A 72,089-nucleotide genomic window follows, 5' to 3' on the forward strand; every position below is an offset into this window, starting at 1 on the left:
CCGTATCCACATTTCTTATCTACATCTCTTATCATGATTTTTTTTTATGGAATAGTTCACAAAAAAAGCCTTTTGGATTACTCATTAGTAAACATCACAGTAATCCAACAATACCAAATAGTTGCCAGAACTTTCATACAGAGATGCTTTCTGTGCAGGGCTACAAGCCACAACATGTGGAAAGAAAGAGGTGCCTTGCAGAGGTCCTGCAATTTGTAATGCTATCTAGTTTCCTCCTTCTATAGTCTTGAAAGCTGTGTTGTCCATTGTATTCATGAAAAATCAAACAAGCACACAAACAAATAAACAACAAGCCAGGCTTGTTTTGCTTGCTTATGAGTCTCAATTTTAATCCCAGTACAGTTAATCATGAGTGTAAAGAATTTCTCATTAGAATATGTGAATCTCAAGCTTCACAGAAGAGGAGTTGGACATTTCCAATAATAAACTATCTAAAATTTAATCTTCTAAAATGGTGTGCAAAAATAAAAATTTAAGTATCTTAAGTAAAAATTACTGTGAATTAATGAAGTTATGAATATTTGTGTTTCAAGCAAAGATCAAAGAACCAACAGATAGCACTAAGCCTTAAAGCCTTTATATTTAAAAGAGAATTTTGGAAACTGAGAGCCCATGCCACAATAAATAAGGTGGAGGGGTATATGAAAATGCCTGAAGACAGTTTCTGACTCCCACATGTGTACATACACACATATACACATGCACTCACACATACACACACACACACACACACACAAATGCAAACATATAGATACACATGTATGCAAACTGTACAGATACAAATTAAAATTAAATTAACAAAAGGGAGCCTATTCATAGGATACTGAAGGGTGAATGAGGAAGGGCAGATGCTCAATACTACCAAATAGGAAAGAAAATAAAAGATAATAATAGGAATTAATTTGTAATTAAACTGACAAAGTTAAAAAGATATATAATATTTAGAAATCATGAAAACCCTAAAAATTGATTCTCTAGTAAGTGTATGGACAAAGTGCTAAGCATAATTGAAAGGAAACTTGGCAATTTATTTTCAAATTATTTTTTTAATTACTTATTTTTATCATTTATAAGGTGTGTGTGTGTGTGTGTGTGTGTGTGTGTGTGTGTTTGTCACAGTGCATGTGTTGAGGTCAGAAAACTTTTGAAAGTCATTTCTATCTTCCCACTCTGGAGCCTGGGGAATGACCTGAGATTTCTAGACTTGTCCTCAAGCACCTTTCCCCCCTTAATCATCTTGCCAGCCCTAAAGTTTACTTTAATTTGAAGTATGTATACAGTGCTCTAGTATTTCATAACAAATGAGCAAAGCATCTCATTCTGTACATAGTTTAAAATTCTTGGCTGTAGAGATGGTTACATGGTTAGATGTGCACAATGCTTTTGGAGGGGACCTGAGTTTGGTTCCCAACACCTATATTATGTAGTCATTCACAACTACCTATAACTCTAGTTCCCAGTGGTCCTGACATCCCTGGCTTCCATATCCATCTGCACTCACTGCACATATCCATAACAGACACACATGCATAGACTTAACTAGAAATGACAAATCTTTTTCTTACGGTTCACACATGTGCATTTATTTCCATAATTACAATCATTCAACATGAACTATAAATAGATATTTTATATTTGATCAAATATATTTCTACCTGATTATGTAGACTTTGTAATTTTTAATATTCATGGTTATATGGTTATAATTTATTCTTCAGCACATAGTTAAATTGCATTCTCTCAGTAAATACTTTGGTGATTTCTGGCTTTGTAGTTTAATGTGATAAACACGTCCAGAAGTTTTTGTTTTACAAAATTTTAAATTTAGAAGTTTTTAACTTACAGAAAATAGCATATATTTGCTTCAGCACTAGTAATTTATGCATACTATGTGTTTGGGAAGATTTGGGAAATTTAAGAAAAATAGAATTTTTGTAGCCATTATTCATTTAATACCACAGTTATGTTGAGATGTTTTACCTTTCAAGCTTCTTACATTCTCTGTTCATTTAGTTATAGACATACTAACAATATTTTTTCCAATAATATTCTATTTACTTCATTTTTAATAACCTATTTTGTCATTTTGTGAACTTCTTTGACTTTTACAAAAACATTTTTGGGCCATGTGGTATAGAATCCATGATGCTCCCTCTTGAACCACTAAAGTCCTGGATTACAAACATGGTGTGATGGCTGTAGGAGTTTTCAGATTGTGTTTGATATGAACTCTGGGTTATTTGGGTTTGTGCTGTGTGTTGGAGATATATATATATTAGTTTACTTTCCATTGCTGTGATAAAATAACATGACTGAGAATCACTTGGATAGGAAAGAACGTGTTTGTCTTACTTGTTCCAATCACTGTACAACATGAAGAGAACTCAAAGTAGAAACTCAAGAAATGTGGAGGCAGAGATCACAAAAGCATGCTGCTAGTTGCTTGCTCTTAGTGATTTGTTCTGCTCTGCTCTCAATGGTCTGCACTGTTGATAATGGGCTGGGCCCTCCCTCACCAGTTATTAACCAAGAAACACTTTACATAGATTCATGGAGACTGTACAGATCCAAACCACATTGGTTTCTAGCGTTGAGAGGGTGAAGTTGACATGAGATTCTAAGCCCAACCTAGAATCCGTTTCCAATTGACAAATGCTAACAAAGGAAACTGTTTTCTCAAGTTTCCTTTTGACAAATGTATAAAAATACACACACCAAACAAAACAAAACAAAACTCACACCTAAAGACAGACACCCATACCCAGTACAGATGGTCAACAGAAAACAAATTCAAAAGTATTTATAGAGATTTTCTGTTGTATGTATTATGATTTCTGGTTTGCATTTTTATGACTTTGTGTGTGTTCCTTGTGCTCTTTGTTTTATTTTTTGTTTCTTTTAATCTACTCTTGTCTTTGTATTTGTCTTTTTGTTTTCTTTAGAGAGAGAGAGAAAGAAGGTATAGAGTTGGAAGTTTGGAAAGATAGGGAGGATATGGGAGGAAATAAGAGAGGGAAATCAGGATCAAAATATATTGCCTGAAATGAACTTGTTTTTTAATAACAATAATAAAAAAGTAAACATACAAAAGCAGAAAAGACATAACATCATAGTCTTACCTACTGGTCAGTTGAAAAAAGGCAATGCCTCAGTTGAGTTCCCCTCTTCCCAGGTAACTCAGTTTGTTTGCCAAGTTGACAAACACTTACTAGCACAGTGTACAATACACTTTATTCAAATTCCTAGCATATTCTCTAGGCCCTTTATCAAATGACTATTTTCTCTATTGTTTTAAGATGTTTGTATTTTTGTGTGTTTTTATTGATATGTTCCTTCAGATCTCCTGTTTTACCAGACATGTGTTTTGAAGATCATTTATCCAATAAGTTTTCTAACTTTTTCTGGACAAATTAATTTTTTTGTTTAAGAAAGCTTAATTTAGAATATAATTACATCACTTCCTCTCTCCCTATTCACTCTCAAACCCTTCCTCTGTAACCTTCCTCACTACCTCTCAAAGAATGGCATATTTTAATTATTAGTATTATATATACATGCATAAATGTATAAATATAACTTGCTGAGTTTATGTAGTGTTGTTTGTGTGTATGTGACTTTGGAATTGACCATTTTGTATTAGATAACAAATTAGATTTTTGTTAAATCATCTGGTGGATTTTTATTTTATTAATATTTTTTATTTATTTTACTTACTGACCACAGTTCCCCCTCCCTCCTCTCCTCCTGTTCCCTCCCAGCTCCCCATCCACTCCTCCTCCATCTCTGTTCAGAAAGGGGCAGGCCTCCAATGGGTTGATCAAAATCTGCCACATCAAATTGAAGCATAGTCAGTTTCTGCACCCGCATCAAGGCTGGGTGAGTGAATCCAACATGGGGAACAGGTTCTTAGAAGCCAGCTAAGTGCCACAGACCGGTACTGATATCACTGCTAGGAGTCTTAGAAACAGCTCAAGCTACACAACTGTCAAACACATGCAGAGGGTCTAGGTCAGTCCCATGCAGAATCCCTAACTGGTGGTCCAGGGTCCATGAGCTTCCATGAGCTCAGGTCAGCTGTCTCTGTGAATTCCCTGTCTTGACCTTGACCCCTCTGGCTTATAAACCCTCCTTCTTTTCTTCAGCAGAACTCCTGGTGCTGGGCCCAGTGTTTGGCTGTGGATCTCTGCATCGGCGCTTACTGGATAAAGGCTCTGTGATGACAAATAGGGTAGAAACAAATCTGATTGCAGAAAATGACTGCTTCAGGCACACTCTTCACTCTTGCTGGGGGCCTTAGCTGCGTCATCCTTGCCATTTGGTGAAGGCTGAAAGAACAGAATGATCCCTGTGATAAACACTAAATATGACTATAAATAATGGCCTTATTTCTTTGCCTATAATTTTCTTACACATTCATTTTATAAAACTAATAGGAAAAAGAACTCTATTTACATGTTATTGATTTCATTTCAATCTATGGAAATATAAAAATAAGCCATCATCATTTATCTCTTACCACATCTGTAAGAGATCTGAAGAATCTAACACATAAATGTGTCGCCATTTTTTTACCATAAATTAAAATAAAATTTGATGCAGCAAATTGACAATATTTTAGAAAGTAGTAATTTCTCAATAATTTTCTCTGTACATCTGTTGGTTTCTAGAAAACAAACTCAAGGAAACAGGATCTAAATTTAGTGCATTCCTTGGAAGATTTATTACTTAAAAAAATTATAAGCCTAGTTAAACTAACTGTTTTATAGTAATCTCGGGACAGAGTAAAAACTGCTGTATTTAGGTTTTTTAAATTCACTACTGGCACTGTCTTCTAGAATTTTACAACTTCCACAGCAAGTTAAGATGTGAAAACCACGAAATATTGAGTTCAAGAATAGTTTATATAAACAGCTCAAAGACAGCAAGAGGTTTTCCAGAAACCTGCTTCATGTCTGCACAGAGCTTGTTGGCCATAACTTTGTCCCATGGTCATGGCTGACTACAAGTATAACTTACCTCTGTGGTATCTGCAGAGTATGTCAAGTAAGAACTTAGTCAAATTATTGCTCACTTGAGTTAGCTATACTATATGTTATTAGGGTGTATGCAATATGATGACCAAGCAGACATGATTCCTTAGATGTCAAATCCCCCTTTACTTCTCTATTGCAAGTGACAATGGCATTGTTCATTACATCCTTGTGTGTGCTAAGGGTTGTACTGAGCACATTTTTAGTTGTTCAACAATTCTGTATCAGGTTTCATTACACTCATTTTACAGACAAGAAAACTGACATACAAAGAAGTAAAGTTCCTTTCCCTCAAGTTCACAATCTAGTATAAGTAGACATAGAGACTTTCAAATCAGTCTTTGGTTTTATACCACCCTTAGTTGCAAGTTATTCTGCTACTTAATCCCTTAAATATTTTCTTTTTTTATGTTTCATAATTTGAACTTTAAGTGAATTTCATTTATTTCCTTTATATTATTCTTTCAACCATAATACTGTCCTGTAAGTGTGGATCAGATAATTTTCTGAAGAGTATTCTACAAAGACAATTGAGCTTGTGTCCATCACATGGTAATAGCTGCTCTTAAATGTCTCATCCTTCTTGATTTTCAAAAGGATATTATTTCATGTCCTTAAGCAACCTTCTTTGACTTAACACTGCATAGTTTCAGAACTTTTTAAAAGGGTTTTGATAGTTTAAGTAGAAAATACATCATCATCCCTATCTTTTTGCACTTCAAACAACTTTCAGGGAGTATTTAAAAATAATATATGCTAATAATTTTTTATATAATGTTCAATAAAAATCACAGTGAAAGTGATTTAGAGAAAAACCAAGGGGGGGAACAACCTGAAATGCACCATGGTTGAAGGAAAGGAGAATCTTCCAACTCCTCAGACCCTCCTCTGCACCAGGGGGAGAGTGCAGAGCTCAGGGCCAGAAGTCTAGTTGATTAATAGGTGAATTTGGTTGCTTTAAAATTAATTGTCATAAATTACTCTGAGAACAATCTAAAATGAAGAATACATAGATTGTTCTAGTAGTGCAGGCTCCTCATGGGTAAATCATGAAACGTCACAGCCTCTGACAAAGTTTCTCCCATATTGAATAAATAGATTCTGCACATACAAGGACTTGAAGAAATGCCAACTTTAGTAAAAAAAAAATGTTTGGAATTTAATTCATGGTCAGATACAGATAGATGCGATGCCAGTGCTGGCTCTGGTTTGGCTCAACTAGACTTTGGGCTAATAACACTACACCAAATAATTCACAATGATAGGTGAGAATATTGGAATGTTGGGTTAGTGTCTAACGGGAATGATTTACTGAACATCAAACAATAAGTGGGATTCCACAGAGATATTGTTAGGCTGATGTATCAGTCAATAAAATCTGCACTGCAGAAAAACAAACTCTGCTTTGTTGGACATTTTTTGCTTCATGACCCCTTTTGAACTCCCGGAGAGCAGCATAATGTTTGAAAATATTTAGAATCTCTTATTCATCTACTATCCTTTTTATAAAGCACCACTTAGATCAACCAAGACCATCGTCCATCTTCTCAAGGTCTTCAACTTCATAGCATCTTCAGAGTTCCTTTGGCATGCAAGGTCACCAATTCAGAGGCTTCAAAGGTTAAGACACAAACGTTTTTAGCGGTAGCAGTAAGGATATTTTTCTTTATTACAGAGAAATGTACTAGACCGGTGGTCTCATTGATGGGAGTATTACATGTTAAGTACCTTTGCATTACTCCAATATAGCGTAGGTACTGAGTGGTGCCTCCATAACACAACAAGCAAAATTGTAAATGTGCTTCAATTAAAATATTTACTGGGTATCTACTATGTAAAAGATACTCATGTAAGTGGTGAGAAATATGACAGTGGATTAAAAAAATTATTTGTGGTCTCATAATCCCTAGCTTTGGTTTAGAAAAACAAAGAATGCACACACAAATTGTGTGCTGGTAATGACTATGGGTAAGAAAGGGAAAGTGTTCTTTTATGAAAAGGGCTATTTGACCAGAGACCACAGAGAACTCTAGAAGTGGAAGATGATGCCCACAAAATTCTCTTCAGAAAGAATTAAGAAGTACAAAACGATTATGAGGTTGGAATGTATTCTGAAACTCTTTTCAGAATAAAAGTGATACCTTTGAGGCTTTGTCATGAAAGAAAAGCTCTATGGTAGAAGATGAGGTCAGGAAGCAGAGAAGTGGCAGGGCTGATTGCAGAGTATTTTAGAGTCCAGAGTGAGGATTCAGATTAGACACCAGGAGTCTAGATGGAACTCATACAATTTGGATCCCGTGTAAAGAAAGAGAGTTACTAAGATTGACTAGAAGGATTTGGGCTGAGAATTTTGTTTGGGAATTTGACAATAAGGAAGTACCACTTACTTAACCTGAGGAGGTTGTAAAAGGTTGTGGATATGTTCCAAATGGGTTACCTATCAGAAATTAAGAATAAAACTTATGTGGGCAGATGGGCATGGGAGAGTGGGGTTCTAGAAAGAGACTGTGGAATATGGTATATGTTCAGAAACCTCAGAATGTAGAGGTCCTGCAAAACTGTGGCATTGAATGGAACTCGCAGAGTGGTCTTTTTTTAAGAGAATGAATCCCAGCACACTGAGGTTTGGAGATCAGGAAAGAAGAAGGGATAGCAGCAATGGAGTCTGAAGAATCAGCAACGTGGAAAAAGGGGAAAGTGGCATTCTGGATCCATGCAAAGATATACTTTCAAAAGTGGAATCAAATGTGTCGACTATCGCTGATATGCTAGTAGGTTCAGTATCTCCAAACTGTCATTTGTTCTCATGGATATGACTATATTGATAGAATTATGGAAGTAAATGCTTTAAGTGAAGTTATTTGTGGTGACACAAATGCCTTATCATTCAGTCACCTGCAAGGAGTCTATGCTGCATCTCTGAGCACTGAAGACTATTTAGAACTCTAAACTCTAACCCCATATAGTGGAAAATAGTGCCGAAAACATATTAGCATGAACCTGCCTGAATTGCTTTTATTCAATTATTTTTCTTCTATTAAAGGACTAACACATTCATAAAATAGATTCAGGTAACTCAGGCTTATTCCAATTTCTATGACAAAATAAGTGTAGGTAGAATAGTTTGGAAAATGTTGTTGATTTAATTTCTTAGCCCACTTCCCTATGGTCTAACGGAGACCAAATATCAGGCTTGAGATCAGAGATTGGTAATAGGAAATTCTTTATTGAAAATGAGGCACTTCTATGCATTCATTCTTATGAGAACAATGACCATTACTAGTCTTGTTAAAGCACACCTTCCCCCTAGTGAAGACACTGTTGTTATTTAAATGATTCTAATATCTAAAGCATACAATATGTGTTAGCTTTTGAAAAAAAAAAGGAAGTCGGGTATGGTAGTGCACAGCTTTAATACCATCTCTTGGAATGCAGAGGCAGGTGGGTCTTCAAGTTCAAGGCCAGCCTAGACTACAGCAAATTCCAAGATAAGCCAGGGCTACACAGAGAAAAATCTATCTCAAAAGAAAAAAAAATGGAATACGTACTAAGATTATAAAATATTGAAACTCATTGTTAATGAGGCACAAAATGATCTAAACTATTCTACCACTGTTTCTACTAGGTTCCTTATAATACAACGTCCAAATAAAAACCATTTCCATATGTTTCTCTCACTTTGTACTCTTAAGATTTTTCTTATTTCCTTGCTGAAGAAGGGATATTCACAGGGAATATGGACAAATAGTTGGGAAAGTTGGTTAGACAAGAAAGGTATAAAAGAAATTTGCCAGCCTGAGGTCACAGTGTGAAGTTGTACCAAGAACTTGCTGGTGCATGGCTTGTTCTAGGCAAATGGTAGGACTTACAGATGTTTGAATTTCCGCTTGTGACTGTTCTCTTGCTACAAGCCAACTTTATTCTTGTTAAGGATCATTTCTTCTCTATGCTGTAGGCATATGCTTACATAGTTCATTGCCTTCTGCTTGAAATTCATCAGTCTTGTTTGGAAGAATGTGTCCTCTATTGAGCCACAATGCATACTCTTGACTTTTAATCTGATAATCTATGCTAAAAAATATTTTGCTATGATTCCAGACTAAAGCTAAAGAAAAAAGCCCATCAAATACCTTTTATTAAAGTGAAAATAAAAGTAAACAGAAAAAGGGAACTAGATGAGGAAGAATTGGCAAGTGGCCAACTATTTCTGACTGCCTTCTCTGGTTATGTGATTTCAAGAAAAAGCTTGGTAGTTCACACTGGAAAACCTGGAGACACTGATTGAATGAAAATAGTTGGTTACATTTTTATAATTGTAGACAGATCTATATTTGCTCTCTCAACTACATTTTATTATTTGATATCAACAAAGACTAAAAAGAAAAAAAATGGGCCATTGTTAATGAGTCTTTAGGAACAACAGAGACCTTGGCCCAATTCAAACCCAAAGCTTGACACTGGAGGAATCTGACATTCCCCCTACCACACATAGCTTATGTTCTATGTACTTCAGTTTCCTTAAACACAAATTGGCGGCAGTTCTCACATCCTGAGACGGCTGTGATGCTATAAGAATTTTAGGTGAAAATTTTACAGTGCAAAATATTAAGACATGACAGACTTTAATTTGAAATCGAGTGATATGTCTTAGAGACAAACAATAAATTTATATACAGAGAAAATATTTCTTGAATAAGGACATTCCTTGCTTGCAGTGCAAGGTCTTTTTGATTTATGTTGTCAAATGTTTAATCCTCAAACATGTATTATTCCTTAGAATACTTTGAAATCTTAATAAAGTTGTCTCACTAGAAATCATCAAGAAAAAAATATATGGGAATGATAATGTGTATATGAATAATACATATAGGAATAATAATATCACACCAAAATTAAGTGGTGGTACAGAGATGTCTTAGCTCTTATGAGCTTGGGCTGCTCTTTCAGTGGACCAGAATTTGATTCCCAGCACTCATGTTGGGTGGTCCACAGATGCCTATAATTCCAGAAGACCTAACATAGCTGACCGTCACATGCACAGGTATCCACGTGCACAAACCCATATCAAACTTATACATATAAAGTAAAATAAAGTAAATGTCAAAAGGACGAAAAAAGTGTTTTGACTTATTGCACAAATGAAAATATACCCAGGTCATGTTGGTCTTAATAGTATAGCATAATGTTTTTGCTGTGCTGTGGGAATTTATTTAGTCAACAGCTTTTGGGGGTACTGGACTTAAAGGCATGGTCTTCTGTCTGTGGGTGTTATCACTTTTTAAAGAGAGAAGGGGCTCACTCTCTCTCTCTTGGGTGATGGTCAGTGATCTGATCACAGCTCCCAGCACCCACAGAGCTGGGGACCGCGGCGACTGTCTACCTTGTTGTTCATGAGTGTTTCCAAATAAATATTTGCCATCCCCTTTATCTCAGGCTCTCGTGGATCCACTTCCCCACGTTACCCTGCTCTTGGCTGTCTGTCTGACTGTATATGTTTATACTTTCTGCTAGCATGGCAAAATATACACAAGAAAATATAGATAAAGCCCTAACTATCTTTAAATTTAGGGCATTTAAAACAGTTTCCTGTTGAAAAACTACACGTACCAGCTTCCTTGTAGCCAGGCAAGGCAATTTTTGAAGGGAGGGGATTTTGAGATAGACCTTAATATACACATGGTAGTCATTTCCGTCCCATGAGAGTGCATCTTCGTCCTGGGGAGGGTTTTTCATCTTGCTGCCTGGTCCCACTATGTATGCTGCTGAGACAGGGCTTTTCACTGCGTGTCCACCAACAAGCATGGTCCTGCCTACGATCAGACTCACTTCTCCTTCAGTCTTCCCATCTCTCTCTTTTTTAAGCCACTCAGTAAAATCTAGGGTCCGTGGAAACTACTGTCCATGCTTCTTTGAAATTTAGTAGAGTAATACATATTGTAAGTGAAGTAAACTCAAGATTTGAGTTAAACTCATTGATTATAAAATGCCAGTCTATATTGTTAACACCAGAGTGGACTGACCCAAGTCTACGCAGTTAGGATCTTCCAAATGTCAATCATGTCAATGCATGACTGACAGCATTGCTCATTATGCACTAACATGTCCTGACTTTGAATTAATGTTTTCTTTAGCTAAATATTTTGCTCATCTCATTATATAAACAGTAAAATATCTTCATATTTTCGGACACATAAAAATATCAAATCACTTAAGGACACAAGCAGCAAATTGAAGTTATCAGACTTTGGTTTATTGTAAAATTTAGCAAAGTTTTTTTCTATAATCCCTGACCCCTTGCTCTGAAAACAAAAGCGAAAACAATTATTGCTTATCCTTTCCCCTCTTCTTGTCTGTGCTACTATAAGAGGGGAGAAAGCTTATTATAATAAATAAAAATAAAGATGTAACAGAGAAAAATAAATCAGTCTAGATGAGAAATATTAGGAGCAACAGAAATATCATTAAGCAGTTTAAAAATAAGCTTCTTTAAAAAGGTTGCCTTATTAAAATAAATCACACCAAAAATATAGCAGCAGAGAAGAAGGATACATACAAGTTAATTGCACACCAGTCCCATGCAAAAAACTGGGTCATTAGCCAAAGCAGTAGTACTCAGAATCCAACTTGGGATGCTTGTGCAGAGCCTGTGAGTCCTCTATGATGGAGCTGTCACTGAACTGATCCAAGTCTGAAGGGGTCTGATGCCCTGGTACATCATCTGCCAGAGTGTCCAGGTAGCTCCCTACAGAGATGCCATCCAGCCCATCACTGCCATCCTGGAGGCTGTTGTAGCTGCCATGTAAGGAGGTACCCTGACTCTCCAGCAGGCTGCACAGGCTGCCGCTGAGACTGCTGCCTCTGCTGGTGATGGTGGCCTTTTCCTCAATCATCCACTTGATGGACTCGATGCTCTCATTGATGAGCAGCAACTGGCGCATGAGCCTCACATCAGTGGCTCTGAGGTTAACCTAGGGCAGAGAGGAAGAGAAGAAACACATGCTAGTTATTCTATGTTCTGGGAAAATCTCAAATTGGTTTATTCTATGTGCTGAAATTCACAATTTTAAATTCATGGAATTTTTTTAAAAAATGTTCTTCTTTCACTTTCCTTGTAAACTGTTGTCTTATGGTAGAAGTCAGAATCAAGAACTCACTTCCCACAATATGCATCAGCCTACCCATCAGCAAATAAAAGCTCCACCGAATTTCCAACCCCAACCAAACTTCTTGAATACACCCCTCAAATGGCAAGTTTGTCTGTTTTAAAAAAAAATGAATTCTTCTTTTGGCTAAACTAATAACTTATCTATACTTATATGGTACTGGGATGACTAAAAAAGTGGAGAAATGAAAGAATCCTCACTAGTTTTATAGAAACCTCTGCTTAATAAATGATAACATGCCAAGCAATATTATGAAAAACCAGCATTCATTAGAAAAACCTAGTTACCATATACTGCAGGAAATATCATTTTCATCTTCTTTTCAAAAAGAAATGAAAACTGCAGGAAAAGAAGTTAAGAATACAGTAGAGACTGGCAATCCTTCCAAATGCCTCTCCACAAAGAATGCTGGATCCTTAATGCATTTGCTTCTGAGGAGAATCAAACTGGGAGACAGGGACCTCTCCAGCCACAAGAGGGCCTACTCACAGCCATTACGGTTTGAAAATGGATTCTCATTCTTCCACTTGGAATAGCAAGCCAAAAAACTGATCATGCCAATTCTCTTTAAAAGATAGGAGTAATTCAGAAATGGAGGTCTCTAGACTTATCAAAACCATTCATTCTTTAGTGACTCAAACCACAAAGAAAAAGAAGCTTATTGTCATCAGAAATTTGCTTTCATTCAAAGGGACTTCCTGCTGGGGAGTTAATTCATAACTGAAGGTGAACTTTGGATTGAGTGAACGTGTGAACAAACAGGAAGGGATAAAATCTCCACCAGATAACAGTTGGGGATAGTGCTGTGCGAACAGAGCCCTTGCCTAATTAAGTGCTCTGGGTTCAACCCAAAGAGACAGACAGAGACACAGAAAGAGAGAGACAGAAAGAAGAAAGACAAAAGTTCCACTCTAGAGTAGAACTTTCAAAACATAACGAAAATATAAGTATACATACAAGAAGTACAAAGTGCACTTCTAAAATACCTTGGATTCACTCAAATATTAAAGCAACTTCGGCATATTCTCAGTGAAAGGCACAAAGGATAAATCCACACGGAAAGTAACAGGCAAAAATTGGTCTCGATAATATTCCCAAACAGAAGGATAAGAACTCATTAGGCCTCAAGCCGCTTATTATTTCATGGTGTTTCAATGACTTTGTAATGACTGTGACTAAGAAGGAGGCATTCTGAGAGTCCTTGTGTCCAAATTCACCCACATACCATAAAAGCCATCGACATAGTTCAAAGCAGAAATAATGCAAATATTTACAAATCATCAACAATGCACACAATCCACCGGTGAGTCCAGAAAAAACTCTTACAGAATTCTTCAGTAAGCCTCTGAAGTTGAAGACATTTCGCATGCCTATTAGAGGCATGGGGCAAGATTAGTGTGACCATTTCCCAACCATTCCCCAGATGAACAATATGTGTCTGTTCCCACATGTGTGCTTTATCCCAGGAAAACACCCAACTGGGTTCAGGTCTAACTAGGTCCATCACCACTCTTCATTTCTCAAAGTCTCCTCAATCTTTCAGGTGGACCGTTCCCAGTTACTGACTCCAGTCGCTTCTGCTGATCCACAAGACCTCTCTGGTGCTTTGCGTTCCTATCTCACAACATTGCTGAATATTGTGCAGTTATGACTGATTGGTGATAGATATCACAAATAAATGAGTAGACATTGGTCTTCTCAATGAAGCAACAAGTCCCTTAAAGAGGTCACTCTTACCATTCTCCTCTATTGTAAAATCGTTCCTAAGTACTTTTCAAAAGTACTTTTAGATCTTTGAAATATCTTAAAATACTAATAAATTCACACTTCCAGAACATACATAACTCAAGGGTTAATGTGTATTAAGAATACGTTTTTTTTGTCAGCAATTTTGGTCTTGTAGAGTGGTAACATCCCATACACATTTTTCAATTTTATCGAGCAATAAGAATAAAAAGAAAATAGGCTATAAAAAACGAAAGTTTCCTTTGACCATACTTGTCATAAGTATTTGACAATACTTAAAATGATTTTAGTAAGGAAGACTTTTGCTTCTATGTGCAAAACATTCAGATGCTATTGAGTCATTATATGGGGTGGGTTAGGAAAGTAACGTGGTTGAAGCCTGTTGATGCAGATAATGGTTATAGATATAAGATCATGTAACCCCGTGTGCTCTAGGGCGGTAAACAGTGTCTGCCAGATTGCTGGGTGTGCTGGTTTCTGTGGTTGGCTGCTGCTGGTCCCTTCCAGGAGCTCTTGTCTGTTACACAGGGCCTTCTCCCAGAACTAAGGTGTGGCTATGGTATTGATGAGCCCCGGGAGTATGAGCAATCCACAAAAACTGAATCACAATGTTACTCCTGTCTCCAGTGGTTGCCCCGCCTTTCCAGGCTGTAATTCATCTCAGTCTTTAGAATGACGGCACCACGATCAGTGTAGCGTTGCCATAGTGGCAGGAACCTGTGGGTCTCTCAGCTGGAGTCTTGAGAGCCCCTTGACTTTATTCGAAGCATACTGAGAGCTGACCCTCATCAAGCCCTTAGCTTTAATGTTATCGGAAAGCCCATTTCTGATTAATCATGCCCAGTCATCAAGTCCAGTTACAGATTGAATTTCATGACTATCATTTCCTGCATATTTATGACTTGTCAGAATCAATTTGCTTATTAATTGTGCATGAAGGAGTTTCAGAGTACAGGGGACTTTGTCTGCCTAATCACCACCATTTGCTAAGACCTAGACCAGTGTCTGGCACATAGTACCTATTCGGTCAAGATCTGTCCAATGACTAAACACTAATTATGCTCCAGATTGGACCCTCGGTCAGCAGCATGGAGTTCTGAGTGGGTTGGTGGTAATAAGGCTTGAAAGGAAGGAGAATCATCAGGAAAAAACACCCCAGGACTGACGTACTCCCAAGTATATACTCCTGTTTCTATTCATTCTCAGCACTCTGGCACTGAGTATAGATTCTCCCAAGCTTAAATTTACAGAGTATAAGATAGCATCTCAAAGGGAAGCGAACTTCAAGCTGTGAGTCACAGTGCACACATGATTCTGTTTGCTCAGGGCCGATAACTTGTTCTAGCACAGCGCAGGTGTTCTGCAAATACCCAGTGAAAGGAACTGAACAAAGAGACCAAACAAACCACGTTTCTCCTCCCCAGCAAAAGTGTCTGTACCGACTGATTCAAAGCCATGCCAGTATTGGCCCCTTTCCCTCCTCACTCCCCACGACCTATCCTGATCTTTACAATTCCTGCTGTGTGCTTTGCCTTCTTCCTGCGACTTCTAACCTTCAGGTTGGTGCCAAGTAAGTTTTTGGCCTCTGGGGAAAGTGCTGAAAACTTCATGTCATTTCTAACAAGTGGTGGACTGGGTTGGTACAAAATTTGAAATGAAGGATCTACAAAGAGCAACTATTCCTAAGAACAAAAATGTCAAGATCTGTTCTATTCCAAACAATCCTTTTTTTAAAAAAAAAAATGTTCATTTATTTATGTATTTATCCGTGTAGAGGGTGGGGGTGTACAAGTGTCTGAGACATGACTTGAAGTCATTCTAGGGTCTGTTCTCTCTCCACAGTGTGGGTCTCAGGGATCAAAGTCAGGTCACTGGACTTGGCTGAAGTGTATGTGCTGACTTACTACAGAGCTACTACTATTTCACTGACCCCATGTGGTCCTTCTTATGAGAGAGGAACCAGTCATGAATTAGCATGATGGAATCCAAGGAAGAATACAGCTACATTTTCAATTAACCAAAGAACTGAGGAGGCTGGAGAGATGGTTCAGTAACTAAGAGAACTGGGCTGTCCCTTCAGAGGACTGAATTTCAATTTCCACAGGGAGACTTTCGACCATCTCTAACTCCAGTTCCAGGGGATCTGAGGACACCCATATGCATAAACAAAAGTAATATTCTCTCAAAGTTAGTGAACTGATTCACGATGGTGATGTATGAGGAATGTGACACATGGTACATGTCTGCCCTTGACATGATCTACCTGTGATCTGTGGTCAAACAAGCTTGGTGTATAGGACTTTAGATTCCTCAAAACAAAGAAAAATCATGAATTTCTATTCTGTTCCCCATGAAGCACGGGCTTGGTACAGACAGCAAGCAAGTCCTGTGAAATAAAGAAGAATCCTGACCACTGAGACACTGTCTCTGTTCCCCATCGAGGTCTCATTTCAGGTATTTCTTTATAAGGAAGCATTACTGATCCTAAACTGCCATGCTTTCCTTCCATATTCTTTGTCTTCCTTGAGGCTGTGTGAAAACTAAATCATTTTTGCTATGAGGAAATCATCTGGGCCTCAAGACCCAGATGAGTGAATAAGAAGACAGTGAATTCTTGGTCAAAAGCTCCAGCATGAAATGCTAGCAAAAAACTTTTGGTTAAAACTGAAATTCTAATTCAACATGAATTGTAATTAGCCTATCAGAAATTGTGTAAAAATCATTATTTGAATCCTCACTATTTGAACTTAATAAAAGTCATATTTATGTTCCCAGGCAAACATGTTTTTTACTTATTATTACTTTGTCTATATCAGTGCAAATGTCTGATAAATACATACAAATAAAGGCATGTGTCTGTCACAGCATGTGTGTGTCACAACATGTGGACATCATAGCATGCATGTGTGTCACAGCATGTGTGTCACAGCATGTGTGTCACAGCATGTGTGTATCACATGTGTACGTCATAGCATGTGTGTGCCACAGCATGTGTGTGTCACAGCAAGTGTGTGTCACAGCATGTGCGTGTGTCATAGCATGTGTGTGTCACAGCATGTGTGCGTGTAATAGCATGTGTGTGTCACAGCATGTGTGCGTGTAATAGCATGTGTGTGTCACAGCATGTGTGTGTCACAGCATGTGTGCGTGTAATAGCATGTGTGTGTCACAGCATGTGTGTGTAATAGCATGTGTGTGCCACAGCACGAGCGTGTCACAGCATGTGTGTGTGCATGCATGTGGAAATCAGAGGGTAACTTGCTGGAGTCCGTTCTCCTCTTCCACAAAGAGATCCAGGACTCAGGTTATAATACTTACATGACTGTATTTTTACTGGCTAAGCCTCTCGCGCCCTTCCTTCCTTTCAAAGAGTATCTTTCAATTAACGAACTAGCAGATGACCTGCTGAATGAGTCTTCCAAAGGGTAACGTCTCGCATTGCCTTGTCATGCCTGAGGACTAGGTAAGATACCTCCCATTAGGTCCTCTATCTTTTCACCCTTTCGATTACTAATACCAAGTTCAGTAAACAAAGCAGGCCATCTCCTAGTCACACATTCCTACTGTAAAACCCATGATACGAGTCCTGAAAGAGCCAAAGCTTTCATATGAATTAAAGGAAAGTTCATTGCAGGTCCATCATGAAATCCATGGGACAAGGGAAAGAGGATAGATGGGCTTTAATGCTATACTTGATGCCTAGTTTCCAGCCAGAAGGAGCAATGGACATCTCTTTCTTTATTCCTCCCAATTACAGTTGGAGAATATGATTCTCGACAACACTTTGTTAGAGTCCTATTTATTTCCAACTTTCTTATTATACTTATTTTACAGATATTTAAATTTTAAGCATGAATTGGAGGGGTATTTGAAAGGTACCTGGAATATTATTTTTTCAGCAGCTTGTCCTAGGGCTTCTATTACTGTGCTAAAATGCCACGACCAAAGTAACGTGGTGAGGAAAGGTGTGTTTTCACCTTCCACTTCCACTTCACGGTCCTTTAACAAGGAAAATCAGGAATCTGGAGGCAGATAGAGGGGCAGATGCCACGGAGGAGTTGCTTCCTGGCTTACTTCTCACGGACTGTTCCTTCTTACACACCCTAGTTCCATCTGCCCAGGGGGCACCACCCACAACAGCCTGGGCCCCCCTACATCAATCTGGTAGAGTCATTTTTTGATTGTGGTTCCTTTATCTCAGATTACTCTAGGTTGTGCCATATTGACATAAGCTATCCAGAAAATGCACGTCTCCATTGTGTGACCTTCTGGTACCTAATTCTGCTCCTTCTATGAATTCACCACGTAATGATCTGTCAATCACAAGAGCCTACTCATGGATCCCCTGAAAGCTTTATTAATAGCTGTATTGCACAGCACATTTTTCTATCTGCCTTTCTCAGCAGACCCATGAGGATATTGCTGTTTCTCTGCAGTCTGGGAAGATAATGTATGAAGTTTCCCTTCACAGATTTTGGTTTAGAACCTTCAGGAGAAATGCCTATGATCACACCCATTTTTCTTGTTTGGTTCAAAATTTAGAGCAAAATTTGTTTCTAACTGAAAAAGGGAGGGCTTAATTTTTACCTTTGACACCTTTTGTCAGCTCTGCCAGCCTTCATTTACATTGCTCACTGGTAGAACTGAACTGTAACTACAATAGTTTGCTCTATTCCCAAAGCCTGATAGCTGAGCAGTTTCCCCAATAATCATATTACTGAGGAAACTCTGCCATCAGTCTAGCTGACCAATGACACTTTTGATGACACAGACAGCTGAGTTTGGTTATTTGAACGAGGCATGTGTGACTTCTCTAAACGTGAAACCAGTTCCAGGACAAGGACAGCTTATGAGTACTTTTCAGCTCCTTCCGGTGAGACTTCCCCTTGCTAAAGAGAGGTGCACAGCTTTTCTTTCTTATCTCATCAGGTTGTGCTCAAACTGATACCTTTTTCATATTCTAATAGACTGAAATAGACAACTTTTTCAGTTGTCTGAAGCACATTTGAGGTTAATGCAACAGACTGAAAATTACCTGAGCCAAAATTTCTTTAGAGTGACTTAAACATGTCTCACTAACATGAATTATTCTCCATATCCATCTTTTCCTTAAAGAAGCATTTCCAAATAAGGTTAAGGTCACAGGGTTTACTTCTCTGTGACTGTAGTGACCAGGTTTCTTTTTGTTTGGTTGGTTGGTTGGTTGGTTTTTCAAGACAGGATTTCTCTGTAGCTTTGGAGCCTGTCTTAGAACTAGCTTTCGTAGACCAGGCTGGCCTCGAACTGACAGAGATCCATCTGCCTCTGACTCTCAAGTGCTGGGATTAAAAGTGTGTGTCCAGTTGTGACCAGGTCTCTTTTCTAAGAGGATGCAGGATGGTAAAATGCCAAGTGTTCAACTATCAACCACAACCAATATGCACATACACACTTACTTACTGCTGTATTGTTGGCTAGTTCATGCCAACTTGATACAAGCTAGAGCTTTCAGAAAGGAGGAAACCTCAACTGAGAAAACACCTCCAGAAAATCCTGTGGGCTGATGGTCCTGGGTTCTATAAGAAAACAGACTTATTCAGTCACAGCTGTGGTTGATTATGATAATATAGTCCCACTTTAGCCCAGATTGGAGTATAATAATGGTTTCACAGCACACAGGGAGCAAGCTAGTAAGCAGCACCCCTCCATGGCCTCTGGATCAGTTTCTGCCTTCAGTTTCCTGCCCTGTTGGAGTTCCTGTCCTGACTTCCTTCAGTGGTGGACTATGATATGAAAGAACAAAGCAGATAAACCCTTTCCTCCCCAGGTTGCTTTGGGTCATGATGTTTCGTCACAGCAATGGAGCAATGATTGAAACATCCCACCACTGTGTTGAAATAACTGAGATAATCAATTTCTAAGGTATAAAGACTTATTTGGCTCATGTCTTCTCACAACACACTTTGGGCATGTGACAGAATAGTACCTCACAGGGAAAGTGCATGGGAAGGAGGCCTATTAAGCTTGCAACGGATGAGAAACAGAGAAACAGGTTGCGATTCCAGTATCAAGACATAATGCCCAGCAACACAATTTCCTTCTAGAAAGCTGTACATCGTAAATATTTTAACACCTTCCAGACCCATGCCCAAGTCAGAAATCAAGCCTTTGGACACATGGACTTTTATTTAAGAGTCAAGCTCTACCATATAAATAAACAGATTATAAATTGAGCTAATATGGAAAATGTGTGATAGATACATTTTCAATAACATACAAGGTAGCCGTTGCTACAAACTTCTGATAATCTCAAAGAATGCCTTATTTGTTCTTGATGAACTCTTGGATGTGTGGCAACCTACAAAGACAGAATTGCTAACACCTCACTTTTCTCGGTAATTATTTATCCTTAAATTCAAGTTACCTGTGGTTAAACTTTCTAGGATAGTACAAATAGTATGCATTAACACTGAAACCGGTGTTAGCCTTATACTGGTGATGTTACTGCTTTAGCCATGATGTCAGCAATTTCTTTGGTGAACTATATAACTGGTTTTGAATATACAACCAAAATTTCATGTCCCTTTTCACTGTAAGTAAAGGAACAGGGACATTTGAAAATGTATTTATTTTGTATTTTGTGCGTACTGATTTTTTTTGTCTGCATATACATCTATTACAGCTTGTGTGCTTGATGCCTACAGAGTTACAGAGGGTAGACTGTAAGCTGCCATGAGGGTGCTGGGAATTGAACAAAGTCCTCTAGAAGAACAGCCAATGTTCTTAACCATTGAGCCATCTCTCCAACCCAACAAGGACATTTTAAAGTTTAGTCTTCAGTATTAAAATCATTCCTGACCTTTTAAAGTCTAGAATCAATTAAGGAAAACGCAAAGATTTATTTATAGTGTTTTCCAGTTTTTGTATATGCATTCTCCTATCATGGCTAATTTCTAGTTAGCAATGTGATGTCAGCAAATGCAGTTGCTAGGTATTTAGAACACCTCATATAGAGTATGTTTTATCTCTTAGATACAAACAGAAAGATTATATTTTTTATTTTGGGGAATTTCATATTTGCACCATTTCTACGTTTTGCCTACAATTGCTCGAGTGTCCCTACCTTCACCTTCTCAAATTCATGAATTTTTATTCTTTAATTATTAGTGTATATATGTATATATGTTATATATACTATTATATATTCATATGTACCATGTATACATATAAATTTATAAATACAACTCTTGAGTCCATTTAGTGGTAGTGTTGCCGTATGCAGTCTGTTTAGGACTGATCACTTGGGACTGGATAACATCAGTGGACTTATCCCTGAAGAAGACTTGTTCTTTGTCTCTCAACATCCACTAATGTTGTTTATCTAGTGGTTGAGGCCTAGTGAATTTCCCCTATCCACGCCGGCGTGTCAACTGATCTTTTCATTTTTTAGGTCTAATTTAGGTATCCATTGATACCTAAATCCTAGGTATTATTGAAATTCCATGGGTACAGCCTCCCTCTCATGTACAGAAGACACTTGCCTCAGACTATAACTGAAGTAGAAGGAGTAAGAACATCAAGAAGTGGTTGAGTGCTTGCTACCTTTGTATAACACTGATCTGTAGGTGTACATCCAAACCTAATGTGCTAATAGTGAGTCTGACAAGAAGTTCCCAAAGCTCCTGAAAGCTTAATGAGCAGCTTATGCATCCCAATAGGTGTTGGTTTTAGAATCACTGTGAAGATAAAGAAGAAGGCTTTATTAATCTATCGTATTTTGCGGTAAGTACATTTAGGGACTTTCATCTTATGTCTTTGGAATTTTATCTCCAGATATATGATTTAAAAACAGAATGCCCCTGTCTTGGAGAAGGAGAAGAAGGAGGAGGAGGAAGAGGAGGAAGAGGAGGAGGAGGAGGAGAAGGAGAAGGAGGAGGAGAAAAGGAGAAGAGGAGGAGGAGGAGCAAGGGGAGAAGAAGGAGGAGAAGGAGGAAGAGGAGAAGGAGAAAGGAGAAGAAGAAGAAGAAGAAGAAGAAGAAGAAGAAGAAGAAGAAGAAGAAGGAGAAGGAGAAGAAGAAGGAGAAGAAGAAAGAAGGAGGTACCTTTATCTTTACTATTAAACAGAACTTGTGATAAATATAAAACATAACGAAATTATTAATGTTGAGGTAGGTATGACACTGGATGCCTATTATGCAGGCATTTGGGAGCCTGAGGCAAGATGATGGTGCCACCTGGGTTCCTCAGGAAGACACTGTCTCAAATATAAGAGGTCGTGTGCGGAAATGATCAAGTTCTATATATGGATTGTTGTTTTAGTGTCAATCCGAGATCCACATGATAAGTTACTGAGCTCCAGGCAATAACCAGAAAGGGGGAAGCCCTGCCCACCCTTCCCAGGCACCTCAGTGAGCCTGGAAGCACATTCTTGCAGAATTGAACCTAGAGATAACTGCAGTCCTTGGCCTCACCCAGCTCTGTACCTTGACAGGAATCTGCTAGACTCTCTAAGCCAGGAGCACTCAGTTAAAATGTGCCGTGACTCAAAGACCTTCTGAAACAGTTTGCTTTTTGATGACACTGAATTTGGGGGAGCACAGATCACTGATAGTCACAGTAGCAATCCAGTCACATTTTGATCAGCAAGGGCCTGGAGGTCTTTCAGCTTGTAGATAATTTGGGAGATTGGCAGGCCACTGTGTCTATGGAATGTTACTCTTCTAATATCTAACAGGTGGGTGTTTAACAACTGAGTAAGTAGTTAAGTATTTATCAGTAAAAACAAAGACTATTCTAGGTAAGGCAAAGTCAATATTTAAATAGCTATCTTGATTTCCCACGGGGCAAACTTTCTTCAGCAGAGAAGGCTGTTTCTTACACTGAGGTGTGATAGGGGAAGAAATGTTTGATATTTAGTGACACAGCGGACACCCTCAATGGAGATAACTCACATAACACTCTTGAGTATAAATAAAAAGCAAATAATTACACTGATTAGCAGATCTAAACTTACATCATAACATTCAGACACGATATGAAGAAGAATTTGGAACAAACTAAAAGATGAACATAGTGCCATTGTTGAAGTTTTAATATTTACAGCTGTCTTCTATTGTAATTTTTCTTTTCAACATTGTTCATTTAAGTTTAAAATGCACTTTGAGTTGGCCTCGAAGGAGAAAAACAAAAATGGGAGAAGCATGGGATGAGAATAAGAGTTCCCTGGTGAGAAGAGTACTATAAACCAAAATTTTTTTATATGTTAATTCACTTTCTTTACAATGGGTGCCCTGTAAAATGATGGCTTTGCATAGGAAATGTAACTGAAGCGCTGACATCTTATTGCCATACTCATTTTCAGCTGTTGTTAGTGACTTGGTTGCATCTGCAATCTGTTGCGGAGCATGAGTCTCAGTCTTGTCCTACTTTCCAGACAGTGCCCAACACTGACTAAATATTTTCACTTGGGATTACAGGCAGGGCTCCACAGACGGGAGCAATGATGTAAGCCTCATGGTTGGAGGCAAGGGTGGGAAGGGAGCCCAGAAACAACACCTGCAATATTCCAGCACCCTCTGCAGTACCTCGACTTTCTGTTCTACTGATTTATCAGGTCTCACATTTTAAAAACTGCTCTGGGAATATTAAAAAAAAATGCCATTATCATAAGCTTTCTAGGCCATATACTTAGATAGCTGCCTTAAATATAAATTTAAATATAAAATTGTCAATATGTATGTCCACACACACACACACACACATACACACACACATACACACACACATACACACACACACACACACATACACACACACATACACACACACACATACATACACACACACATACATACACACACACATACACACACACACACATGCATACACACACACATACACACATACACACACACATACATACATACATACACACACATACACACACACACACACATACACACACACACACACACACACACAAATTACTGAAGCTGATTATTCCCACGTGGTTTCAGTCTGACAAGTAACAAGCAATATGAAAAAAAGCTGCGCAAACTGCAGGCCAGCAACACCCTTAGAATAACCACAGCACTGAGGTCACAAGGCAAACTGAAGCCCGGGACACAAGTCAATAAAAATCAATGTGTACAGAAACAGAAGTCCAGAAGCAGGCCGCCCCAAGCTAGGACCAATGTCAGCAACAGTGTTTTAAAGGGCAATTTGTGAGGTGGTGTAGGCCTGGTAGCACCTGCCTGTGAGTCAGTCAAACCCTCCAACCACACGTTCAGTTTCACCTCCAGGAGTCCTGATGAGTTCCCCTGATCTCCCGGGTTTCTGGCAGGAAGGGGGACGCTCGGCAGCGTGTGATCTCAGGTCTTTCTGCTCTCCTTAAGCAGGACTCTCCATAAAGCTGGCTGTTTTACAAAGACTATTAAAGTTAGGTTTTCCCTAAAGTGTAACCTAGTTGAGAGAGGGAAACCCCTCAAGTCAGGCTCACTATAAAATCCTCTGCCTTCGGCTGCCGTCAGAAAACCAGATACTGGTGTGTGTAACGTGGGGGTTAAGACGGAAAGTGCTTCAGGCCTTTGATCCTGGTTAGGACTGCTGGAGAAAAGTGAGAGATAATAGACTGTCAAACAGGAGTCCCGGGGGAGGAGGAGATTTCAGTCCCTTGACACCACAGCTAAAGTAAACAGCAAACAGCCCCACTCTGACTAAAGCTAACAAGGAGTCCCACGTCAAGGCCTCCAAACCCAGTTCCTTCTTCATCTTCAGCAGCCACGGAAAGCCAGAGAAGTCTAGAAACAGACCAGAAGAGCATAAAAAACAAACACAAACAAACAAACAAACAACGGAAAACCACAAAGAGAATAAGGATAAGAAACTACGTTTTTTAACAAACAATTTAAACTAGAGAAGTACTGAAGTTCTGAAGGAAAGAGGGAAAATCAGTTCTACCATGAGAATTGTATATCCACAGCACCACAGTGCAGGAGAATCAAGCTGAAGTTCAGTCAAGTATGGGCTATTCTTCTTCCCCTTCAACTTCACGGAAGGCCTTCACAGTCCAGGTCGGACACAGCCAGCCTCCCCCATAACCCACTGACAGGAGACAACTTAGCAGACTTTGGCTGTTGCTAGGAGTGGCTGAATAGCAGCCAAAACAGCAAAGGTTTTCTTTTGTTTTATTTAAGAGCTATTGACAAGATTAGCATTAACATTGCCAAGACACTAGTGTCACTCTGGTGATAGCCACAGAGATAACAGGGACTATCACCGCAACTGAAGACCTTCACGTTCAAGAAATAAACCTTATTACCTTCATTTTTATCCTCTGGGCCTATTAGAAAAGACCAAGAACAACTTAATAGAGTAATTTTTATCATAGACTTTTAAACTTTATTGGAAATGGACTTCTGAATCTAAACATAAAATTTCAACATATCCTCAAACGATTCCCTAAAACAGATTAAGGGCACGACCTGATTGCCTAGGTGGATTTTTCTTTTCAGGTAATCTGCTGTTTACTACCAGTTTGGCTCAGACTTACGGGGCCATAAGGGAACTGGAAATTTGTGTCTCAAAGATGTGCAAATAAATGACTTCTGCCAGGATTATCTCAAAAATTTAAGTTTTATTGCTCTAAGGGACGTTTAACAGTTTCATCTCTAGATGAGGCACTTGATCTTAAATTTTTCCTGAGAAAATATATAGTCACAGTACATTTATCTAATTTTGTTTTGAATGAACTCTTTCTAACTATTGGTTTTTTTGACTTCACATTCCCTGAACTTGGTTTCTTTTCTTTTCTTCCTTCCTTCCTTCCTTCCTTCCTTCCTTCCTTCCTTCCTTCCTTCCTTCCTTCCTTCCTTTCTTCCTTCCTTCTTTCTTGCTTTCTTCCTTTCTCTTTTTTTCTTTCCTCCTTCCTTCCTTCTTTTTTCCTTTCTTTTCTCCTTCCTTCCTTATTTCTTGCTTTCTTTCTCTTTCTTTCTTGCTTGTTTTCTCTCTCTCTCTCTCTCTCTCTCTCTCTCTCTCTCTCTCTCTTTCTTGTTTGTTTCTGGTTTGCTTGCTTTGTTGTTTCCAATCTATACAGGCCCATGTTTTATTTAACCCTGTGATCACATCAGGTCCATTTCACAACTAGATAATGGCGGGTTTTAATTACACAGTCAAACACGCCTCAAAAACAAAATTTGTGTAAACAGTCACTTACAGTAGTTCAGGAATATTGCGGCCAAGAAGTCTCACATTCTCTACATCTTCAGGGGTGCCTAAAACCGATAATCTGGTTTCATGAAGGGATGACTTCATGGTCTCTGTGGGAAGACAGAAATCTGTCCAAATAATATGGGAGGCAATAGTGGCTACAGCCGGTTGCTCTCTGTGTCTGCTTGTCAGCTTGCTAAGGTCTGTGAAGAAAACATTCCTTTCCTGCTAAAGTGGAAAATAACCCTTTGAAGTCGGTGGTCTGTGTTTTCTAGTGTCCTGTGCCCAAGACCATGAAAATGAGGTTTCAAGTTCTGTACGTGTCTGTGGACTAAACTGAAAATATCTTTTACCACTCACTCATAACATTATGACATGCGGGACCAGCTGGATGGACTAACGGGTAAAAAGTCCCTTGTTACATAACACCTGACTCAAAACCCACATAAAAGCATGGATGCGCACACACGCACACACACACACACACACACACACACACACACACACACAATGATGATGAGAATGATGATATAATAAAAATAAACATTTGTGGAAGAATATGAGTAGGCAGGAGAGATATCTCAGTGATTAAGAACAATGGCTGCTTTTCCAGAGATCCTGAGTTCTATTTTCAGCACCCCAAGGCATCTCACAACCATCTATAATTCAAGATCCAGGGCATCTAAGGCTGTTTTCTCCTGATCCTCACGAGTGCCAGGCACACATGCAGTGCATTTACATACATACAGGCAGAACACTCAGGCACATAAAATTAAAAAGTAAACATATCTTTTATTTCAAGTGTCCAAACTTCAAATTATAGCTATTTTATTGTTTTCAAGTACACACGACAGTGTTTTAATAAAATAACTAAGTCTACTCCAAGAATCCTTCCAATTTTCCTTTCTGAATAAAAGCCCAAATTGAGAGGGGACTAGAATTGAAAAATGTCTTTCATAGCCAAACTTTTCTTGTGTTCTCTGTAAGAGTTCTGGGTGCATGGCCATCCATGAAGACAACTAGACAGCAGCCAAAGAAAAAATCATACTGTGATCCAACAGAAGTATTTGTAAATAACAAGAGAGCTAGATGTAGGTACTGGGTTTTCCAAATCCCAGCTATAGGAAGTAAAAGAAGAAACAATAAATAAATAAATACATACATACATACATACATAAATACATAAATAAATAAATAAAATTTGAAAATGCCAAGACACTTCCTGGAGAACATTTCTGTCAGCCTTTCTTCTAGATCACTGGAAGTATGGCCCTTGGGATGTTGATTTCTTCATCCATCCACCCTTTCCCTCCCAATGGCTGCCCTCCCTGAGCTGTAGACGTCCTCAGCAAAGGCTTGTTTTATGTCTGTGTTTCCTGTCCTCGGCCTCTTTTGAAGAAACACGCTCCTTCTTATATGGTATCCGCTGATAAGCACTGCAAGGAATCTTATGAGAACTGACACAAACACAGGTGGCTTCAGCACAGTAGAGATGATGCTGAGGGAGCAGAGACCAAGAAATCATGACAGTAGCCTAGCAAGTGACTGTCACGTTAGTGTCTCCTGGTCTTCAATCATTGTTAATTAATTTATCTATTCCTCACCTTTTGTTTGATATAAAAAGCCATTCCAATTACCCAGCACAGTGATACACTGAATTGAATACTTCAAGATAGCTAAGTAAATACATCTCTTGGTTAGGAACAAGGTGAATTCCATGAGGAAAAATGAAGACTGAAACTGTTCATTCGTTCCCAGCCACCAAGACCCGAACAACCACACAGAAACTACTTTAACTCAAGCACTGCTTGGCCAATGACTCAGGCATATTTCTAGTAAGCTCTTACATCTTGAATTAACCCATTTCTATTAATCTATATCACAGTGAAGCAATGGCCTACCAGTAAGGTTCCTGCCTATGTCTCCTTGGGCAGCTACATGAAGTCTCTCCAACTTCACCTACTCTCTCTATATATGCAGAGAGAACAGAAATAAAAGCAACCCACTTATTTTGTAGACTAAAGCTGCTCATTCGTTCCCAGCCACCCAAACCCGAATAATCACACAGAAACTATTTTAATTGAAACACTGCTTGGCCAATGACTTGGGCATATTTTGAGCTAGCTTGTAGATCTTGAATTAACCCATTTCTATTAACCTATATATCACCACAAGGCTATGGTCTACAGATAAGATTCTGGCATCTGTTTTCTTTGGCAGTGACATGGCATCTCTCTGACTCTACCTATTCTCTCTATGTATCTCTGTGTGGATTTCCTACCAGGCTTTCTTCTGCACTGCCATAGACCAAAGCAGCTTCTCTATTAACTAATGGTAATAAAACATTCACATCATACAGAGGAAATCTCACTTTTCTGTTTAAAGAAAAAGAAAGATTTTAACTTTAACATAGTAAAATTACGTATATAAGACAGTTATCAAGTAAGAATTATAGTTACATATCCTTAGACTCAAATTTTGAAGTTAAACCTTTGGGTTAACTTTGGTAAGTTGGTTTAACTTAGCAGCCCCCAGAATCAATTGTCTCTCTGTAGTCACAAAATTTAAAGAAAACACAATAATATACATAATCCAGACTCTCTGTATATATTCCATGTATACATGGCTTATTTTCTTTATTCCTTTAATTGATGACTGTCTGTACTCTTTTCTATTACTTTTACTGTCTCTTTAAAGACTTTGTTTTATATTTTAAAACCATTTACTTCTTATAACTATCTATACTCTTTTTTCCTCTTACAAGCCTACATACATTTTTTAAACACACATGACTTGTTTAGAGGTTTATTTCACTTTTGAATTTGATATAATATATCATGCGGATCTCTAGACAGATACAGTTCCAGCATAAATAACCTGTAAATAGATTTAAGATGGAAATGATACGTGCTTTGCTATGTATTTACTTCTAGGATGCTTTGCAATCCAAACACCCATTGACAGTGTAGTTAAAGGCCTTGCCGAGAGATCATAGCCTTGATTTTAGGTTTGTTGCCTCCAGTAGCATACTCATGATTTAAATGACCAAGTCTTCTCACGCTTTCGTTGTCCTCTTTGATAGATAAGAATACTGAAGATCATTCTTAATATTACCTCTATCCCTAAAGTCCCTTGATTTTCAAAAAAAAGCACTTGTACATGTACAAGTACATGGCCATTGCAGAGTTTGCGAAGAAAAGGGAAGGGTTCTCCCCTTGCTCCATAAGCCATCAGAATGAACTGCCATTGATTCTTGAAGATATTATTAAGAGAAAATTAATAACATAGATAACGATTTTCTGAGGACGGTCATGCATAGAGATGTGAAAAAGTGAACGTGCGACATGGATTCAGCCCATCCATTGATGCCGCAGCCAACCCATTGATCCTGCTGCAGGACACAGACAGCAACCTATACTAAAGAAATAAGTGAGAGACGAAGGCAGCATGTGCGGAGAACAGGAGACAACGCTGTGTCACTGAGCAAAGAACTCATATGGCGGGGACATCGTTTGAGTTGAGCCTAAGGAAAATAACCACTTGCCCAGAAATACAACGATCCTTTTGTGCTTAAAGCTGACAACCCACCTGGCAGAGCTAAAATGTACAGTGTGGTCAGGGGGAGTGTTAAAGCCGGAGGTGGGGCCGTGCCCACAGCTTATTTACATGGAGAAATTCCTTGCATTTTCCTGCGTAGTTCTTGATTAGAGATTTGACTCTGCTGTGCGGCAAGCTGCTGAGTGAACTCCCTCGGAAAGCCTGTTTCACTGTGCAGGGCTTTATGAGCATCTCAAGCCCCATTCATTCTCGTGGGCAAAAATGCACCAATAACAATAGCAAAGGACATTAGAGAAAACTGATTTGGTCGTGTAAGGCAGGGATGTAACGACTTCTGCTTAAATTGACAAGGGCCCAGCTTAATCAGGTCTCTGTGGAAGGACGGCTGACTCTTCAAGTGCTGTTTTCCAAACTGCACGTAATTACCTCATTCTCCTGAGTTCAAAGTGACAGGTCCACTCCAGAGGGACTGGGATGGGAATAAAAGAAGGTTTAATTTGCACATGAGAAGAAGCAGCAGGCGGCTTCCCATTTCTCCTGCAGAATTAGCAGGCTGCATCCCATTTCTCAGTTGGGGTTTGAAAACCAGGGCAAAGCACTTTTGGGGGCTGACACTGAAGGGCCTAGCCCACTGACACCAAATTCTTATTCTGATCTCCATTTCCTCCCCATGCACTCAACTTTGCTGTTCCTAAATTCTCATAGAAAATATGTTCTTCCTCTTGGAGCATTCTCCCTTTGTGTGTGTGTGTGAGGGGGGCATTCTTAAGTTTCTCCAGTTTATGTCTTTAAAGGAAAGACACCAAAACACAAAGGATATGGTGACATGACTTCAAATGCAGTGAAGCTCACTGTTCCTGATCTCAATTCCACATACATTTTGTTTTAATTGAAATTTTGAAAACTGTTCTTTGTTGAACATGGCTGAGCATGCCTCTCATCCCACCTGTTTAGTAGGCTGAGGTTAGAGATGCTGATTTGAGGACTGCCTGGATCCTACAGGAAGATCCAGTTTCAAACAAGAAGGTAAAAATAAGATTTCCTTGGGGTTGGACAGGTGGCTCAGCGATTAAGAGCACTTGACTGTTCTTCCAGAGGTCTTGAGTTCAATTCCCAACAACTACATGGTGGCTCACAACCATTTAAAGTGGGATCAGATTTCTTCTTTTGGTGTGCATAAGTAGAGAGCTGTCACATGCGCAAAATAAATGAATAAGTAAATCTTTAAAAAAAAAAGATTTCCTCTTTAAGTAGCATCCTCATACCTGTCTAATGAGGTGGACACAGACAACCTTTTTTAAATGATCGGACGTGAATTTAGGAAGAGTTTCTTTGGTGCTCCTCTTGGAGCCACAGGGGCACAGAGTGCTCTGTAAACTCGGGGACAGTTCATTCACCAGTCCCTACCCGCATGATTCTCAATATTCTCAACCACATTTGAAGTCCTGGCCTGACGTGAGGCTCCCTCCAGGAGCCCAGCTGCTGGAGCTCGAGGAGTCATTCAAGTTTTAGGATGAATGGGCCTACGGGGACGGCTATGTAATAATTATAATTAAAAGACACATTTTCGACTTAAGCAACTCACCAGAAAAATAGTTTAGTACTAAATATAAGAATTATGATCTTTATCAAGCTGTAAAAGCTCTAAAGTTTTTCTGCTGTTTTATGCCTTAGAAGTCGCAATTAACATTATGCCTAGAAATTATCTAAAATAAAAGATTTTAATTTTTGTTTGAACTTGACAAGAGAGATAGCTACCGACATTATTTAACTGTGGAAATTACTAAAACATCAAATACTCCAATGATTTACTAAGGCATGGTTTCCACATTTTTAGGAATGTACACAACCACTTCCTCAAAATCTAAACTCAGTATTGCCAAACTCTTATGAGTTTTCAAATGGAGATGAGCTAAAACAAACCTCAGACAGCTTGGTATCATATTAAAACAAACAAGCCTAGTTTTGACTTCAAAGGACAGGTTATAATAGCATTCTTCCATTAGTAGGTTTTGCACTTCTCTCTGCTGGACAAGTTACTTAACACTTTTTCTACCTCAGCTCTCTAACCCACGTAATGACGGTACAGTGTCATGAGATGTTGAATGCAGCCTTTGCTCAATGGAGTTTAGATAACTTTGTTGCTTTTGAAATTGCAGCTATATGGGACCAATACATCCACAGATTTAATGTACCCAAGGACTACAGTCAATAATACAATATGGCATACTAGAAATTTGCCAAGAGAGAAGTTTCAGATGATCTTGCTACAAAAATTTCTCAAAAGTTAGCATTTGAGATGTGTTAATATGCTTGACTTTGTCGTGGCTTAACTATGTAAGTACAGCATCCTGGTCACCTTAAATGTAAACAATAAAAATTATTATGGCATAAAATATTAAAATGTTTGCCACGTTCAAGGAAGATAGAATGTATGTTTATATTTATTTAAAGACCGACTTTGTGTAGACTGCGCTGGCCTTCTGCTGCACCTGGCATGAAAATGAATACACCGAATTTTGTCTCTGGTAAAAATTTGGTTATTCAGTTGATCAAGAGTCTTATTTAAAACTTGACTTTTGCATAGTAAATGTAGCCAATCAACTGTGCATCAACACACCTTTAATCCCAGCACTTGGCAGGTAGAGGCAGGGGGATCTCTGGAGTTTGAGGCCAGCCTGGTCTACATATCGAGATCAGGTCAGTTAGGCTACATTGTGTGACCCAGTCTCAAAAAAAAAAAAAAAAAACAAGAGAGAGAGAGAGAGAGAGAGAGAGAGAGAAGAAACAAAAAAAGAGGGGAGAAAGGAAAGGAGGGAGAGAGAAAGGAGGAGAGAAAAAATATGCCTAATCCTTAAATGACTATAGTTTTCATTTATAACATCTATATCTAAACATCTGGTACCAGTGACACTATATTGCTCTGAAGATTTACATGTCTGAACTGGGTTGATAAATTCCTAAGTGTTTCAATGAAATAATGAAAAGATGGCCTACAGCTAGGCTTAGAAATTGTAGATTAATGATACTAAATAAAAGAAAGCATAGTTAATGGTGGAGTTGGTCTACTGTATTTTATGAAACATGTACAAACTCAGGACTGATGATACACTGGCAAGGGAGCTTAAGTTTCTCCAATATATTTTGATGATATGTTAATTGTATAAAGACAATAACTTCTTCAAATAAACACCTCTAGAGACTGGACACAGAACATTCCTGCACAACTCTACTCTGTGATATATTATGCCATGCTTGCTTTAAAGGAAATTCAACAAATAACAAGCAGGAATCAATCCTCCCATTTTAATGACGCAGAAGGGGAATAACAAAGGCTTTACAATTACTGACTCCACGAAGGTGGCTGAGAATACAAATACACTTCTGCTTTCTATTCTGAGCCTCTAATATTGCTAATTTCTGACAATTGCCGCTGCCAGATTAAATGCCTCACAAAGAGCTGTTCTAGCACTACAAAGTAGCATCCATTCAACGTTAATTCATCGCCTCCAGTTCTGCAGGCCCGCAGATGACGATGATAAAAGCAGATGTCTGACATATGGCAACAGATGGGTCAACACGTTTTAAAGAGCTGCTGGGAATAGCATGATTCACTTTTCTCAATTCATATAGAAAATAGGTGAAAAGAATGGAGCAGAAGCAATCCATGCAAGGCAGGCTGAATGGGCTCCTAATTTTCCCACAGTTTTTATGTGCCCTACAAAAATATGGGACCCACAGTTTGCAAGGGCGTTTCATGTCACCGTGTTGGTCTTATCCGGTAGAAAATTCATAAGCAAATATCAGAGAATGGTAGATAGGAACTTGCTACACCTCTGCAGAATATGTCAGTTGATGGAAAGAATTATTAGAGCAGATGGTACATGATATATTCATCAAGACATGTCCAGACCTCAGCTCCTAATTCCAAGTACACAATTCTTGCTCATGTGATTTCCTAGTCTAGTGGGGCCTGAAATTTTTCATTTGCAATGTTATACTTTTACATGCCCTTTATTATAAGGCAGACACAGGAAAAATTATTTTGTAAAACTCTGACTCAACCTAGATACTGCAGAGATACCTTCAGATAGAAGTCTGCCCACAGAAGTAACAGTACATCGCTGCTCTGGAAAAAGGGAAATTCCACCATCACTTGGAAGTGCTTCCCCAGTAAATAACATGAAAACAAAAGGTGCTCACACCGTGAGAAATTGAATGACTGAGTTTTGTTACGTAGCATTCTTCATCACATCGTAAGTCATAATGTCAAATTATAAGCTTTCTCTTGGGTATAAATAGAAGAAGAAGAGGAGGAGATGGGGGAGGAGGAGGGGGGAAGGAGGCGGAGGAAGAAGAGGAAGAGGAAGAGGAAGAGGAAGAGGAAGAGGAAGAAGAAGAAGAAGAAGAAGAAGAAGAAGAAGAAGAAGAAGAAGAAGAAGAAGAAGAAGAAGAAGAAGAAGAGGAAGAGGAAGAAAAAGTTGTCGCTTTGTTAGGGTGTCAATCAAATAAAAACTTTTACACAAAATCCTTATAGAATTTCCTAAATCAAACCAAAACTGCCATGCTTTCTTTACATTTGACACAGGAACGAAAAGGCTAAGTCCAACAACAGAAGCTCATCTTTCATACAGCTGCTCACGGGAACATGAGCTGCTTTTATGGCAATTAAGATCTTGGCGGGCACAGCTCTGAAAAATCTAATCTGTATTGTATCTAGACTCCCCTGACATCAGTCAAACAACCTGGTTCTGTGACCAATGTCTCGCCTGCTTCCGGAAGATGATTACAAACGGAACGCAGAACTTGTCTCGGTTTTGCTTGCGCTGCTTCGATAGAGCGAGCAGACTGTGATGGCGTTTTCTTCAGTACCAGCAGGCTCGGCTGGGCTGATTCGCAGTTATCAGAGTCCACTGCGAGAAAAGCAGGGTAAAGGGGCACCTGCCGTGATAGGCTGAGTTCTGCGCAGATATAGTTCCGCTCAGTACAGTCCCGCTGACGGCGGGAGTAGCGGGAGTTCTGCCAGCCATACCCTGCGGAAGCAGAAGAGCGGTGTGCTGTTTTCCTGTTGGTTTTGTTTTATAATCTCACAGAGAAAGTTTTAATTTTTACTTTTCAAGGTTGCTTTCATACTGCCTGGCATATATCCCAATAACAATAAGCAAGAGTGTAGACAAAAACAAGTGGTCTTTAAGCAGCTTCAGTGTCGTAACCACAGCTACTACATCAGTGAATTTCCTTTCACCTAATCTTAATAAAATCACTAGATGGTAGAAGTCATTCTCTTATGAATCAGTGGGAATGAGACTCAGGCCTTATTCCCGGTCACTCTGAGCCTTAACTTGCTGCTCTGTTCCCATGAAAGATCTCTAAAAACAGTACACACATGCGCTTTTACAGAAGAGAAGCAATGTGACAAGAGAAAAATGCCATAAAGAATTTAAAATCAGTCAGGTGATTGCGGTGACTGTGCGGGAACACACCTTTAATCCCAACACTTGGGGAGGCAGGGGCCAGCCTGGTCTACAGAGCGACTTTCAGGACAGCCAAGGCTGTTACATGGAGAAGCCCTATCTTAAAACAAAACAAAACATAAAGAATTTGAAAATCATGTAAAAACAGTGACATTTATTCCTTGAGTTGGAATTATTTGAACATAACATGAAATTTAGAAAGTATTCATCAAAATTAAAACCTAAGAAACAAGTTAAATATTCAGTATTATAGGAATGTACACACAAAAGACCATTTTCGAGTAATACAAATGATGGTTAAGAGAGTCACAAAATTAAAAAAAAAAAAGACAGTAATGTACCCAAATAAAAGGAAAATGCCACTAACAAAATGATGTAGTCTGGGCAGTAGCAGCATCTTTTTGTTTCAGCTGTTCATGGAGAATCATGGATCTATGTCATTAGGATGATGGAAACATTTAATTTTTCTCTGGAAAACTTAAATATGGTAACCCGGGCAACTTTAATTTATTGAGATCATATTATGAAACCACAAAACCATTCTAACAGTGGGGTTACAGTAAGAAGAAAACAAATAATTTTGAAATATTTGCATCACATTAAATTTTAATAGTCATATTTTGTTTCTAGTCTTGTTCCAAAAATATGCTGTCGTGTTTTACTTTACTGCACATTTTATTTCTCAGTAATCAACCATGTTTTCTTGTTATGGCTAGGTCAAAGGTATATCTTTTAAAGATACTAGAGACAAAACACATGGAAACTGTTTTTCTCTGAAAAAAAGAAACATAAGAAAATGAACAAGCATGCAAAAATACCCCTACCTGCACTGAATAAGTCCCCTAAAATAGCAATTATAATTGGTCCTTAATGACTATCCAGCCATACTCCAACTTCTTAGTTTGCCATTCTCTCATTTAACATTATTCTACCTTTTTATTTATATCATTTTCACTAACTTTTTTATTGAGGGGGGCATGTTTCGAGACAGTTTCTCTGTTTAGATTCTGTCCTGGAACTCACTCTGTAGACGAGGCTGACCTTGAACTCACAGAGACCTGCCTGCCTCTGCCTCCTGTGCTGGAATAAAGGCGTGCGTCACTACCGCCAGGCAAGATTTATTTATTTATTATGTATACTGTGTTCTGCCTGCATGTATGCCTGCAGGTCAGAAGAGGTTATCATATCTCACTATAGATAGTTGTAAGCCACAATGTGGGACCTGGGGAATGAATTTGGGACCTCTGGAAGAGCAGCCAGTGCTCTTAACTGCTGAACCATTTCTCCAGCCCCTTTACTTACTCTTAACACAGCCATCTGTCTATCTTGGTCACTAAGGTTTCACAATTAATTCATGCTTCTTACTGATGTGGGATTTACCTCTGTATGCTGTGATTACCATTGATGAATAAAGAAACTGCTTCGGGCCTGTGATAGGGCAGAACTTATATAGGTGGGGAAAACTAAACGGAATGTTGGGAGGATGAAGGCGGAGTGGGAGGGACGCCATGGATCCGCTGCTGGAGATGGATATGCTGAAACTTTGCTGTTAGGCCATAACCTCGTGGTGATATACAGATTAATAGAAATGAGTTAAATTAATATGTAAGAGTTAACCAATAAAAAGCTAGAGCAAATGGGCCAAGCAGTGATTTAATTAATCCAGTTTCTGTGTGATTATTTTGGTTCTCAGCAGCCTCCCCCAACATCTTACTGCCTCCAGTTTGCTCAAGCAATCACACCTCTGAATCAGCTGTTATCCTCCAATCTTCCTTAGAGGAGGAATCTTCCAAGTTAACTATTTTCCTGTTAATCTATTCCTAATTCTGAATTCTTATACTCTGTTCAATTCTAAAGCTGAATAAATTAGACATAGTTCAAGCTATGAGGAAAATTTGAAATGTATGCCCTGGCAATGCTGAAGCATGCATGGTTCTGTTGCAGCCCATAGGTTCTGTTGAACCTGTCCATATTGGGTTTCACCATCTAAGTTGATGAGGACAACTGACCAGGTCTCTCCCTTAAAATCTCATTACAGACGATTGTGAGTCACCAAGTGGTTGCTGGGAATTGAACTTTGGACCTTTGGAAGAGCAAACAGTGCTCATAACCACTGAGCTATCCCTCCAGGCCCTAGCTATGAAAAAAATGACATATATTGAGAATCTAAAAAAGAACCAAAAATCAAAACCAATACTAAGTAAAATGTAAATAATTGTTTGACCCTCAGGATAATAAATCAGAATTAACTACATATAACATGGGAAGGGAGGGAAGAGCCAGGCAAAGGGAACCACAGAGGACAAGAGGTTAGAACACTGGAAGTGTCTGAGGAAGGGAAATGGGGCTCCAGTTGAGAATTAAGATACAAGTGTATAGCTCCTGAACCCAGAAAAGGAAAAATAATTTTCTTTATAAAAATATAGCTTTATTATAAATTATGAGAGCTTTAAGTTTCGACAAGAATTTTTAATACCATAGAAATTAAATTGTTTAATAGTAACCCCATGCCTTATTACCTGGTTCGCTTGTAAACTACCTGAACCCCATGTGCCCAGTGTTAGCTGTATCCCTTATGGGGCTTATCACAGGAATTGATAATGCAATACCTAAGAATACGTGTTGTGCTTACTTCATGCCTTCTACTGAAGCATTTCCTGAGGTGAAGATTTAACTGACGCTGTTAAATGCTGTGCTTGTGAGTTTCATCTGATCCAACAAGAAGCAAGGGCTTGGAAATAAAAGTTGCTTTATCTTTACTGCAACACAACCAAGTCAGTGATTCAAAAAAAAAAAAAAATGTAACACTACATTCCTCTGTAAGAATTGGGTGAAATCCAAATGGAATCCATTTGTCTCGAGACTGAATGCAAACAAACATGACCCAACACTTCATGTGGTAAGACTGCAGCACATTCCCAGGGGTGAGGCTGGACTTTTGGAATCAGAGTGTAAATGGAAATGCATTTCCTCTATTTATATTGGCCAAGTCCTGACACCTGGAACAACCAGTTCTGGAAGCGGGGAAGCCGGCCTGTGTTTATCAGTGTGAATGTTCTCCATCTCTGCATCTTCATTTCCAACTCGGCAATGTGAGCACTTGCTATTGCTCCTAAGAGAGTTAACTAACCGCGCATGACTGTGTCTAAGAGTTTACAGAGCAGGCAATAACCCCTTGGCCCACCAACCACTTCATTACGGGTGCCAATGAAGATGATGGCGCAGTCTGACCGCCGTACTCAGAACTCATATACGAACCTAAATCAATGCAGACATCTGAGAAAACAGCTCCACCTTGTTCCAAGCACAACAACGGAGAATGGAGAGTTCAATTCCCTTTCCTATGAATCACTATGATACATATAGGTTGATATGGCGGTGGCTTATAATCAAGCAAGTTCCTTCTTTGGTTTGTATACATCCCTCTCCGGAACTTGCCTAGTAAAAACAGCTCACAGACCACTAATTTTGTTTAAACATAAAGTAATGATGCTTTATCTTTTATTCAAACTATGGTTACTGGATACCTTCTGTAGAATAGAATCTTCCCATTAGCCTTTCAAAGTTTCTCATGGATCAAGTGATTGAGTAGAGAGATGCCTTTCTGAAACAGAACTGGCATAAACCAAGCAAGAAGAGAAGTTTGAGGCATGCTGTTCTGAGGTCTTTCTGATGCTTTAGTTAGACCAACCTGTATCTTCTAACTTAGTAGTTCTCAACCTTCCTAAAGCTTGACCCTTTAATACAGTCCCTCATGTTGTGGTGACCCCCAACCATAAAACTGTTTTTATTGCCACTTCATAACTGTAATTTTGCTGCTGTTATGAATCATAATGTAAACACTTGATATGTTTGCAACCAATGTGGGGTTGAAGGTTGATGGAACACTGATCTCTGGTAGGCTTCTGTGAGACAGCTCCTAGCAGTGTTCTGTCACACAAACTTTTAAGGACAAATCTTGAGTTCAACATATGCAAGAGAGAAAAGAAGACTGCCCCACCATGCCCCTGAATGCCTGCGTTGGGAAGTACTCACTAAGTTACTGAGAATCATAGATGCACAGCAATATCATACTTGTAGTCTTCAGATAATTAAGAATGTTTGCGTGTGTGTGTGTGTGTGTGTGTGTGTGTGTGTGTGTGTGTGTGATATAAAGAACGCGGGAGAAGGAAGAGAATGAGATGGATAAATAGAAGGTTTAATGGTAAGCACAGTGCATTGGTTTCAGCCCAGTTTTTCACAACTCTTATGAAAAGACTAAAATATTACAAAACAAATCATTTTTAGATGCCTGCCACATATTTAGAATTTTTCCTGTAGAGGATCTGAGTTAGGAAGACTGGTTAAAGGCAGGAAAATTCCATGCAGTGGTACTTCTCAAAAGGCAGAGACTGAGGCCTTTGGGAAAGGCAGTGCTCAGGCAACTGTGTACAGAGCAGAATATCCAGAAGGGAATATATAGTAACTGCTGTAGTTACAACACCAGATTGTGTGATGACCACTTTAGATCTTTCTAACTAATATTTGAAGCTAATAATAGCTTCAAATGAAGACACACACACACACACAAATATATGGATTCATCAAAACTCCTACAATATTATGATCCTATAGAGAAATCCGGTGTCCCTGTTTCTCTTCACTCATCTTACGATGAGAACCTCGCTTATTGGACGATCACTACAATGTTTCTAACTGTTTTAAACACCTCAGATACAGTATGCTCCAGCCACTGTGCCCTCCTAATGTCCTAGGGGTACAACTGTCTCTGCAATACAATTTTATAGTCACATTGTAGTGACAGAGGACTAAAGCACAGGATCGAATTCTCATCCGTGGGTCATGTATAATCCTAAAAAGGAAACTTTTATTATTTCTAATCCTCTAGTCTTGACAAAGACTATTTTTCTCTCTAAAGGCCTTTATTTAAACATTTTTGGTGGGCTTTTTCCTCAACTACTCTAGCCAGCAGCATTTGGGCTATCATGAGCCCTGAGTAGAGTGTTTGCAATAGCCTCAGAGTATTTACTAATCCCATTATTATCTAAGTGGGATGGACCAAATACTGGGCACATCTATTTTATTTACATTTTTTGACTTTTGCTTTGCTTACATGTGTTTGTAACTGTCCCTAGTTCTTCTCTCTTGAAGGAAAAAAGTATTTAATTTTGGTTTTTTTTTTAATTTCATAGGAGCCTGCAGTTGAGAGACTTTGGATATTTTAAAAAGATTGAACTTTAAAAAAAGAAGTTTGAATTGTTTAAAGATTATGGTATTTTGAAGTTATACTATGGTTTATATTGTGGTGTCAACATCATATCTTGGGAATAAACAAACAAGAATTATGATTTAATAGAGATGTGTTTATGTGCCAGGCTGGCAAGGGCTCGATTGTGTTGGTTGTTTGCTTGTTATCAACTTTACACAAGCTGGACTCGTCTAGGAAAAGGGGATTTCAATTGAGCAGTTACCTCCCCATCAGCTTGGCCTATAAATCTGAGGGCAATTTCTTGATTAAGGGTTGATGTGAGAGGGCCCAGCTCACTGTGGGTGGTTCCAGACCCGGGTAGGTAGGTCTGGATTACATAAAATAGAGCAAGTAATGCTTCTCCGTGGCCTCTGATTCAGTTCCTGACCTTGAGTTCCTGTCCTAACTTATCTTCATGATGGACTAGAAGCTGTGAGAAGAAACAATGCCTTTCCTCACTAAGTTGCTTTTGATCATGGTGTCTTTTTCATACGAAAGTAAGTAAGCTAATACAATGAATATTCATTCTATTGGTTCTGTACCTCTAGAAAACCTTAACTGGAAACACAGTCGGCTACCACACAGAGAGGACCAAAAGGTAAGTGACTAGCCACCCTGCAGAACACAACACTATCTAGGCCCTTTATATGGGGCAAAACCCTGGGTCCCTCCCCAACCTGTCTCTGCTTCTCTAGCCAACCAACAGGTGAATTTCATGAAGACAGGCTGCTCTGACACCCCATCCTACACATTAGATGCTGAAAGTTACAAGTCCCACTCCACCACAACCCTTCTACCCCTACCCCACCCACACCCTGCAAGCTCAGTAAAACTCTGAAACACAGTCTGCTACTACACAAAGAGGACCAAGGGAGGAACTCTGAAGCACAAGCTGTGACTGCACAGAGTGGACCAAGGGAGTAAACCAGAGAACAGGCCAAGAGAGACCTCAGTGGCTCCCTGACACACAGATCATGACAGTACAGAGCAGACCAAGAACAGTTCCAAAAGACATAGGCAGTCATTGCAAGGATTGGACCAAGAGGCAAAGACATTGCCAGCCTCAATTGGAAAAGATGGTTAGCTGCCAATGCAAGAATTAATTCAACAACTTAAAAACCAACATGGTAGCACCAGAACCCAGTGGTCAGACAACAGGAAGAACTGATCATTTTAACCCAGAAGACACAGAAGAAAATAATTTTAAATGTAACTCTATGAAGATGGTGGAGACCTTTAAAGAAGAAATAAAAAATTCCCTTAAAGAAATGGATGAAAAGACAAACAAAAAATTGGAATAAATTAATAAATATCTCAAATAAACCCAAGAAATACAAGAAAAAGCAATCAAACAGGTGAAGCAAACAGTTCAATACTTGAGGACTGAAATAGAGGCAATAAGGAAAACACAAACCAAGGGGATTCTGGAAATGAAAAACCTGGGCAAAGGAATGGGAACTGCAGAGGCAAGCATAACCAATAGAATACAAGAGATGGAAGAGAGAATCTTAGAGATTGAAAATACTGTAGAGGAAATAGATTCATTGGTCAGAGAAAACATTAAATCCAAGAAATTCTTAACACAAAACATCCAGGAAATCTGGGACACCATGAAAAGACCAAACCTAAGAATAGTAGGAATAGAAAAAGGAGAACTCCAGCTCAAAGGCACAGAAAACATATTCAACAAAATCATAGAAGAAAACTTTCCCAACCTAAAGAAGGACATCCCTATGAAGGTACAAGAAGCTTACAGAACACCAAATAGATCAGATCAAAAAAAAAAGTCCCTTGCCATATAATAATCAAAACATACAGAATTAAAAAAAAAGAATAGAAAGGGCTACAAAGGAAAAAGGCCAAGTGACATATAAAGGCAGACCTATCAGAATTATACTCGTCTTCTCAATAGAAATCTGAAAGCCAGAAAGTCCTGGGCAGATGTGCTGCAGATACTAAGAGAACACGGATGTAAGTTCAGACTATACCCAGCCAATCTTACAATCACCATCCAAGGAGAAAACAAGACATTCTATGACAAAGCCAGACTTAAATAATACCTATCCACAAATCCAGACTTACTGAAAGTACTACAAGAAAAACTCCAGACCAAGGAAGCTAACTGCACCCACAAAAACTCAGGCAACAAATAAGCTCATACCAGCAAAACCCAAAAAAGAGAAACACACATATACCACCACCGAAAAGTAACAGAAATTAACAATCACTGGTCATTAATATCTCTTCATAGCAATTGACTCAATTCACTTATAAAAAGACACAGGCTAAGAGAATGGGTATGAAAGGAGGATCCAGGATTGTGCTGTATACAAGAAACACACCTCAACCTCAAAGACAGACGTTACCTCAAAATAAAGGGCTAGGAAAAGATTTTCCAATCAAATGGACCTAAGAAATTCCTCATCCAAACTAATCAAAAGGCAGAGAGAGAACATCCAAATTAATAAAATGAGAAATGAAAAGGGGGACAAAAACAACTGACACTGAGAAAATCAAGAGAATCATTATGTAATACTACAAAAACCTGTGCTCTTTGAAATTGGAAAATAAAAACAATGGACAATTTTCTGGATAGGTACCACATACCAAAATTAAATCAAGATCAGGTGAACAATTTAAGTAGACCTATAAACTGCAAGGAAATAGAGGCAGTTATCAAAAGTGTCCAAAAAAAAAAGCCCAGGAACAGATGGTTTCAGCACAGAATTCTACCAGAACGTTAAAGAAGAGCTAATACCTATACTCCTCAAAGTGTTCCACATAATAGAAACAGAAGGAACATTGTCAAACTCTTTTTTATGAGCCTACAGTTACCCTGATATGGAAACCACACAAAGGCTCAAACAAGAAAGAGAATTACAGACCAATCTTACTCATGAACATTAATGCAAAAATACTCAATAAAATACTGGCAAACTGAATCCAAGAACAGATCAAAGCAAAAGAAAACATCCACTATGATCAAGTTGGTTTCATCCCAGAGATCCAGGGATAGTTCAACATATGAAAATCTATCACTGTAATCCATCATATAAGTAAACTGAAAGGAAAAAAACATGATCATCTCATTAGATGCTGAAAAAGCATTCAACAAAATCCAACACCCTTTCATGATAAAGGTCTTGGAGAGATCAGGGATACAAGAACATATCTAAACATACTTAATGCAATATACAGCAAGCTGACAGCCAACATCAAATTAAATGGAGAGAAACTCATAGCAATCCCACTAAAAACAGGGACAAGACAAGGCTGCCCACTCTCTCCATATCTATTCAACATAGTTCTTTAAGTTCTGGCTAAAGCAATAAGACAACAAAAGGAGATCAAGGGGATTCAATAGGAAAGGAAGAAGTCACACTTTCGCTATTTGCAAATGATATGATAGTATACATAGTGATCCCAAAAACTTTACCAGGGAACTCCTACAGCTGATAAATACCTATAGTGATGTGGTAGGAAACAAGACCAACGGACAAAAAAATTTAGTAGCCCTCCTATATACAAATGACAAAGATGCTGAGAAAGAAATCAGAAAAACTATCACCCTTCACAACAGTCACAAATAACATAAAATACCTTGGAGTAACACTAACCAAAGAAGTGAAAGACTTGTTTGACAAGAACTTTAAGTTGTAATAGGAGGAGTGGGCTGCTTGTTGTCCCCGCCTCCCAGATAGCTTACACCCTACTGCTTGTAGACCTTTTGAGAACCTATTCTCTTTGAATGGATACCTTGCTTAGCCTAGATAGTAGGGAGGGCCTTGGACTTTTCCCAAAGCAATGCACCTTACCTTCTCTGAGGAGTGGACGGGAGGTGAGGTGTGGAATTAAGTGGAAGGAATGGGAGGAGGGAAAGGAGTGGGAACTGGGATTCGTATGTAAAAGGAAAAAAAGATAGTTTGTTTTCTTTTAAAAAAATAAAAGAAATTAAAAAAGAAAGAAAACATTAACTAACATAGTATGTATATATAATCAATTTCTCTAGTCCATAAATAAACATATAAAATATTAATAAGCTCAAATGTCAACAATACTTACTATATTAATAATAGCCCAAATCTTCTATTTTATGCTCAAATATAACCTACTTGCCACTACTGATTTAGGTTGTTCAATTCTCTTTTCCAATGTACATGTTTGAATGAGGGTATAAATGTTCTGTGTGTTTGTATATAGGCATGCATGTGAAAGAAAACCAACCCCTGTCATCCTAGAGAATGCCATATGCTTCCTGTAACACAGTGCTTCTCAGTGTCCAGGAAATAATGAAGTGAGCTGGACTGGCTAGCCAAGGAGTCCCAGGGAACTCCCTGAGTGTTTCTTTGCAGCTCTGGGATGACAATCATGCACCATCATGCCAGGCACTTTCATGCGCGTTCGTGGGATTGAACTCAGGTCATCATGTTCATCTGGCAAGCACTTAACAGACTGAGCTATCTCTGAGTTTTGTTGGGCTTTTAGTAAGGAGACACAGTGATAAACATTCATATGAACTGTATTTTTTGCACAAATTTATGATTTCTTTCAGATAAATTTCTGCAGCACTGGTATCGATGCCAGAATTAATAGGTTACGGAGGAAGTACCTTTGTTTTTTTACAACAACATCAACTTCATCAAGGAACTTTCAGCACACAGCCCACAGCAAAACATCAGTGACCATTTCTCCCAGTGTACATTGGCACCTCTTCTCGTTGCAAACAAGCACCAAAGTGTATTGCTATTAGTCTCTAATGCCACAACATAATCACAACACCTTAAGTATGCTTTGGAATAACATGAATGGTAATAGATGATAGATAGATGACACATAGATAGATGCATAGACAGAGACAGACAGACAGATAGATGGCTAACATATATAAATAAAAGAATGATAGAAGATTATTTATTGGCTTAACCTAGAAAGATAGCTGCATCTGAGCTGCTAAGAGTCATGAATATAATTGGGCATGCCTTTAACCCCAGTTTTTCTGGAGGCAGAGTCAGGCGAATCTCTGTGAGTTCAAGGCCAGTTTGGTCTATATAGACAGTTACACACCAGCTAGGGTTGCACAGTAAGACTCTGATGGGAAACAAAACAAAACAAAACAAGGAAACCTCTACACACTGGTACTCCTGGTATCAAAACTTGCTGTAGATTTGTCTAGTTTGTGTTCATGCATTTATCCTCTCTCTCTCTCTCTCTCTCTCTCTCTCTCTCTCTCTCTCTCTCTCTCTCTCTCTGTCTCTGTGTGTGTGTGTGTGTGTCTGTGTGTGTGTGTGTGTGTGTCTGTGTCTGTGTGCAAGACAGAGATCAATGTTCAATGTTGGGTGATTTTCTCTATTGTTTTCTTCCTTATTTGCAGGACAGGGTCCTGCGCAGTGCCTGGAGCTCACCAACTTAACTAGACTATGGGGTCAGCAAGCTGTATGGATCCTCCTCTGTCTGCCCCACCCCCCAGTATTGGGGTTACAAGTTTTCTTGCTGAAACTCTAAACTCGGGTCCTCAGGCTTTCTCAGAAAGCACTTTAATGTACCACCTTCCCAACCCCTACCTGTGTTTGAAATCCCCTTCTGAAACCTACCAAGGCTCGGCCGAACTGGAGGGCTACTATGTGAACAGCAAAAATCTGGGACTGAAAGAAAAAACAAGGTTCTGGGAAACAGTCCAGCCATTATGAGCAGTTTTTGCTCTTGCAGAGATTTGGTTTCCGTCACCTACATGATGGCTCACAACTCTCTGTAACTCCAGTTCCAGTGGGTCCAGGAGACCCAGTACCTCTAACTGACAATGACAGTTGTTCAGGGGTTCGAAAGACTTTCTCCATTAATCCCAGTTCCGTAGCTGTGTCTGAAAAACTCAAGTCTCAATTCAGGAAAATATCTTTTAAATGTGACTCTCTTCAATGACAGACAGGAGGTATATTTTTATATCCGCAAAGGATGATTGTTATGGGTTTAAAGTTCCCACACAATTGTTAGTATCTGTAAAACAAAGCAGCATGCTTCTATTTTGCAACCTGACTGGAAGAAAATTCTTTTCTTCCAGAAAACGTTCTTAGGATAGGTGTGGTGGTGCATTACTTTAACTTGAGCACTTGAGAGGCACAGTTAGTTGACTCTGGGAGTTTCAAACCAGTCACGTTCACACGGAAAGACACTGTCCCAAGAAAAGAAAAAGAAAGAAAGAAAGAAAGAAAGAAAGAAAGAAAGAAAGAAAGAAAGAAAGAGACAGAGAGAGAAGAAGAAAAGATGGACGGAAAGAAGGAAGGAAGAAAGGAAGGAAGAGGAAGGTTATTTGGCCAGCAAGATGGCTTAGCAGCTTTGATAACCTGAGTAAAATCCTCAGGACCTACGTACATGATAGAAAATTGATTCCTACAAGTTGTCCTCTGCTTTCTCTCTCTCTCTCTCTCTCTCTCTCTTCCTCTTCCCCTTTCTCCCTCGCTCTAACACACAAAACACATACACACACTACATGTAATTTTAAAAAAATTGAAAAAATGCTCTTTATATGTGTGCCAATAATTCCAAAGCGCATTCTTGGGTATGGGGTGGGACAGTAGTTTGTGGATATCTGAGATATCTGATAGATTTCAAGTTATGGATTTACCTTCTATGAGCTTCTAGCAAAATGACAGAGAAGCAGCTGGCTTCACTAGAGAAATAAAAGGACATTACTGCTCCTAGGTATGGTGGGAGAGAAAGTTTACTGCAGATAAAAGGGAGAGCCTAGCCAGAGGCAGAGACATCTGGGAGTGTCCAGAGTGAATGTGACCCTGAGTCATGTGAGGAGAGGTGGGGAGAGGAGAGCCAGATCAAGAGCCCAGCAGGTTGATGGGTAGGTGATAGATCAAGTAAACAGGATGATTGGATTACACAGGAAAAGGCAACTGCGGAAAGCCAGCCCCAGTCCCTGGACTGGAGAAGGTTAGGATGGGGTGATGGGTATTCCAGACATACCCTGTTACACATAGGGACTGAGGGGTACAGGGAGAACCTGGAGACCTAGTCCGCTCTGATATGGTAAATTGACACCTGAGCCATTCGTCCCAGGTTTGATACTAAGGAGAAGCTACTGTCTCTATCCCTAGGTTAAACCCTTAATTTGCATGGTTGCCAGGGTCACCCAGGGCTCCTTCTCCTGCCTCACCACAACCAGCTCCCCCACTCTTCACTGTGGCACCTGGCACTTGCTGACACATTGGTTTGTGATCTTTTTCAGGTCAAATTATCTTCCCATTTTATCTTTCCAACCATCTTGAGAACTCATTAAGGAAAATGCCTTCCATTTCCCAGCTTCTACCTAGAGGGGTCTAAGTGATAAAAATCTCTTTGCCTGCCCTGACAGGTGCCCAAAGTAAGTGTGACATTAATTTAGTGAAATTAAAATCTGTTTCTTATGGAATTTTAAAGTCTTTTCTTTTGTTTCTTAAGTTACAAAAGCAAAAAAAAAAACCATTTAAAATGACAAGGGCATAGTAAAAACAGGAAAAAAAGTAGCCATTAAAGTTGAGTATAAATCTGTTTTCAAGATTTTTCAAACATTTTAAATTATGTTCTAGAACCATTTATGAACTTTTCTTTCAAAAAATACTTCTAGGTTTATTAATTTTATTTTATGTGTTTGAATACTTTGCCTGCATGTATGTATGTGAGTGCTAGGAATCCAAACTCAGTCCTCTGCAGAAGCAGCAAGTGCTCTTCACTTCTGAGGCAATTCTTGAGCCTCATTTTTTTTTCCCATATGTATACTTGGGTCTAGTCCGTGGAATGGCTCCAAAAACTTTATTGAAACAAAAGTTGACAATCAGTTGCTGTATGTGACTGTGTTATAGTAAGAAAGTTTAAGGCACTATTTTCAGATTTCTATACTCAGAGATATTGAAATTTCCAAACTCTGGCCCCAAATATGGGAATCAGGACATGGTATTCTCACATCAGGTTTCACATGCCACCACCCTACCTGAAGACTGCAGTGTCCCCATGTCGGACAGCCCTGACTGGGATCCAGATTGTCACTACCGGTCAGTGCATGTCCTAGCCCACAAAATACTTTGCTTTTCCAACTAATGATAGTCTATAAAGGTAAGGTCGGGAATATACATTAGATCCCTTGGGACTAATATTTCCTGCACTTTGCAGATAGCCACCATTGTGTTCTGCATTTCAAACTTATTACAGAGTAAATCAATGAAAATAGTTTCTGAAATATTCAACAATTTTTAGAGTAACTCATAAAGAAAGAGTATGGCATACACTAGATTACTAAACACTGAAAATAATTGATAGGCATTACTTATACTTACCCGAAGAAGGTTTAAGATAATTTGGGATTATAAAATGTAGTCATATTCAATAACCAATGAAGTCCTTATCTTAAAAAAAATTTTCAAGATGAATCTTTGTATATACTGTGGAAAGAAAGCTCCGAAGAAACAATGTTGAAGCAAAGAGAGTCTCTCAAAACTTACTTTAAAAACAAGCAGACAGACAGACAAAAGCAAAACCTTTTTCTGTATATGTGTATGATGTATAGGGGGGTGGCATATACCACTCTGTGTGTGTGTGAGTGTGTGTGTGTGTGTGTGTGTGGTATGTATAGGTCAGAAGACAGCTGCTAGAGATAGCCAGCTCCTTCCACATGTGGGTTCCAAACTTGAACTCAGGAGAAAATGCCTTTAAATATTGAGCCATCTCAATGACCCCAAGAAGGAGTTTTTAAGGTTGTCATTTTGTTCTAGATCCCTACGGTCAAAGACAGGAGTGACACAGAGACATAATTATTGACTATTAAAGGAATTCATACTTGCAACAACCCCTATCACATATGCTGAAGGTTTGTTCTGTGGGTTTCAACCATTTTATGAGGTGCCGTTTTGAGATATCATACATTTATAAGAGCTAAACCATTTTTAAAAGAAATTTCTGGAATTCAGACTAGTGTGAGAAAAAACAGAGCACATAGAGTCAGGTGCCACGAGTTCGAGTCTCGGGCTAACTGCATGGCCTTAGTCTGCTTTCTCAACCTACCTCTATGCCAAGAAAAAATTATTTTTCAAACTGTGGATGAGAATACCTCCTTTATTGTAGTCTAGCCTTAGGCACAAATGATATGACATGCACTAAAATGAACTGAAAAGTAGGGAACAAATACTATTGGGTAGATTGTGTTTATACATCTTTTTATTTTGTGGTATTTTGGTTTTGTTTTGTATAACAAGGCCTCGTTGCTACCCAGTAGCTGGCCTGGACCTGACAGAGATCTGTAGAACATTATTTTGACTAGGTGGCCAAAAGAGAAAGCTCATTACATTCCTCAGCCTCCCAAGTGTTACACCATGCACAGGATTATTGGGTAGATTTTACATCAGAGGCCTCACACCTACCTCCAGCTTCATAAATTTCATGTGTAAAGCTACACTTCTTTCCTGTATTAACAAACCTCCTAATCTCAAAAATCAAAATGAAAAGTGTTCACATTGAAATTTTTGTTCCTTTCCCCAAAACATCCTGAAATTACGTACAATTGACCTATTGTATCCAATTACGCTTGCAAATGTCTTTACCAATATTTTCCTTATATGTGGCACTATTTGTATTGTTAAGAACGGTTTCAACTTTAAGGAGTTGGGCCAGAAACAGCTTTTTACCCCTCTTCAGTCTCTTTACTCACTTTTCTGCTTCACAAACTATCTCCATGACCTCTAAGAGCAGTGGCTACAGCGTTTACAGACGAGAATAAAAGGCGCTGTCCATGGAAGCATAGAAGGAGATGACAGAGGTAAAGAGATGGTTCAGAGGCATTCAATGGGAAACACGCTTATTGCATGCACAAGCATGAGGACCAGCTTCTGGGCCCACAAACGCCAGATGCATTCATGTAATGCAGCGATCAAGCTGGCTAGTTAGACTACCCAGATGTGCAAGCACTGCATCTGTATTTAAATAAGGTGGAGACCAGTTGAGGAACACATATGATGTCAGCCTAGACATGCACTTGTACACACACACACACACACACTATATATATATATATATATATATATATATATATATATATATATATATATATATACATACATACATACATACATACATACATACAAAATATACATTTACATTCAGGGGGAAAATTTTAAAGAAGAGAACAGAGATAGTTGTGGAATTATACATATATAAAGCCTTAAAGCTGGGCATGGTCGTGCATGCTTTTAATACCAGCACTTGGGAGGCGGAGGCAGGCATATCTCTGTGAGTCCAAGATATCTTGATGTCACTCTGATCTACAGAGTGAGTTCCAGGACAGCCAGAGATACACAGAGAAACCCTGTCTTGAAAAACAAAAAAACAAAACAAAAAAAACTCTTAGCTGTGGAAACCAGTTGCAAGTGTCTGCTGCACTGTGTTCTTAGGGCGCTCGTCTATTCTAATAGGAAAAGAAAATGCCTAATTCTGGGAGATCCCTAGAAAGGACTGTGCATAGACAGTTAGAATGCTTTTGAGGACAAAATGGCGAGGACAAGCACATAAATAAATAAATAAACAAACAAACAAACAATTCTGGACCATCCAATCTACAAATAATAAAATAAGACTGCCTCCGTGCTAGGCGATAGGTCTGGAAGGTTAAGTCTGTGCTGGCTGTCTACCCCCTCAACTCTGGAATGCTAGGAGGAGACAAAAGAATGCAGAACTGTATCCATCCCATCTTCACAACAAACCGCCAACTCTACGTAAGACAAGTTAGTTGCTTTGCAATTATTCCTAAGCAAGGAATTTGAATACCAACAAGAATAACATAGAGATAGAGGGGAATGATGGCCTTCTTGACAAAGACGTATACCTTCACTGCCTTCTAAATTTCTGAAACCAGTGTTTGAAAGATTTACCCAGTGGAGGTCTTGGTTAGAACACCAAGTTTATCAACAAGCATCTATCCTGACACAAATTTTTTCTCAGTCTACAGACATTGAGGCATCACAGAGAAAAGATAAAGGAGTTTCATTAATTTGCTGTTGTTGTTCACTTGCGTTTTTACAAATTAATACTAGAGTGCTGGAGAGATGGCTCCAGTTAAGAGCACTTGTGCTTCTTTCAGAGGACCCATGCTCAGTTCCCAGTACCCATATGGTGGCTCACAACCATCTGTAACTCCAGTTCTGGGGTATCAAACACCATTTTCTGGCCTTTGAGAACACCAGATATGAAAGCAGTGCATACATTCACACAGGCCAAACATTCATACACACAACAAAAGTAAATCTTTAAAAAAAAAACCTGATATGCCATGGTCAACCGAAAAAGCGAGATATAGTTGAAAGAAAGGGATTTTTATCAACTTGGAAATTTCCACTAGGAAGAATAGATGTCTTCCAGGTATTCTTGGTTGAAAACGATCAGTTTTCTTCATCCTACAGTACTCACTACTACAAATAAAAGGCAAATAAGCAGAAGAGATTAGAAAGCTCTTAGTAGACAAACTCATTGATTGAAAAAATTGTTTCTACAACTATGGACTTTATGAGGGTTTCTATACCCGTGCATGTGACACCATGGTGCTTGTGTGGAGGTCAGAGAGCAGCTTGCAGGAGCTGAGTCTCCATGTGAGTCCTGGGTAGCAAACTCAGGTCGTCAGGCTGGGGCAAGAACCTTTAAACCTTCTAAAGTCCAGTGGTTCCCAACTTTCCTAATGCTGTGACCCTCATGTTGTGATGACCTCAACCATAAAATTATTTTGCTGTCACGTCATAACTGTAATTTTGCTACCATTATAAATATGATATGTGGCCCTGAAATGGGTCGCGAGCCACATGTTGAGAACCACTGCCTAGATTAAAATGTAACCATTTGCAGTAGTGACTCTGAATTTGGTGGATGTTTGGAGTGCTTAGAGTCTAAGCAATCTCACTTTCCTTTACTTTTCTATTTTCTATTTCAGAACTTATTGCTTACAAATATATGGTAATGACTTAATAAATATTTGCAGGGATTAATATGCATAATGTGTATATGTGTATTTAGACATATTTAGTGAAATATGAACAGTAACAAAAAGAATTTTCAATGCAAAGACAGATACACATAATATATATTATATATATGTGGGAAGATACATATATTTCAATATTGGTAACATTCTCAACAGGCAAGTGATACTTAAGACATGAAGTCCTTAATTAGACAAGATTTGGAGATCTAGTGTGGGTTTTTGAAGTGAAATTCTACAGTGTTTTTGATAGGTCATGACTTCTGAAGACTGTTTTTTTTTTCCCCTTGGAATTTATTACTAGTGTCTTCTAATCACAGAAAGTGAGAATGGAAGGAAGCTTAGATGTGAACTCAGACAGAGAGATTGCTTGTATAAGAAGCCCTTCTCACCTCCTGGGGACTGAGGGCCTCTGTGGGGACCTGTCTCCCCTGCAAGGTGGCAGAAAGTGCTGTTGGTTTGTGGCCATTTTCTTTAGAAGGTTTAAAAAGAGATAATTTCCTCCAATCAGCTCACCAGACTAAGACTGGCCCAAGAACTCAAGGCCAATGAATGAATGCTTTAGTCTAAATACATCCGTAATAACAAGTCTTAGATCTACTTGACCCCTTATCCTAATCCGAGGTTAACAGAAATGGCAGAGAAAACAAGTGCTGAGGACTAGAGGAAAGGGTAAGAGGCAATCATTAGCAAATCCCTGGGCTCGGGTCACCTGCTCTCCAGGATCAAAACAGTGAAACAAGCCATTCATAGGCACATCAAGGGCAAGTAGCCATTGTTTTCTGAACCAGCTGTGGAGAATCTACTCCACAGTGGCCTTGGGACAGCTGCAGCTGCTGAGCTGCTGCAGCAAGGGGAGGGCGGAGGAACGCAAACTACCAAGGCAGGCTGCAAGGACCCCGCCGCGCCCCCTCTCGGACAACTGGGAGGCATTTCTGCGTTAAGTGCATTGGACTAAACCACCCTTGGAACCGAGGCAAAGCATAAAGAGCTCACAGTAGGCCCAGACCCGCGCAGCAATTGCGGGCCTTCGGTAGGCTGGTGCGGGATGATCTGCTGCCAGCTGCACGGTGGTGCGCAGTGAGGGACACTATTAGAAAGTGGGGCCGACTGAGCTTCAAGAGCACCCGGTGACCGAGCAAAGTCCTCAGGGTTCAAGCTTAGCTGTAGTCTAGTCCAGAGGCGAGTTCCCGCTCTCCTCCCGGCCTCTCCCCTGCTCAGGCACCCCGGTCCCCAGGTCACAGCTGACGCATCACACTCACCATCTCCTGCCTGAGGACGTGCAGTTTGGTCTCCAGCCTTTCCAGGGCGCTGGGGTGGCCGCGTCGTGGAGAGCCAGAGGCAGGGGAGGATGAAGAGGAGGAGGACACAGAGGGCGCGAAGCTGCTGCAGCTGCTGCTGCTACTGCAGCTCCCGCCAACCCCGCTGGGGTCCGCAGCCCCTTCTCGGGGCGCCGGCTCCTCCCCGCGCAGCGAGCGCGCTAGGCTCTCGGGCACTTTGCGCCCCAGCTTCAGCTCAATGTCTCTGAGGTCTGGCAGCGGGCCGTCTTCCATGATTCTTTAAGAGGGGCGACACTGACAGTAAAGGCAGAGGGCGCAAGGAGGCGGCGGCCTGGCGGACTCCGAAGCTCAGCAGCCGGTTCTCCGGGCCGGGCCTGGGTCCCCGCGGGCGCCCGTGCGCTCCATGCCGCGGGCGCAGTCGGCAGATCTGCACCCGGCCGCAGTTCCAGGCTCTGCCGTTCCGTAGCTAGCAAGATTAGCCAGACCGCTTCATTCCTTCCTCTCTGACCACTCCACCTCCAAGTTGAGTTAATTGATACTGCAGAGAGGGGCAAAAGCTAGTGCGTTATACCAAAAGACAGAAGAGAGCAACGGAACCTGCTCGAGGGGAGAGAATTCCCATTTCAAACTGTCCATTCACATCTCTGCGCCGTTCACAGTGCCCATCTGGTATTACACCACACAGAATAACGATGTGGCCACACTCCCGGGTCGTTTCATTTTCCAGCCATATGTCTCCAAGGATCGTCAGAAAAAAAACAAAAATCTCTAGTCAATGAAAGAAGTGGGTTCGTCGTGTTTCTGTTCGGTATGGATGCATTTAAAATAGAAATGGTTAGCTTAGCTGGGGTTTAAGGGCTCTCTGGCTGCGGCAGCAGTGTCCTTTCCATTTAGGCTGTCTCATCCAAGTCATTGTGTTCCTCTGAGCCTCGGAAACTTTAAACTCGGCTGGCAGGTGGACCAAACCAGGGCCAACCCTTGTACCGTATATCACAGACAAGAAGAGCAACTAAATCTTCCCAATCCTGAACTGACTTTTGAGTCCTACTTCTGCTGAGCATACCCATATTAGGTTACTAAGTTAAGAGTTGTCCCGCTGACAACTACGGCCTGTTAAACCTATTTTTAAAATTAGAGGTAGAAAAATGGCTATATTTTATGTTGTTTTCTGTCCCTCAGTCTTCCTAACAGCGAATGTGAAGAGTTAATCAATCAATAGTTCAATAAAAATGTGCAATAAAATATAATCGCCCTAGCAATAGTCCAGTATACTACCGCACGCCAAAATGAAAATTGGAATTGCCTGGATATATGTACATATATGAACACTGAGGTAGCAGCAGAATCTCAAACAGAGAAGTTGCTGGATCCTTTCTCCTTAATTGTGGAAGAAAAACACTGAGAATAACTACTGAAATCATTCTTGTCTTCCTTGAGAATTTACCTTTGTTTTTCTTCTATTTAGGAAAACACAAAACTTTGTAAACCTTTGATCTGCAATACTTCTACGGAGTAAATTATTATAAAGTCCATAGGTTATAAGATTGCTTGAGCATTGTATTTGTGTCAATGAGAGCTGAGAATACCATTTTCAATCCATTAAACTATAATTTTTTGCTTCTGTTTCAAAGTTGATCTTTTTTTTCTGGAACAACTAGAAAGTTGTGTCCTTGGTTCTTCTGCCCCCCCCCCCCCCCGCCCGTTCAGCTTTTGCTTAGAAAAAAAAACATAGATAAATGAGTTCAGAGTTTGTTTATGTCGTTTTCTCATCTAAGAAACCTTAAAAGGAGAGAAAACATAGACCTTCTAAATGAAATATCTCACGTCAGGGAGAATGCTGCTGAAATTGTCTTGTCAGCAAGCCAGAACTTTGCATGTGTTAACTCTTCTTGAAAAAAATAAAGTCATAAGAAAAAAGTCGTAAGTTAGGTGGCTCAATGCAAAGTCAAAACCACCATTTATGGAATCAAAGGAGAACAAAATTAAACCTCAACTCTCCCATAAAACTGCATTATTGTCTTAAAGCTGGCAAACCACAAGCTCATTGCATGAGGATTGTACTGTGCCATGTAATTATGAACGCCTCTCATTTGAGTCATGGACAGCTTTTCATTATAAACTCAAAGTCCAGCTCAGAACTGGGTGTAAAGCAAACCTCATGTGTTCAATATCTAGCTTGAACTTGGTTCCAAAAGCCACTTATCATCAGCGCAGTCCCTGTGCACAACTCAGACAGTAGCCGACAATAACAATAACTTTAAAAAGATATGTTATTCTGACTTTCTAAGAAAGTCTAAAGGAGAACCTTATAAAAACAAAGTGTGTTGTATATTGTTAACACTTTGTTCTGGTGAAATATAAAACAAATTTCAGCTGATGAGGAAAAGGTTCGTTATGTTAAACTTTGAAAGGTTCTGTATGATCCCTTATGATATTTTTGTTCAAAATATAAATGTTGCCAGGTGGTGGTGGCTCATGCCTTTAATCCCAGCAATTGGGACAAAGGCAGGCGGATCTCTGTGAGTTTGAGGCCAGCCTGGTCTACAAGAGCTAGTTCCAGGACAGGCTCCAAAGCTATAGAGAAAAACAAGAATAAATAAATAAATAAAAATAAAAAATAAGATATAAATGTTTTGAAGGCCCAGTTTCCTAATTTGGGAGAGAACTTAGAATCAAAATCCTTACTAGGCCTAAGGAGAATATGGGAAATTTATCTTCTCTTTGGTCTGATATGATGATATTTCTCTCTCTAAATTTCTGAAAACTGGATTTTTTTTAACATTTAGTCTTGAGCACATTTTCTGTTAATTTTAAAGATTAAATTTTAAATTTTATCAGGAAATGCGTGAGAGATTTGGCCAGTAGGACTTGCCATGATGTGGGAAATTAGTCATAAGCAGAGCAGTGGGCTCTAAATGGGCGGTGGGATGGGAGTGGCAACAGGAACAGTGCGAAGAGGGGGGAACAAGAAGAAGAAACAGATGAGGACAAAGCACTCTGACCACACCACTTATCCACTCAGTGCTATCCAAAACTCGGGGTATTTACCAGAAGCCTAAAGCTCTAAAAAGCAGAGCTGTAAAACCATTGAGTGTGGACAGTTTCGACACATTAGTAGGTGATAGGTTCGGAGACTGTCTCAGGTCTGAGCTCCACTGGCCTTTCTGCTTTATGGAAATGAAGAAGGAAATTAAGAATGGATGTTAGTCCACAGAAAACACAGAGATACCGAACTTCCTCTCCTGTTGGATTGTGTTCACAGAGAACAGAGGCCTCTTATTTGTTCTAGAAAATCCCTGTAGGTTAATTAAATAGGAGTATTTTTGGACTCAGATGACACGTTCTCAAAGAATGCCCTGGTCACATCAGACGGAGGTGAGGCATGCTTCATACATTCCTTACTGAGAACACTTCCTGGTCCGAGCCCAGGGCTAACAGCCCAAGCAGACTCAGCAGGACTTGACTGTGGGGCTAGCACCACTCCCTAGTCTGCTGCCGTCACTGCCGTCAAACAAGAACAGCCTACTACCTTTGCTCTGGCACTGACTGAGAGTCTGCCCAGCTCCTGCTGGCCCAGAGTTCAAGGACTTGAGCAGTCTTTTCCCGAGAAGCCACTCCCCACCGTGCAAAAGCAAATGAAGTTGCCAGCAGGGTCAAATTACCCTTAAGGGTTTTAGGAAGTAACTATTTCGGGTTCTTTGGATCTTTGATTTAAATGCATAGAACTGCTGTATTCGTAAATATTTTTGTTCACCTTCTAGATGGAACAAGGACGATGCCATGACCTTACCCATACATAGGAGAATTATATAGCTATTAAAGCCGTATTTATATCATTTAACTCGCCCATGATTTTGTTGATGGCTTAGAGCTGTTTACCGATAAACATTATTTAGTTCACAATCAACTTAAGCAAGTTGTACACGTGAATGCCATAACTATTGTCATCTGCCTACCATCCATCCGTCTATCTACCACCCTATCTGTGTTTTACCTTTTGTGTATCTGTATTGTTTCTGTCTCAAAAGCACAGAGCCTTTAAACAGCACTCTTTGAAATCTAATTAATATTTATAATCAGAGCCAACCACTTCCTGAAGAGATTTAGTACATAATACTAAAAGTAGGTCACTAGCATCTAAGCCTCTCTTATCCCCTCTTTACAATCCTCGTCAAATCTCACTTTGCCTTCATTACTTGTATTCGTTTCTGATTTTCTCTTTCCTGCTTTACTCAGCTTCTCCAAAGTGGACGCAGACAGAGAAATCTTCGTGCTTTCCTCTGTAGCGATCCCAGCGTGATTTACAGGACGAAAACTTTCATTGTATTTTATTGTATTGGTAAATGTTTACAATATGCTCCATGCAAATATGAAAAGAATTGATTTATCACTCTCTACAGTGATATAAATGCCTCCATCGTATCAATATCTGACATGGAGAAGTCAGCCTGAGCTGGGGAAAGAGGCGCAGTGGCCGAGCTCAGTATGGTCCTTCTCCTCTGCAGGTCAGATAGATGGACGGGACTACACTGTTGATGGAAATAAATAATAGCAAATTATTTATGGAAATAAATGCATTCAAGAACATAGAGCGGTCAAATGACAAAAATCAGAAAGTAATAACAAAATTTGAGGGTTTGTTGTATTTGTTTTCATTTATTTAGCCAAAAGCTTATACAATGTAATTTCTAAAAAATTGGTACGGTTAGCAGTGGGTTTGCAGAAATTCCTAAAAATTTCACAACAGTCTCTTTCAAAATGGTATGGGCTGATTTCTAGATACCTCTACTTCCAAGTTTCTGATACTATGATAGGAGAAGTGCATGCCCAGGACACCACACAGTTCAGAAAGCCAGTGAAACGGTTTGTGTTTGTTTCCTTGGATTGCTATAGCGAAGTTTTATGGTGGTGGTGGGGGGGGGGGAGTAGGGCAGCTTAAAACAATAACAATTTCTTACTTTCAATTTTTTAGGTTAATGGTCTCCAGCCGTGAGTGATCAAGGTGTTCTGGTAGCACGTCTCCAACCACTGCTTGCATATTTTCTGGTTCTTTGCTCCATGACTGTATCTGAAATTGTTTCTTTTAAGAACATCTTATTGGCTCACGGGCCCCTCCATCATATCCCAGTGTATCTTATGTTAGCAAGTTACAACTGAAGTGATCTTATTCGCCAGTAATCTCACACTCTGGACACCACAACGGAAAAGTAGCTTTCAAAAGCTACTGACGAGGCTTGCTGTGTTTGTGTTCGTGTGTGTCTGTGTACTTTTAAAAGCAGCTTGTGATTCAGTGAGAATATTTTTGTGATTGTAGTAAGGCATGCATTTGTATCATATATAAAAGATAAGCACTATAATTATGTACTCAGAATAATAAAGCAATGGATACTGGTCATTATGGTCATCGTATTCATTCATATATATATATATATATATATATATATATATGATGAACTGTCAGCAAGAAGTTTTTTTTTATTTTTGGTTTTTCAAGACAAGGTTTATCTCTGTAATAGCCCTAGCTGTCCTCGAACTTGCTCTATACACAAGGCTGACCTTTTAGAGATCCACCTACCTCTGCCTCCCGACTGCTGGGATTGAAGGCATGTACCACCACACCCGACTACAAGAAGCTTTTTGTACTCAGAAAACCACAATTTGTTTTGATAATTTGGGAAAAAGTAGAAAACTACTAGGTAGAAGCTGTTAGAACCTGAAGGGGTTGATGACCAACCCCTGTAGGCTTTAATGCTCCAAACAATTAAAAGAAGAATACCTCTAATCCTCCTCTGTGAAGACACATTGTAAATTCCAACAGATCAAAAACTCAGTGTTCTACACACGGCAAGTAAAGAAGCCGGGACTACTCCTAAATTGTACTCTATCACCAACTTCGCTTTCTTGTCTTTCTGTTTTGGGGTTGTTTCTCTGATTCTGGTTCTTTTTGTTTTGTTTTGCATAAGAGTATTTTGCCTATGTGTGTGTGGGTATCACTTGTGTGCCTGTTGCGCTCAGAGGTCCGAAAGGAGCATTGGATTCCCTGGAACTGGAGTCACAATTAGTTGAGAGCTAGCATATGGGTGCTGGGAATCGAACCCAGGTCCTCTGGAAAAGTAACCAGTGTTCTTAATCACTGAGGCATCTCTGTAGCCCCCTACAGCTTTCTTTACCTCCAAATGAATATTTGTTCTTGTTCAGAATATTTAAGGAAGGCACCTGCCTCTGCCTCCAAATTGCTGGGATTAAAGGATTGTATCACCGCGTCCAGCTCAACATATACATTTAAGAAATAAAAATATAGGGGCTGGAGAGATGGCTCAGAGGTTAAGAGCATTGCCTGCTCTTCCAAAGGTCCTGAGTTCAATTCCCAGCAACCACATGGTGGCTCACAACCATCTGTAATGAGGTCTGGTGCCCTCTTCTGGCCTGCAGACATACACACAGACAGGATATTGTATACATAATAAATAAATAAATAAAAAGAAATAAAAATATAAAGACATCTTAAATTATTTTTTTCTGATGAATGGGGGACTTTATACAGCAACTGAAGCAGAGTTCAAAAATATAAGTGACAGAAAGAAGAAAAAAAGGAAAAAGTAATTGAGGCTCTTGCATAAGAGTCATGATCAGTAAAAGGTAAGGAACGTGGGAGGGCAGCTCCCATTCTTCCCACTTCCTATGAATTCTCACACCCTTGGGAAGGACAAGGTCAGCACCTGAGGCTAAATCTTCATTTGGAAGAACTTAGGTCTGGATGTACGGAAATTAGTAATTTGACTCACAACTGATGACCCCAAGGGAAATGAGGAGGTGTAAAAGTGCATGTAAAAAAAATGTCCAATGAAAACTTGTGAATTTAGTCCATGTTGGGTAGTGGTATTGTGACCTTCTGGCCAAGGACACTGCTCTTCTCTGTCTGATGAAGCAAAGGCCAAGGGCATGGCAACTTCTCAAGAAAAAAGTCAAGGCACCCTGACATTCCAGAAAGATGAAAGAGAACTGCGGGGTAGTTGCTCAACCCCTGTGATCTCTCCATATCCCGGCCACCTATAGCAGCTGACTTCGTGGTGGCTGGCCATTAATTCCATAATAACCTTTGTATTTCATAGTTCAAACTCTTCAAAGTTTATTTTAAAAACACGCTGAATTCTGTTTAAATTCCATCATGCCATCATGCAGTACCAGAAAGCGTTTTATCTTTGGTTTGAATTTGTAACCCACTGCTGTTTCTTAAGGGGCCAAAGGAGAAGATAAATGATCAGAAATATCTGTGAAGCCAGAACCTAGATTTGATCTCAAAACTGGATCGGGGTCAGGGATGTATGTGATCAGCTTAAATGGAATGACTGTGCTCTTCTGTGAGACCTCTGGCTCACAAAAACAGATTTTAGAATTATTCACTTCTTTTGCCCGCTGTCAATTCCAGATTGATTCCATAAGTATTTGGGCCATGGATTCTTTACAGGAATGGTTCAGTTGACATATAACCTGACATTAAATCACTCAGAATTGAGTGAATGCGGGTTAGTGGTGGAGGACGGACTTCCTAGTTTACTGGAATGTAGCCTCTGTTTTACAGAACTTATGTTTCTTGGTGTATTCTGAAACCTTTGCTTGGTGTCGTAGCACCTTTCCTACTTATGTAAGTCCACTTCGGTTAAAATAATACTTACGGATCAAACCATATTTGGCTGAGAAGGCTTGCGTTTCATGTATTTTTTCTTTGACTGAAAATATATTCTAATACAATATATTCTGTTTAAAGCTTCCCTTCTCTCACTCCTTTGAGTTCCTTCCCACCTCCCATCTAGATCCATCCCCTTCCTGTCTTTCATTAGAAACAAATAGGCATCTAAGGGATAATAATAAAATAAAGAAAATAAGATAAAACAAAACCTAACACATTGGTATATGACAAAGCAAACAGAAGGAAAAGAGCCCTAGAAAAGGCATAAGAAACATAGATACAGAGACCCCCTCGTTTTCATACTCAAAAACCCCATAAAAGCATGAAACCAAAAACTATATTATATATGCAAACAACCTATAAGGCAAAACCTTAAAAAATAAAAAGGTGGAATTAAAAAAAAGAAGTCCTGACGCTGCATTATGAGACAAGGAACCTCCAAAGATGCCACTGAATTCCTTTTCTGGTGGCCATCTGTTGCTGGACATGCAACCCATCCTTAAGAATAGTTTGTTTCCTCACTGAAACTCTCTTGGAGAAAACTAATTTTTTTTTGCAAGTGTTTATCGATTGCAGAGAGAGTCTGGGTTCATGGGTGGGGGCAGATAATCACTTCTCCTTTCAGCTCTAGGACGCCATCTGATAAAGACCGGTGCAAGCCCTGTGCATGCTGACTCAGTCTGTTGTGAGTAGAAGGTCTTGTTTCCTTAGGTTCTGCTCCCCTCTGTCTTTTACAGTCTTTCCTTCTTTTCTGCAGAGGTCCCTGAGCCTGAGAGGGAAGGGTTTTGATGTGGACATACTGCTTAGGGATGAATGTTCCAAGGTCTGTCATTCTCTGCATCTTGTCTGGTTGTAGGTCTTTATAAGATACAGGAAAAGCTTCTCTGGTAATGGCTGAGCAAGTCATTGATCCATGAATACAGCAGAATGCACTCAGCATTAGGAGCCTTTTTATTGCTATGTTCCTTTAGTAAAAGAGTAGTATTTGATTTCCCTCTATGTCCCTGGAGTATCTAGTCTCAGGCTCTTGGTCACTCAAGCAGTGTTGGGTATGGTTCCATCTTGTGGAGTGGGTCTGAAATCCTATCAGATCTTGGTTGGTTACTTCTACAAGCTTTGTGTTACTTTTGTATAAGCATAACTTGCAAACAGGACACCTTTGTAGATCGAAGGGTTTGTATGTAAATTGGTATTTACTTTCCTCTTTTGATAGCAGCATTTCACATTATTTAAACAAGCATTTCAGTACAGAGACAGACATATAAGGAAACGACACGGAATAAAGAAAGTAATAAATGGTAGCACCCAGAGCTTGAGATAGGAGAATGGCAGAGTTTGAGGCCAGCATAGGCTACAGAGTAAGACCCTGGCTCAGGAACAATAGAATAGAGACAATAACACAAAACTCAATAAACAATAGCAAAGTTTCAAAGTCCTACATCACACTGTCAATCATTTTTCTATGTCCAATGCCAAGGCCCTTTCTCCCTTTTCCTTTTGCTCTCAGTGGGTGTTTCTTTAAGCATTCTTTTCTGTTTCCATCATGGTAATGCTCCACTGTGCTCTTATGAGGAGAAATGAGCAAGGAACAGCGAAGAACTTGCAAGCTGTAAGCAGTGCACCGCTTTCTCCTCTCGTCTCTCTTCAAGTTTCTGTTGATATTTTTCCTCATCACACTCTGCTTCCTTCAGTGTTGTGGACTAAGCCCGGGTTCTTGGGCATGCCATTCCAGTTTGCCACAACTAAACTTCATCCTCAGTCCTCTCCCTTATTTTTAACCTCTTTCTGTCTTTCCTTCTATTTTACCCATTCTTGCTACCTGTGTTCTGTCTGTCTGTCGGTCTGCCTCTAACTCTCTTTCTGTTCTTGTCTTTCACGTTTTTGACTAAAATGTGGAGTGTCCTCATACTGGTTAAAGCAGATCTAACAGTTCACTAGAGTTTGTTATTCTGCATCTCATCATGTCTTCACAGCAGCCATAGAAAGTAAATCCTCTAAAATAATGATTATAAATTAAGTAGGAGCTGGGGAGATGGCTCATCATCTGAATGCACTTGCTGCCCTTCCAGAGGAACTGAACTCATTTCCCAGCACCCAGGCTGGTGGAGTGACTCCCACCATCTGTCTCTCCAGTCCTAGGGGAACCTGAGGCCCCTTCCTGGCATTTATGGGCACTAGGCATGCACATGTGCATGGACATTCATGCTGCAGGTAAAGAAGCAACAAAAACAACAAATGTCCACATAAAATAAGTAGCAAATAAAATCTAAGAAGAAAGTAGGTTCCTTCACCATGTCACAGACACAACCTGTGCTCAGTAAACTTTGACCAAGTTCCCACAGGTGCACGTTTAGGAGAAGCGTTATCTGAAGGTAAACACCTCTCTCTGAATCCAGAGATTGTGTGATTATGCGGTAGGAAATGCTCTCTCGCTCTGTTGGTCAAAATTGCCAGGGCTCAGCTCCCTTCCTCCACCTGAATGCAACTCTTTACAGTTCTGCAGTAACTGAGGACACCACCTGTCCTGTCAACCAGAGCCTTTCCTTCCTTCTTCACCAACTTGGAGTCTCCATTCTTGTGTTTAGTAAACCTGGCAGAACACATCTGTCTGGTGGGTAGCGAGAATAGCTTATTATCTTACAGTATGAATATGAGGACCAGGAACTCAGGAGACAGAGGCAGGCAGGGCTCTGTGAATGCCGGTCTAACCTAGTCTACATACCAAGTTTCAGGTCGTCTAGAGTTTCATGGTGAGATACACACTCTAACACACATGCCTGTGCTACATACACCTCAAATAAAAAGACACAGAATCATTGAACTTTGGGTTAGAGCGCTAGGTGGCTAATGACAGAGAGTGTTTGCTGCCCTTGAAGATATCCTGAGTTTTGTTCTAGCATCCTTGCCAAGTAACTCACAACTAACTACCTGTTCCTCCAACTCCAGGGGATCTTATACCCTCTCTGGCCTCAGTGGGTGCCTGTGCATATGTGACAGGGAAACTCACATAGATGCATATTAAATACAATAACATTATAAAAGAAAGTGGAAGTGTGTAGTTGACAGATAAAAGCTCAACTAATTCTAGAATTTGTTTGTTTCTTTATCAACAAACAAGTCCCGTGTTGTGTGTTCTTTGTTCTACTTCTTCCCCTATCATTTTTATGCCATGTTAGTTCTGCTGAATGTCCATCCTCTAACATTAAGTCGTACCTCCAGTCTTCTTGGAAAGTAGGTATGAGTAAGTATTAGTCCTTTGCAAGATCTGCCGAAAGACATAGACCATCTCTACCTGAGTTAGGCAAATATGGGTAGCTCTTTCTGTGATTTCTGAATTCCGCTTGCGTAAGATTTGACAATGTCCCAAATTTTAATTATCATCACTTAGTTTCTTCCTTATATCATGATAAGTATAACAAAAATAAATGTGTCTCATTAATATTTTAGGAGACAAAACCACCCAGAGATGTAAGCGACTTAATGAAGGTGATAATTCAGCGTTGTTACCATCTCCATTGCTGTGGGCTGGCTGTGGCGCTGTTTTTGACCCTATTAGGAACTTGTCTCCACGCTGCTCCCAGGCACCTGGCTTTCGTTATTCCTTTTGACTCTGGAATCCATAACACCATCTGCATTATCTATTACTTTATAAAACCATCTTGTGCAAAATTGAATTTCTCAGGCTATATCCTGGTCTTCCTGTTTTAATTGCTGGCTCTGTGATCTGTGACCTCAGTATCTTATTGTCTTCACTTTGTCTCTCACCCTTACCTCTGTATTCAGGAGTTACGCCATTGCATTGATGTTTTCTATCCTGGAGAGTCTACTGTAGTGTAGGCTCATGAGCCTGTGATTACACCAGGATCCTAACTGCTCTTCTTTTGAGAAATGTGATGTTTTTCTCTTCTAACTTACAGAATATTGTCTCTAAATACTTTTTGTTCTTGTTCTTTGTTTTTAGAAACAGGGTCTCTCTATGTAGCCCTGGCTGTCCTAGAACATACTTTGCAGACCAGGCTGGCCTTGCCCTCAGAGAGATACACCGGCCTCTGCCTTCCAAGTACTGGGATTAAAGGTGTGTGCTGTGATTTCCAGGCTTCTGTAATTACTTTATTTTAAAAATTTATTTGTATGGCTTTAAAGAGATGTAAGTGTCTCCATTGCCTCTAAACTTAATACAAAATTGCTCCTACACACAACACTGCTTTTCTGGTTGCATCTTGGCTTCCAGACCATGAAATATATTTTACTTCTTCAACAAAATAGTCAAGGGTACCCTAAGTCAGTTTTTTTGTTCTAGGAGAATGGTCTAGGGCCTTGCTGATAATGTCCTCTTGCCCATAATTGTCACTTCTTACTCATATCTAATTCATTCTTCAACATCCAAGGCTCATTCTTCCTCTTTTCTAGCCTCTCTTTCTCTCTCCTATTTTCCCCTTTCTTCCTACTTTGCTTCCATTTCTTCTTTCCTTTCCTCCTATCCCTGTGCCCCATATGTGTCATGTGTTATGGTAGAATAATAACAATAAGAGAAAGACAACATAAAGAAGGTCTGAGTCTTGTGTTTTGAGAATTCAGTCAAGTGAATTAAGCCTGCAGCCTAATAGCCTCAGTCAAGGACTCTGAGTCCACATTTCTCTCACAGTTATCAGCATTCCCAGAACTGGATCAGAGGGGTCAGTAGGACTTCCAAGGTGCAACGAAAACATCTGACTTGGAAACAAAGGAAGGAATAATGTATGACTCCTGGTCAAAAGGCTTATAATCTAGTTGAGAAAGTAGATTGTGTGTTTAAAAAAAAAGTATATTGTATATTCTGACATATATGCTAATTGAGAAAGATATAGCTCAGAAAATGGCCAACCTATGTGCTAGAAAACATAGAGAAGGCCTCACAGATAAACAGGGTTTGTGGGGAGAAATATATCTCACAATAGTGTTTGAGTAGGGGAATGATGTTTCCCAGAATCTAATTCTATATTTTAATACAATTTCCCCTTATCTATAAATTGAGTCTCAATAACTCTCCATCAGTCTTGTTTATTTTAATCTCCATTTCTAAGAACTGATCTCAGCAAATGACGACTGTTGCATGCGTATTCACACTAAACTTACTGTGGATAACCATATTGTAATGAGCGCTAATCAACCACTCATTCCCTTATAACTCACCTTTAAGCTTTACAATTTGAGCTTTTATTGTAGGGAAAGCTAACACATATTATAGAATAAGTAACCCATCAAGTCTTTCTTAAAGGGTGTTAGGAGTTTCAATGTGACCTGATATCATAACACTTTACTTCCCACTTTCCATTAAAATTCCTTGGAGCGATCTATGCGAGACATTATTTGCTTTACAAATACAACTATCAGATTTCAGAAGCGTTCAGAGAATTAATTTATGTTCAAATGCTGTACATACAGGTGGAGGTTACCAACAATAGTGCTATTCTTAATGCTATTGTTTGCCCTCATAAAATATTTCTTAGACAATGATGTTTCCTAATTATCATTTTTCTAAACCATGCTCTTGAATAAAAAAAAAAAAGAAAGTCGTTGAAAGGCTAACTTGGAAGAATGTAATTGGATTTCAGAGCATCCATGCTTTAAGTTCTCCTATGACTTTGTTACAAGTTGCTTAACCTCTCTGTATTTGAGTTTTGTCATCTCTACTATAAAGTTAATTACATAGATATCATAGGACTAATTAGATGCTTAAGTTAACTCTGGCTAGTTCCTTGCTTGAGAAAGTTGAACTGTCTGGAGCTGGTAAGGTGCTGGAGCATGTCTGTAATTACAGCTTTCAGAAGACCGAATTAGAATACTGAGTTTGAGCATAGGCTACCTAGAGCAACCGTCTCTCATGACACGAAGAATGGAATAAAGGAAATGAGAGAAAGGGAAGGAGGGAGAGAGGGAAGGGAGGACACACAGAGGAAAGGAAGCAAGAGAGTAAGCAAGGAAGGGAAGGAGGATGACCACACAAGGTTTCCATGGCTGACAGGCAGGAGAGCCTCGAGATTCCCCTGACAGCATTTGCTAGAGCTTCAGCTCCGCATGCTACTAACGCTCTGTGGCCTGATGCTCATGTGTGTGGGAAACACAGGCTGAGTGAACTCTTAAATGGCCAAGGCACACATTTCAAGGCCCTCAGTGCTATTCACGTGATATAAGGTAGCAAAACAAACACTTTAGATTCCAGTCAGCTGCCTACGTTTCCCTGAAACCGAGGCATGGACTCTGTTGTCATAGCGATCCAGCCATTGTTTGTGTTTTGTTTGATTTTGGTCACACAAAGCACCAACTGCTTTGCAGAATCAGTCTTTCTTCCTCCCTCCCCCACTGCCTTTCCTTCTCTCTCCCTCTCCCTCCGCTTCTGGCAGAAAGTGATGACAGTGTACTAAGTATTGTGTTTCTGCCACTTGGGACATATTTTGTTGTAGAGATTATGTCCCATCTCCCTGCCACAAACCAGGGAAGTTGAGCCAGGGTGGATTAAACATGAAGATTTCTACCACTATTCTTTAATCGCAGCTTGTATTGTTTTAGGCCAGACGGTGAGGCCCTGGGAGGTCACCCAGAGGATACCAGGAGAAAAGGAGGCTGGCTCGCATTTAAGGAAATGGGTGTGTGACACCCCCACACACTCGCTTCTGTCAGTACTTGCATTTAAGAAAATGGGTGTGTGAAACCCACGCACACACTTGCTTCTGGTTGTCATTTGCATCAACCCCTCCTCTTCAGACTAGCAGTATGTTTATTTCCTTCCTAAAGTACCGCAAAAGCAAAAAATAACTTTTTTTTTCTAGGTCAGGGTGCTGACCTAACTAGGAAGATGTAGAAAGTTGACATTTGGATAGATTTTTGAAAGAGAAACTTATTACTATTAGAAGTGTGAGAAAGTATGGAAATGAGTGTCCTTTTCCTCCTACCAGAGGGGTCTATTCTATTCTCTTACTTCCAGAATTTGGTCAATGCTGAAAAAGAAGGCCCAGTCGATATTTATTGAATGTTTTATACAGCACAATCTAAATTTGGTTACAGAAGATGTTGGTGAAATAAATCACTCCCTAGCCTTGTTGCCTGTATGGGTGAGCACAAGAGGCATTTGCAATAACAGATTTCATTGCTGCTTCAGCCATGAAGCTATTCTGTCTGTGGTTATAACTGCTTTGGCTACTTGCTAAGTTGTAGACATTTTGCGCTTCTTATTTCAGTGGCTTCAAATTGTCATTCTCCTATTCAACAAATGAGGAAGACAGACGGACATCATAGAAATGTAAATCAGCTTGTCCAAGGCCGTTTAGAAGCAAACTATTTGTATCTGACTTCAAAGACATTTCTCATGGGCTATTTACAGTCCCCAAGAACTACACCAGTGGCAGTTATTAACAGTTAAATAATAAGGCTGATGATATTTGTTTGCCCACATATTTCCCCTCAGAGATACGCATAGTATCTCAAGAGCTTAGGCTTCAATTAACTTCACTGCTCTGGAAAAGACAAAATAAGAACACTGGAACTCACAGTGGTTGGAGTGGGAGAAGTGAGGGACAGGACAGGATAGAACAGGATGGGGACAGAGATAATGATTTAGAGATCAAGAGAAACAAAGGGTCAACGAGAGGAACCGATCTCATAACCATTTTCCACTAGTGAAGTAAGGCAATGAAACAATGCTTGAAACCAAAGAAAGTTGGAGAAGGTGAAGAGTTTAGTGTTTAATTTGGTGAGGACATGGGAGATTCATGGTTGGATCTACCAGGTCCCCACAAGCACAGGAAACCACTTCAATCAAATGTATTTTGGTGCCTGTTTGTGTGGGGCTCAATTAACACTTGTGCATGTTATGAAAGAAATTCTATGATATCATGTGTTTATGAGTGTCTTAGTTTGGGTTTTATTGTTGTGAAGAAACACCATGACCATGGAGACTCTTATAAAGAAAAATATTTGACTGGGGTAGTTCACTTACAGGTTCAGTCCATTAGCATCATGATGGGGAGCATGGCAGCACATGGCAGACGTGGTTCTGGAGAGTTAATATGACTTCTACTGTTGTTGGCAGGCAGCTGAAAGAGAGAGTGACATTGGTCCTGGCTTGAGCATTTGAAACCTCAAAGCCCACCCCCTGTGACACATTTCCTCCAATAAAGCTACACCTATGCCAAGAATATGTCTCCTAATAGTTCCAGTCTCTATGAGCCTATAAAAACCATTTTCATTCAAACTACCACAATGAGTATGGGCATTTGTAAAAGCTCCTGAATGCATCTCTCCTAATAGGTAGGTAGGAGTGACCAAAATGATTTTCCTTTATTCTCTAGGATAGAGTGACTCACTAAAAGCATGTGTGAAATCAACTTGGAAATTTTTGACTAAAGAAAATTAACTTTTTTAAAAAAAAAAAAACTATAGAGCATATTAGTGCCTTCATTTGGTTAAGGACATCCTAAATCTTGGAGAAGAGAATTTTCGGTGCTAGGATTCAGGCCTTAGGCTGGCCCCTGTTACCTGGCAGGATGCGCCCAGGGTCCTTGGCTGCTACTTAGTCAGTATGCAGGTGCAAAAGGTCCCTTTAAGAGACAAACTCCGCCCATTTCTGCTCTCTTCCCAGCTGCTCTTTTGAAGTGGCAGACTGGTCCTTGCCTCTTCTTTCTCTCTGCATTTGTCTTTCTCTTTCTTCCCCCATTCCTTTTATCTCAATAAAACTCCCACATAAGCTCTGCCTGCATGGCATGGCTGTCCCTCACCCTCCGTGGACTCTCCACCCACCACACGGCCTCTTTGCCCTCCAAGGTCCCTCTCCTTTTACATCATATGCTTTTCTTAAATTTACATAGCCATGGAATCTATTTTTTTTCATAAAATCTCTCTAACGTTATTGTTTTGCATGAACTATTGTTGCGGAATGCATTTCTACAGTTTCAATAAAAAACGTGTAATGCACATCTATAATCAACTGCAATAGTTGGTTGTGGGACTGGGCTGACACTGTAGCTCGGGACACAAAAGACTTCTTTCCAAACGCTTAAAGTCCCGTGTCATATCACCGTGATTTCCGCTGTGCCAGGGGTGACCGGTTTAACGCACTCAGATTCAGGGGACAAACTGAATATGCATTTTAAGGAAACGATATATTTCTGTTACCCACTTCTCTGATGTTATAAATATTTCCCTTACAAGATTATACACATTGCCCTCCACACTTCCAAGGATCTCCACCCCGTTCAAATCATCTTCTTAGAAGGAGGTGTACCTTTTCCTTTTCAGGAGCCTCTGCCTCTTACTGGTCCCTAGGCTCTTGTGTTAGCATACTGAAATAAACAAAACTTGGACTGGTTCTTATAAAGAACTAACCTGCCTGCCGAGGCAAGCTCATTTAAAAATGCAAATGCTCTCCTAAAAGTATAAACAGTTGAGCTCTGTTTTCCAACAGCCCCCCACAGAGCGAAAGTGTAGGCAAAGAGCCAGGCTCTTTGATGCTGGACTAATTTGATAGGATTAAAGGGGAAAAGGAGAAGGAAGGAAGCTGAGGGTATGGACCAGCTTGAAGCTGAAAGACAGGGCTACAGCTTGCACAAAGGAAATGAAACACACTGAAAACTGGTCAAGGTCCAGAACTACAGGATCAGACGCTTGGGTGGGTGGGTAGAAAAGCTTGCCTCAACAACAAATCACCTTTGAAGTTATCAGGAATCCCTCTACTACAGTGGTTCACAATGTGTGTGTCCTGACCCCTTTGGGGGTTGCATATCAGATATCCTTTATATCAGATACTTACATTACGACTCACAACACTGGTGAAGTTACAGTTATAAAATAGCAATGAAATAATTTTATGGTAGGTGGTCCCCACAACATGAGACACTGTATTAAAGGGTCACAGAGTTAGGAAGGTTGAGAACCAATGTTCTGGTCTGTCAGGGAACAAGTTTAAAGAAAAAGGTTCTGCACTTGAAAGTGGAGAAAGCCAAGTAAGCCAGGTAGTGGTGGCACACAATTTTAATCCCAGCAAAAACAGAGGCAGGGAGATCTTTGCGAGTTCCAGATCAGCCTGATCTACAGAGCTAGTTCCAGGAGAGTCAGGGCTATAAGAGAAACCCTGTCTCAGTGAGAGGGGAGGGGAGAAGAAAGCCAAGTAAAGTATAGAAAGTCTAGTTTATCCATTTCCCCAGAGAGTGTCAAGGGCTTAGTCTTCTAAACACAGAAGGAAGACGTTCTTGCAAAAAGTAGGGACAACATAACACCCCTGTGATCCCAGCATTCAGGAGGAGCAGACAGGAGGATCATCCTTGGTTGCTAGTGTGTGAAGTCTGCTGGGATACATGGGATATTTTGAAGAAAAATTAATAAAAATTTTTCTATATATTGAAGATCATTTGTATTTCAGTCTGTAAAGGGGGCATTTAATACTTTCCCCAAAATGCTCTGGAGTTCATGGAGTAATTTCCTCTGCATTTTGAATCAATTTAAATTTGTTTATACTTACTGAGTGTATCAATACTCTAGATAAGATGAATTGAGCTTTTGATGACCAATTTACCCTCATTAATTATATTTTATCTTTGATGAAGAGGGTGCTCTTTCCAAACATCCATTATGCTGTGTGTAGACTAATAGTCCCCTGCTCTCTTAGGGCCTACAAATGGGCAACAAAGTCAGTCTGGGCCTCTTCAGCTGTGTTAGGAATGCAGG

At 39.7% G+C, this 72,089-nt stretch overlaps 1 protein-coding gene and 1 long non-coding RNA gene across 3 annotated transcripts; one reads left to right on the top strand and one right to left on the bottom strand.

Annotated features, from left to right (window-relative positions):
- Positions 1 to 11,279: 11,279 nt before the first annotated feature.
- Positions 11,280 to 54,640, bottom strand: Lurap1l (leucine rich adaptor protein 1 like). The gene is made up of 2 exons (XM_048452982.3): positions 53,684 to 54,640; positions 11,280 to 12,019 (listed from the first exon to the last, which is right to left on the bottom strand). Exons 1-2 carry the CDS (start codon positions 53,972 to 53,974, stop codon positions 11,645 to 11,647), a joined length of 666 nt encoding a protein of 221 aa, XP_048308939.1. The 5' UTR covers positions 53,975 to 54,640; the 3' UTR covers positions 11,280 to 11,644.
- On the top strand, positions 15,346 to 16,397 carry LOC125412298 (uncharacterized). Of its 2 annotated transcripts, none has more exons than XR_007235548.3 (2): positions 15,346 to 15,530; positions 15,803 to 16,397. It is a non-coding gene; the product is annotated as an uncharacterized LOC125412298 (long non-coding RNA). The 2 variants fall into 2 exon arrangements; XR_007235547.3 differs by having other exon boundaries at positions 15,346 to 15,519.
- Positions 54,641 to 72,089: the final 17,449 nt, after the last annotated feature.

This window comes from Myodes glareolus, chromosome 3 (genome assembly GCF_982192425.1).
Source record: "Myodes glareolus chromosome 3, mMyoGla1.1, whole genome shotgun sequence".
NCBI classification, from domain to species: domain Eukaryota; kingdom Metazoa; phylum Chordata; class Mammalia; order Rodentia; family Cricetidae; genus Myodes; species Myodes glareolus.

Bases quoted from the DNA above. Each gene is read 5' to 3' on its own strand.
- Lurap1l (XM_048452982.3), bottom strand. From the start codon at position 53,974: ATGGAAGACGGCCCGCTGCCAGACCTCAGAGACATTGAGCTGAAGCTG. The intron at 12,020-53,683 runs GTGAGTGTGATG...TCTCTGCCCTAG, and splicing joins ACGTCCTCAGGCAGGAGATG to GTTAACCTCAGAGCCACTGA.